At 45.7% G+C, this 61,410-nt stretch overlaps 1 protein-coding gene across 1 annotated transcript; it reads right to left on the reverse strand.

Annotated features, from left to right (window-relative positions):
- Positions 1-24,756: 24,756 nt before the first annotated feature.
- On the reverse strand, positions 24,757-41,267 carry ETNPPL (ethanolamine-phosphate phospho-lyase). The gene is made up of 13 exons (XM_015426434.1): positions 41,147-41,267; positions 38,516-38,634; positions 38,235-38,394; positions 36,462-36,536; positions 35,807-35,900; positions 33,794-33,910; positions 31,581-31,663; positions 30,511-30,736; positions 29,137-29,291; positions 27,793-27,882; positions 26,631-26,761; positions 25,383-25,450; positions 24,757-24,915 (listed from the first exon to the last, which is right to left on the reverse strand). Exons 1-13 carry the CDS (start codon positions 41,191-41,193, stop codon positions 24,781-24,783), a joined length of 1,500 nt encoding a protein of 499 aa, XP_015281920.1. The 5' UTR covers positions 41,194-41,267; the 3' UTR covers positions 24,757-24,780.
- Positions 41,268-61,410: the final 20,143 nt, after the last annotated feature.

Genomic DNA, 61,410 nt, shown 5'->3' on the forward strand with positions numbered 1-61,410 from the left:
TAAAATAGGCAGTGACTTCAAGCCTAGTTTTAGATGCAATCTGATGACAAGAGATTATCATCTGGTTGGTCCTTCATATCCAGCCACCACCAGTTCTTTCATGAAGGTGAAGATTTGGTGATTGATGCTCTCCAGAAACACCTGTTTATGACTCTGGACTTATGGCTGCCTTTAAAGCTCACTGCCCATGGGAATTGGTTGAGTCATAAAAGAAGGGAAAGCCCCCTTGCTATTTGGCATCAGCATCATAAATAATATCTTCTCTGCCTGGATTTTAATGTGACACTAGGTGTTTTGTGGGTTTTTTTTTTACTTTCTCTGGAAAGTTATCGAGTGTGTACTGTTTTGTCTCTGTGTCTACAATGCCAGAAATGCTTTCTGCAAAACAAGCCCCCCCCCCCCCCCCCACCACCCACCTTTGGTACAAAAGAAAAAAAAGAGACAAGGAAGCACAAAATATGAGGGACATCATTTTAGATGGGGGGGGAGGAGGCAAAATACAGGCTTTCCAGACTTTCAAGGCATCTAGACTAACCATTTAAGAACTTCTGTGCAATCACAATATAATGCTAGCCCTCCCATACTTTTATCTCTGTCACACTCTAGAGTGGTGCTCAGTGCAGACTTTTGCTGATTAATATCAGTGCGGAATCTGAAGAACTGAGTCAAACTGAGGTGACAAAAAGTTCCAGACCTACTGGGCAATTAACAACTGCTACGTCTCCAGTCCAGATGGCATATACCCGAGAGTTCTTAGGGAACTCAAATGTGAGATTGTTGATCTGCTAACTCATATTTGTAACTTACCACCAAATTCAGCTGCAGAGAAAAATTAGTTCAGCCCAATGACTTCTATGAGACCATAAATGGTCTTGAATCAGTGCATGGTTATGAAAGGTGAAACCTGCTTTCCACTCCAAACATTGGGATCATTTGAAGCAGAGTGTATGTAATGGCTTTTCTGTGGATCTGTTCATTTTCATGCACCAACACTGTTTCCCTCCCCCGCTTCCCCAGTGCCTTCTCCTTTATGGTCTTGCTGCCTTTCAAGAGCCTTTAGTAGAAAGAGCCTGGAGATATGCATTTGGGAGGGAAGAAAGAAAGCCCTCTCTTCTGCATTGGGTTTCCCTTGCTCGAAAGCCAGTCGAATCTGACTCTAGGGGTGCGGTGCTCATCTCCGTTTCCAAGCCGAAGAGCCAGCGCTGTCCGGAGACTTCTCCATGGTCATGTGGCCGGCATGACTAAACACCGAGGTGCGCGGAACACTGTTACCTTCCCACCGAAGCACCTATTTATCTACTTGCAATTTCTTGCTTTCGAACTGCTAGGTTGGCATGAGCTAGGACCAGAGCGGCTTACAATCCCTTTCCCTTCCCCTCCCCACTCCAGACACCCTGTGAGGTAGGTGGGGCTGAGAGAGCTCTTTGAAAACTGCTCTTGAGAGAACAGCTCTGAGAGAACTTCTGACTGACCCAAGGTCACACCAGCAGCTGCACATGGAGGAGTGGGGAATCAAACCCGGTTCTCCCACATTAGAGTCCGCACTCCTAACCACTTCACCAAACTTTATGTATATGTTCTAGTTCCGTGTCTTAGTTTTAATCAGGCTCTTTTTCATCATTTAAAAAAGTTCTGGTGCTTGTTTATGCAACTCATAATCTAACTGAGCTTGCAACTTCAGTGGAGGTTTTGCCTGCATAGAAACTGGCCATTTGTAGCTCTGGGAAAGTTATAGTCCTCTGTTTCATGTAGGTGCTGTGGCTCCATTGAATTTAAGGCCAGACATGGACCTTTCCCCTACTGATAAGGGATGCATGTTCCAGCACCGTAACTACAGTGACAGTCTGGTAATATTGATACTGTAACATATGCACGTAAGCAGGTCTATATATACCTCTGTAACTCTTGTTGATGTATCCTGTAACTTGTTAGTTGACCCATCTGAATCCTAGCCATCTTTCTGGTAAGCTAGGAAGATAGAAATTTTCAAGCATCAGGCGAGAGCAAAAAACTTGAAACCATAGACTATTTTATTGGTAGGGGAGGCAAATTCCTTTATCCTCACTACTCTGATTCATAGCTATTCTTCAGATTGGCCTACAACAAACTCCATACCATTTTCAACACCATTGAAGCTAGTAAAAGAATCTGTATTTGTCAGAGATTGGCGATACAGCTTCCCACATATGAATGCTTAAGAACATTTTTGTAGCTTTGGCTAGAACTGAAGGAAATTTTCTCTTTACTCCAGATAGCAAGCAATACACATTGAGGGAGTTTCACTCAAATCCAGCAGAATGCTATGAAAATATTTTTGCTCAGTTTTATGTTGCTATTTCATTGTGATTTTTAAAAATTTAGTAGTCTGTTTTTACTTATAAACCACCCCTGGAAAAAATTGTTATGTATGTGACATATTTGATATGTGGGTGCGCAGTCAGGCATATGTGTCCAATCAGGAGTCAAATTGAAGGATCTGCCCAGTTTAAGGACCGTTCCTGACCTTCCTTGCACAATGTTCCATGGTCTATTTGCTTGTGTATTCTCTTATTTTGAAAAGCACCAGTTACAGCACTATGTGCTTGGTAGGAGGATCCTAGAACCTATCCTGAATTCTCCTGTAAGTTCCACCCTCTCTGAGAAACCAGACTCACCTAGCCAGCCCTCTCAGTCCTGGCAACAATGCAGTATTTCCACCCCTTTTTGATTTTTGTGATAGGCCTGAGGCTTTTGCAGACGATGCCTGTCAGGAAGTTACATGACTGTATTTGTAACACAAACATCCCTCCCAAGGACAACAGGCAGTATTATTATTTTTCTTTAAAAAGAAAACTTCTCAGAAATGAGTAAGGAAGATTTCTAGTACCTGGTAACAAGAAAATGGCTTTTATAATTTTCATTTTATATGGAATAACATCAACTGACCATTTCCCCTGTCGTTTGATTATATCTTTATAACCTGCACCATCTTTGACACCAGTAAAAAGAAAAGAAAATAGTTCTTGCGAAATCATGACTGTGCCAAGAGAATTGATTTTTTCCCCCCTGAGCGAGTTGTGAAAGTTGTCAGCCTACGTGTCAGTGGAAGATTTTAGCAACTAATGTAACATTTTCATCAAGTATTTTATCTCAGCAGCTTCAAATGGAAAAGAAGAAACATGGGCTCTGTTTTACATACCCTGCAATGTGTTATGTACTAAATAACCAGAGAACGGCACAGAGGAATTAACTACACTGTCCTAAATGAAGTTTATTCTTCATTATTATTCATTTAGAAGCTCTTCTAAATATGTTCAATTGAATAGGCTCAAGACAGATGTGACTCTCTTTAGGGCTGCACTGAAATGCTGCAAATAGATGAGATGGCAGCAGGACCCAGCTCAGTAATGCTCAGGCAATGGGCTATAGCCTGCATGTCACTCATTTTTCCCCATCTCAAACCTTTTGTTTTTTGTAATTTTTCTTTCAGCCAAAGCTATTTCCAGTCTTATATCCCCCCCATTAAAAGTGGATTTTAAAAGTGGAGAGGGAGAGAGAGTATTGGTGGAGTAACTGAACTTTCCAGTTGTGCCCCTCTGTGCTGTACTTTATGTTATACCCTACTCCATTGTTTAGAGATACGGTGGCAGACAATTACATTTTAATCATATGCATACATATACAAAAGTGTGTGTTTATGTCTCTTGTCTTCTAAGTCAAAATGAAAACCTTCCATTTTGTAATACATGCAGAAAAACATACACAAAGTCTATGCACAAAAAAATCTTTTAAAAATCCCCAAAAAACCCTATGGCCAACAATGCTTTCCAGTGTCCATAATAACTATACAAAGGCTGTAAATCTGAAACAAATCAAGAGGGCAATTCTGGAGCTATGGCCCAATTTATTTGGCCTTATGCAATAGTTTATTCTTTTAAAAGAATAGGTGCTATTGCAATTAGGCATTTCTTTGGAAAATTTCTTTCAGATATTTTGCTGAACATATAATTTTTTTTTTAATTTTGAAGTTTTATTGACCAAATTCCATTCAAAATACGTTCAGAAAATTAATACAAATATATAACTTTTTAAAATACCAGTAAATCAGAAAAATAGATCTCAGTTGTGTGTGGGGGGGAATTATAAGCAATCCAGTCCATCTTATTTATTTATCTAATTCAGTTTGTATCCCGCCCTACTAGGGCTGCCAGGTCTCCCAGGAGGGTGGAGGTTCCCCCGCTAAAAGGGTCCCCAACCCGCCAGTCCGGAAAAGGCAACCCTACGCCCTACCCTGCAAGCAGCGGCTTACAACATTCATTAAAACAATCATTATTCATTCAGCAACAAATAAAAAGAAAAGTTGCAGTTAAAATTAATAATTTCTAATTACAGTGCCTGCTGCACTAATGCTAGGAAGAGCACATTTCTCTTACAGAGACCCAAGTCAGCTGGTGCTGGTGCCAAGCTGGTAAAGGCAGTGCCCTAAAGCAGGCAGGCAAATTAAGCGAGCGAGGCAGGGAAGGCTGGTGTTGTTTAGACATCCGCTGCCTCAGCCAAAGGCCTGGTGGAACAGCTTAATTTTGCAGGCCCTTTGGAATCATGATAAATCCCACAAGGCCCAGATCTCAACCCGGAGGATGTTCTACCAGGCAGGGGCCAGGACTGAAAAGGCCCTGGTCCTGGTCGAGGCAAGGTAGATGTCCTTCAGGCCAGGGACTGACAAACAGTGCTGCTCAGCTGAGCATAAAGCTCTTCAGGGTACATATGGGAGAGACGGTCCTGTAGATATGCTGGTCCCTAGCCACACAGGGCCTTGAAGGTTAATACCACAACCTTGAATCCGATCCAGTACTCAACTGGCAACCAATGCAGCTGGCGCAGCAATGGCTGAATGTGTGTCCGCATAGATGCCCCAGTCTATGGAGCCAGTTTGCTGTAGTGGTTAAGTGCCACAGACTCTAATCTGGGAGAACTGGGTTTGATTCTCCACTCCTCCACTAGCAGCTGCTGGATGACCTTGGGCAAGCCATGGTTCTGTCAGAGCTGTTCTCTGAAGGACAGTTCTGGAAAGAGCTCTCTCAGCCCCACCTACCTCACAGGGTGTCTGTTATGAGGAGGGGAAGGGAATTGATAGGGCTGCCAAGTTCCCCCGGGGAGTGGGGATTCCCCTGCCAAAAGGACGGGCCCCCAATCCGCTGGTCTGGATCCGGCCAGTGGGAGGAACCCCACCCCTGAAGTGGCCAGATCACGCCAACGTGCTCGGCGTGATGATGTCGCCCAGAAGTGACATCATTGTGCTGGGCACATCACCAGGCAACACTCTAGCAATCACCCTGAAAACTCTATGGTACCATAGAGTTTTTAGGGCGATTGCTAGAGCATTGCCCTGCGACGTGCCCAGCATGATTACGTCACTTCTGGGTGACATCATCGTGGCGCATGCGAAACTCCCGTACATGCGAAACTCCCGTACTGGGACTGCCCCCCCCCCCCGCTATACCAGGTAAGAGTCTTGGCAACCCTAGGAATGGAGTTTGTAAACTGCTCTGAGACTCCGAGTGAAGGGCGGGGTATAAATCCAATCTCTTCTTCTCTTCTTCAGTCAGCAGATGTGCTACTGCATTTTTTACCAGCTGAAGCTTCCTGGTCAGATGCAAGGGTAGGCCTGCATAGAGCAAGTTGCAGTAGTCTAACCTGGAGGTGACCATTGCATGGGTCACTGTTGTGAGGTCATGGGGGGAGAGATAGGGAACCAGCTGCCTGACCAGCCGCAGATGATAAAAGGCTGATCTGGCGGAGTTGGTGACCCGGGCCTTCATGGAAGGGGAGGCATCCAGAATCACCCCTAGCCTCCTCACTAGGGTTGCCAGGTCTGGGTTGGAAAATACCTGGAGACTTTGGGGGTGGAGCCAGGAGTGGGCGGGGTTTGGGGAGGGGAGGGGCCTCGGCATGGTCCAATGCCCTAGAGTCCACCCTCCAAAGCAGCCGTTTTCTCCAGGGGAGCTAATCTCTGTCAGCTGGAGATCAGTTGTGAAAGCGGGAGATCCCCAGGCCGTACCTGGAGGCTGGCAACCCTACTCCTCACGGTTAGGATCAGCATCAGTGGTGTCCCACCAGGGGCTGGGAGTCAGATTCCTGATCCAATCCCCCCACGACTCAAGTACAGGGCCTCCATCTTCATTGGATTCAATTTCAGCCAGCTCTGTCACAACCAACCAGCCTCTAAAGCCCTGGTCAGATTTTCTGGGGCAGAGTCAGGCCATCCATCCATCAGCAGATGCAGCTGGGTGTCATCCCAGCCCGAACCCCCAGATTAACTGGGTGAGGGGGCACATTGGGGAGAGGTTATATATATTTATACCTTATACCCCTTAAATATTATGCATGTGGCACTGAAATGTTTTCTACTAGGTGGATATTTGGCTCATTCATAAATCTCTTTGATGAATCTATGGGTCACTGACGTGTATGTATAACTCTCTGATTTACTAGAATAAAATCAGAGAGTTCTAATTTTCTAGTTTCTCCAAGGAAGAGCGATACTCAAAATCTATACATGTCATTATATGAATGATATTATTATTAGAATAATATTTTTTTGCAGCTTTAGGGCCTTTTCCCTTTTTGTTTTTGCTTGCAGTAGGTATCATGAGACCACCTGGTTGCAGGAATACTCTATAGTGCGGGTGTCAGTGACTGCTGAAGATGAGTACCCTAATCCATTCAATCCACAGTGTAACTCTGCAGATTTCCAAGAACTTGTTCTCAGGAAGTATCTTTATTATTGCAATCTAGAGCTTTCTGGCTTTATTTTCATTATTCTCATTCTCTGTTCTTTCCCATAGACCACATTTCCTGTACCTATCTAATGACTTGTGTCCTATATTTCATTAGTTGTATTTCTCCTCTGCTATTTTATTATTTATAATTAGCAAGCATAACTAACCTAATCTGTTAACACTTGACCTTCTGTGAAATGGAGACTCTCTGCCCAAACCTTGTGACCTGGAAGTAAGTAAATCTCTTTGATCTGAGCACAACTTACTTTCCAAGCTTAGGAAGTTTCATTTATTCAATCAAAACATCAATAGTGCCTGTGTATTTTGTTTAGTGTGCATTATCCATATTGCTCATGATGAAGTTGTGTAATATGCCTTTTCTTTTGCAGAATATCTGCTTGTTTAAGTAGGTGGTAGCCTATCTACAAATATAGTTTAATATACATCATTGCTAACTGGCATTTCTTACTTCCTGGGGTGCAAAAACTCCAGGAACCAGGGCTATTTTTGAGCAGGAACGCACAGGAACGGAGTTCCAGCTGGCTTCAGAGTTGGCTGCGCCAACTACAGCCAAAATCTCTGCATGTGTGGCTACAGAGGGAAGGCCTGGAGAGCGACCCCCCTGGCGACTCCAAGGCGGGCCAGCCGGGGGGGGGGCGGGAAGGATCAGGGAGGCAGTTGAATGCCTCCCTGTGCCTTCCCTGGCCTATTCAAGGGCCGGGTGCCTGGCCGCGGCTGCCTTCCCTTCCCTTCAGGGGGGGGCTTTCCCGAGCTCCCCGCAGCTGCGGGGCACCGAGGCAAGCCAAGGGAAGGTTTGGGGTGTGGCCTAATATGCCAATGAGCTGTACTGTCAGGGGTGTGGCCTAATATGCTAATGAGTTCCTGCTGGGCTTTTTCTACAAAAAAAGCCCTGCCAGGAACCACTGGCAGATAAAGATGAACTGGTGTGTGGATTGGCCCATGAGTTAGTAAATGCAATCCTTCCCTGTAAGACTCAGCCTCAGCATTCAAGCACTGCCTGAAAGAAAGATAGTGAATGTGATGTATCAAAAATGGACACATGTCCATTATTATCTACTAATATACTTATATAAATAGAAATCTACTTATTATTTTAAGCTGCTGTGGATGTTTAAGGTGGCATGTATACACTAAGTAAAATAAAGTGAAGAAGCCTTGACAAAGTACCAGAGCATCTGCTTGGCATACATAAGGTCCCAGGTTCAGTCTCTGGTGTCTCCAGTTAAAAGGATCAGGTAGTAGGTGATGTGAAAGACCTCGACCTGAAGCCCTCGAGAGCCACTGCCAGTTACAGTAAACAAGGCTGCCTTGCTAGACCAGTGATCTGATTCAGTATAAGGCAGCTTCACATGTTCAAGAGACCAGTAGCATTGTGGCTAAGAGAATAGCTGTGTTGCTTGAGATCACTGATTCAAAACTTATTTCAGCTGCAAACTCACTCGCTTGCCTTAGGCACACTACTCTCTCTTTCAGCTTCAGCCTTTCTTCTGCAATATGGAAACAATAATACAGGCCTTCCTGGCAGAACTGTTGTAAGGTGACTGTATATGTAGCTCATTGGACACAGGAAGTTCAATATGACTATTTATAGGAGTAATAATAATAAGGGCAAGTTTGTTTTTCATAAAAGTATCCTCTTAATGCAGTTACTAAAATAAGCATGAGGGGAAAAGATCCCAGTCTGGGCGCCAAATGTGATTGTTCAGTGCGTCCCACAGTTGCACTACTTTTAAACAGTAGGATAAATTCCAAACAGCTTACAAAAACAAATTTAGAAAAATGAGTCTACATCTGCACATCTCAATAAATATCATGACATGTCTGCAATAAAACAGCTTGATTAATCAGTAGCATTAAAGTAGCGCAACTCTTACAAACAGCACGGAGCAGATGGGGGGTAGGGTTGCCAAGTGTATCTTCGCCGGGAGCGGGGGGCTCCCGGCCGGCGGCCGGTGCGTGCGTGCCCACACGCACGTCACCCGGAAATGACAGGAGGACGCCAGGCACGCTGGGGGCGGGGCCACGGCCATAAAAGGGAAAACCATAGAGTTTTCCCTTGTATGGCCGTGGCCCCGCCCCCAGTGTGCCCAGCGTCCTCCCATCACTTCCGGGTGACGCACACGTCGGGGAGGAGTTCCCCCTGGGGCCGATCTGGTGGCACCGGGGAATGGGCCTCTGGGGCAGGGGTTATGTCTGCTGTGGCATGAGGGCGCTTTGCACACACACAGAGAGAGCTCTTTTTACATGCCAGCAATTAGTGAGGAGGCTATATTCATCCCTGTAAAGAAGCCATTATCTTATGTGGATGCTGCTACAGAAATCCCATTGCTCTGCGAACCACAGGAAGCTGAGCGAGAGATTTTCCAATAGGTCTCAGGGTCCAGGAGGGTCCGCATAAGAGGAAGTGTGCTCCAGTGAGAGATGTAGGTCCTGCCCTATTCAGGGATTTCGCAGTCATCATCAGCAGGTTTTGAATTTGGATTGGAAGTGAGGCACAGCCAGTACACGTGACTTAAGATCAGGGTAGCATGTTCTCCACAACTCCCTCCCACTGGGAGGTGAGCTCTACTATCCCATGCTAACTACAGTTTCTGAACCGTCATGTGCTTTATTAGTAAAGGTAAAGGTTCCCTTGCTCAAAAGCCAGTCGAATCCGACTCTAGGGTTGTGGTGCTCATCTCCGTTTCAAAGCCGAAGAGCCAGCGCTGTCCGAAGACGTTTCCGTGGTCATGTGGCCGGCATGACTAAACACCAAGGCGCACGGAACGCTGTGCTTTACCTGGTATAGCATCAAATGCTTAACACCATAGCCAGTTTATGAGGGCAGATGTTTTCTGTTTTACCAAACTATCTCCTGTAAGTCAGTTAAGTGCATCTTATACAGGGCCATCAGCTGTAGCATGTTTTTTTCAGCCCTGATGGATTGCTGAGATGGAAAGGTGGATCTGAGGTAACTTGCTGAAGGGCACTTTCTGCACTGATCATTGGCCAGCTTTTCTTTTAGCAGCCTATTTTTTCCCCTTCCTGGCCTGTCATTCCTTCCCCTCGAGTCCCTTCCGGCATGTTAATAGAAATACACCTGTGCTTGTCCTTCCCTCTTAAGTGCTCCCATATGTTGGTTTCAGCGGTAGACAGGTGAAGCTTACTGCTCTTATGCCAAAGTATAAGTGCATGACCTTACAAATTCTTGTTACAGTACTCCAAGTCAGATGACAGAAGATAAGCCCACATGCGTATCGCAGGAACCAGTTACGTGATCTAGTCTAGGAGGCTAGAATGCTGGGTGATCAGAAGAGCTACTAAATCGGAATGCCCTCTCCCCCACTAGCTTTGACCAGAAAGTAAGCAGAACCAATGGCATTAAGCTGGATGCAAAGTACAGGAATGGAACACATACCAAGATCACTTCCCCTGGAGAAAATGCTTTGGAGGGTGGACTCTTATGGGCCCACAAAAGCCCCCTTCCAGGTTCCACCCCAAAATCTCCAGGTATTTCCCATCCTGGAGTTGGCAACCCTATCCGCAGCAGTGATGGCATTTTATATCCCCTTCCTCTCCCTTTTGGTGACCCCTCATTAGACATGGTCTCTAGGCTGAAAGTTTTCAGATAATTGTGCCACAGATGGATCCCTCTTTGTCTGGGGTCCTACTCTGTAGCTTATTTGGTGTAGTAGTTAATCCAGGCCTGAAATTAAATAAAATACAGGGTTCACTGAGCACCATAACTTTTTTTTTTTGTCTTGTGGCCAGAAAAGAATTTTGCAAGTACATATATAGCTGCTTATCCACTAGAGCTTGTTTTCAGCTTGTCATATGTCTTGTATGAAATTGGGACACCATTTAGGAAAACATTTAGGTTCATCTAAGGTTTTAGATATGAATCAGGTTCCTGGAAGGAGCTGAGCTGGTTGTTTACTTCATCCCTACCAGCACAGCATAGTTAGCATTACACTAAAACAAGCAGTGAATGTTATTGCTCTGAGCCATGTGATGGCAGGAAGAATGATCAAAGTGCTTACTGCCAAGGTCTTGATGAAAGCCAGATAAGATGTTGTAATAATTAGATAAAGAGTGAAGATGTGTGAAGCCTGATTAATGGAATGGATGTAAGCATGTTTTGCTTATTTATTTAAAACATTTCTGTGCCCCTTTCCCACCCAAATAGGGTCCCTAAGGTGGTAAACATCAAAGCATTAAAACTGCATTTAAAATTTGTTGAAATTTTAAAGAATACCATAAAAATGTATAGACATACAAACACAACATGGCCATGGAGGAGGGATGATAATGGGTTTCCTGGGGGTATGCCAAATTGGGGGGGGGGAAGTACCTGCTAGTGAAAGACAATGATACAGAGAGACAGATGAGTCTTCCTGGGGAGGGAGTTCCAAAGTCTTAGCACCACAACCAAGAAAGCCCAACCGGAACTGGTGGAGGGCACCTTTAGCCACCCCTGCTGCCTGTTTATCCAACAGGAAATGTGGGTCCAGCTGCACCTCCCAAGATCTGAACTCTATTTTAGGGAAGAAGGTGTCACAATGCAGAAGGAAGCCTTCCCAGGGTCTCCTAAGTAGGTGGCTGTGAAGGAAAGATGGCATTGGAAAAGACAGTAAAACTACTTAGCAGTGAATCAGTCATTGTTGTCCAGCAGAGAAGAGTGTTAGTAGGAGTGATGTGTCCGTCTCCCTTTGTAGTGATGGAGGAGCAGGGTGGCGGCGGCTTTGCTTTGGATGCCCATAAACTACCCCATGGGGCAGTTCACTGAGCTCAGCTAAACCTGAGAGCGTCGGTTATGTTCTGGATCCTACAATGAACCTCTGTACAGCCTTTACATGGAAAGAACTGGCTATGATGTACTAAAAATGGCACTATTTTGAAGCTGGGCTAATGATCCCACTAAAATGTATGTTAATAGATGGAATGCTACATGTCAGGTATCACAGGGGTCACCTCTAGTGGAGAGTGCTGTAAGGGTTTTTTTTTATCACTTCCCTGTCTTTTTCTTGATCTCCTTCCCAGATGAAGCTGCCTTATACTGAGTCAGGCCATTGGTCCATCAAAGTCAGCATTGTCCACTCAGACCGGCAGTGGCTCTCCGAGATCGCAGGTGGAGATATTTCACATTATCCACCACCTAATCTGTGGTGGAGAGCCAGTTTGGTGTACTGGTTAAGTGTGCAGATTCTAATCTGGGAGAACCGGGTTTGATTCCCCACTCCTCCACTTGCACCTGCTGATGTGACCTTGGGTCAGTCACAAGCTCTGGCACAGCTGTCCTTGAAAAAGAACAGTTTGTGTCAGAGTTCTCTCAGCCCCACCCACCTCACAGGGTGCCTGTTGTGGGGAGGGGAAGGGAAAGGAGCTTGTAAGCTGCTCTGAGACTCCAAGTGAAGGGCGGGGGATAAATCCAATCTCTGCTTCTTCTTCACTGGAGATGCTGGGACTGAACCTGGTACCTTCTGCATGCCAAGCAGATACACTACCATGATCCCTTCCCCAATGGTAAAAAGTGACATCTTTGATCAGTTGATTGGTTTTATACTGTCATTCCTCCAAGGACCTCAGGATATTATACATAGTTAGAACATAAGAAGAGCACTAATAGATCAGACCAGTAGTCCATCTAGTCCAGCAAACTGGTTCACACAGTAGCCAGCTAGTTTTCCAGAGGGTGGGGGGGGGGCAAACAGGGCCAAACTGGCCAGCTGCTGTCACACAGCACTGGTATTGCTACTTCTGTATACTGCTCCCTTCAGATACTATGGCTAGTAGCCACTGATGTACCTTTTCTACATGAATCTGTCTAAGCCTCTTTAGTGCTATCTGTGCTCGTGGCCATCACTACGTCTACTGGCAGTGAATTCGACAGTTTAATTACTGACTGAGTAAAGAACTGTTTCCCTTTGTCAGTCCTGAACCTCTTTCTCAACAATTTCATTGGGTCCTCCTCAAGTTCTAGTATGTTGGGAGGGGGAGAAAAAGCTCACGATATCTCTCCCCCCATCCATAACTTTCTAAACCTCTATCATATCTCCCCTTAGCCGTCTTTTTTTCTAGATTGAAAAGGCGCATTACTGTACAGTGTTTCCTCATAGGAAAGGTGTTCCAGCCCACTAATCCATCTTGGTTGCCCTCTTTTGTACTTTTTCCAGCCCTGTAATATCCATTTTGAGATACAGCAACCAGAACAGCACACAGTATTCCACATAAGGTCACACCATCACTTTATATAAGGTCATTAACATATTGGCCATTTTTTATTTGTAGTCCCTTTCCTAATAACAAACTGAGATTGCTGAACTTGAATCCATTCCCAAGTTCACAATGATGCATCCATCAGGGCTTGATGGATTCTTGATTGGAACATGGGTGTGGAACATTAGCATCTAGGGTGAGATAAGAATCCATCAAGCCCTGATGAATGCATCGTTGTGAATTTGGGAGTGAATTCAAGTCCAGCAATCTCAGTTTGTTATCAGTAATTGCAGCTTCTCTGAGGAGTGTTAATTCTCATTCAGCAAGTGTATGACCTTCACCCTAAGGTCTGCCTGTGTGATTGTCCAGCTGGAACTTCACTGGGAGTGGTTCCTTATTCCAAGGTACCTGAAAATACAGGTCTTTTGGAGGCACCCCCCCAAAAAAAAACCTTGTGGCACCAGAACCAGTGCTTGGATCTGGCTATACTGTATGTCTCCTTGCAGTTGACAGTCCCCAGAATGTGAGCTCCCTCTAAGCTGTAGAATCTTGTGAGCAAAAATTGTACTTTGTGAGCTACTGGCATTAAAGTTGTGAGTGAGTGATCTGACTGCTTCATAAATTAGTTTCCTCTGGAGCCATCCTTCCTGGCAAATTTTTTGTCAAAAATAAGACAAAAATATGTGAGCTGGAGGCTAAAAAACTGTGAGCTAGCTCACACTAGCTCAGCTTAGAGGGAACGCTGCTGGAGATGTATCATTTGGGGTGGTGCAAGGATTGTTTTAGGGGTGTACCTTGGCCCCTGTGTCTTCCTGTGTGATGTCCTGGGGGCACCTTACTTTGGAGCAACTGGCACAGGAACCACTCTTTGGACCAGGAAACAGCACATGGCCCCTGGAAGAGGAGGGTCCCGTGAACGTGGGGGTGTATGACATGTGGTGTTCCAGCCCTCGTTTTGGGGTGTAAAGGGCAAACAGTTCCTTATTTAAATCTCCTTCAAAAAAGGGGCCTCTTGGAAACACTCCAAATTGGACCAGGCAGTGCTGTACCTCTCCTTGCAGGGGACAGTCCCCAGAGTGTGGGAATGTGTCACTTGGGGTGGTCCAAATATTGTTTTGTGGGTGCAGCCCGGCCCCAGTTTTTGCCTGTGTGATTCTCCTTGGGCACCGCACTTTGGAGCAGCTGGCACAAGAACTGTGTTTTGGACCAGGAAACAGGATATATCTTCTTGAAGGGGAGAGTCCTGTGAACCTGGCAGTATATGATATGTGGTGGTCCAGACCTTATTTTGGGGTTTAGAGCTTTCCAACTCTCCTCGGTGATTCTGGATGATTTCACAAATAAGGAATGAATAAGGAACTGCAAATAAGGAACCAACTTCAGCCTCCTTTTATCTACATACTTGTTAACCTGCTCAAAGAACAAAAAGTTGGTGAGGCAGGACTTTCATTTGTGGAAGACAAGCCATGCTGATTTCCCCTCAGTAGCCTTTGCCCCTCAAAAGTGCTTAATAATTCTCTCTTTAATAACAGCTCCTACTAATTGCTGTATCACTATAGCATAATACAGCTAATAGCCTAATACCATTTTTTGTTTTGTCTTTTTAAGATAGCAAAAAAACCTGTCTGGTGTTGCAGGGACAGGTAAAAAGTGGGCATGAGAGGATACTGAGGAAAACATGGAGAGTAGATGGTTTATTGCCGATGCAAATGCCTCTGCCCTCACAATCTCACAGCAGTGAGTGCATATGAAGAACCCTTGCTGTGTGAAAGCAGCAGCACCATTCTCCAGCTACCTAGTTCAGCACTCTAACCACTAAGCCACAATGGTTCTCAGAGTGGTGTCTCCCTTTGAAGCCTTTTTGTTGAAGCAGCATAACTTTGAAAACTATGAGAATCAATTGAATCCCATTTAAATAGCATGCCGGGAAGCTCAGCTTCCCCATCTCTCCCCTCTTAAAACAGTCCAAAATGACTTCTGGGGGACAGGGGACTCCCAAGAGCAACATGAGGCCTGCCACAGAAGATGGGAACCCACCCCCCCTTCATGCATGTAGATTTTTTCTAAGGGATCCAAGACCATATTTTTCAGGAAACTGAAATGCTTTCTCAGTGATTTCTAAGTAACTCTATTTTACAGGTGACTGGAATTTGCATCTGAAAGAAATTGCTTGAGCACTTTGAATCTGAAGGGAAGCAAAAAAAGGGTGAGTGGGTGGGTGGGGTTGTTTCATTTCCAGGAAAGGTCAGAACAGAGATTATAAAAGGAGCAGCAACAGCTGAGTCAGGTTAACAACATAAGAGATTTGTAATCTTACAGAACAGATGATCATACAAGATCAGATGCAGGGCACCAACAGTAAAGAATGACATAAGAATTTGCTTGCTCTTCAAGCAGATAAAGAGTGATATGACATTATATCAAAACAGAGCCATATTTCAAGAAGATAAGTTTAGGGTGAAACAAGTAGGTAGTCATTTTTTATTCACAGCCTAGGGTCCAAACCTCTTCCTCAAGGATTTTCCCAGCACATAAACAATAACATTTTTGTCTGAGATACACACATATCATGGGCATCTAATGAAGAGGACTTATAAGACAGCATTGTTTACCCATGCCTATGTAATGGTAGGAGCTGCGGTGGCTCAAGTGGTTAAGACGCTGAACTGCAGGCTGTGGAAGGTCAGTAGTTCAACAGTTCAAGACCCGGGTGCCGCAAGATGGGGTGAGCTCCCATCTCTAGTTCCAGCTCCTGCCAACCTAGCAGTTCAAAAGCAAGAAATTGCAAGTAGATAAATAGGTACCACTTCGGTGGGAAGGTAACAGCATTCCATGCACCTTGGTGTTTAGTCATGCCGGCCACATGACCATGGAAACGTCTTCGGACAGCGCTGACTCTTCGGCTTTGAAACGGAGATGAGCACCGCAACCCTAGAGTCGGAATCGACTGGCTTTCGAGCAAGGGAACCTTTACCTATGTAATGGTAAGATGTTGAGAGCCAGTATGGTGTGGTGTTAGATTAGGATATAAGGGATCCAGGTTCAAATCCCCACTTTGCCCTGGAAGCCTGCCAGGTGCTCTTGGGCCAGTCACTCTCTTTCAGGCAAACGTACCTCACAGGGTGGTTGTTGTGAGGATAAAAAAGGAGAGGGAAAGTAGAATTCCTAGAGGATACTCCCTCAGTAGCCATTGCAGGCCTTCTGTTTCTCCTGGACTCTCCTTGAATTATGTGATCTCATGAAGCTTATGCAGGCTTGCATTTTAACTAGAGCTCTCACCTGACTGAAGAAATCTTGGCTAGTTAATCACAGGAGTGCTGAATGATTGACTAAATTTGCACCCAAATAACAGCTAAAGTTCAGAAGAAACAAACATAATCCACTTTTAATAGTTGGGCATGTTTCAGCTGGTGTAGTTCTAGAAGAGGCACTCCGTCCTATGCGAGAGAGAAGCATCTTCTAAGATAGAATCTGCTACCCAATATTTTGGGGGGTTCTTTTTACAATACAATTTCATCATCCAGTTCCTCAGGGTCAGCTTCTTAATCAGTCAACACTTTTTCATTTAATAATTCTAACTAATTAAAAGAAGGAGACTGGATTTATACCTTGCCCTTCACTACCCGAAGGAGTCTCAGAGCGGCTTTCAATCCCTTGCCCTTGCCCTTCTCACAACAGACACCCTGTGAGAGAGCTCTTTTGAGAACTGCCCTTGAGAGAACAGCTCTGAAAGAACTTGTGACTGACCCAAGGTCACACCAGCAGCTGCATGTGGAGAAGTGGGGAATCAAACCTGGTTCTCCCAGATTAGAGTCCACGCTCCTAACCACTACACCAAACTGGTGCCACAAGACTCTCTTGATTTTTGCTACAACAGACTAGCATGGGTAATTCCTCATCTCTTTGTTTGTGGAATCTTTATTGAAGGCCATTAGGACCTTATTATCGATCATCCAGCGCTATGCTGTACAATGAGATTCTCAGAATGAAGGAGATCTATTTTACGTAATCAAGAAGCATTTTTTAACAGTTCTGGGTGGGTAGCCATGTTAGTCTGTAGTATCAGAACAAAGTCCAGTAGCACCTTAGAAACAAACACATTTTTTTCAGGTTATAAACTTTGGTAAGTCAAAGCTCCCTAGGTCACTTAAATCATGCTTTTCCCCCCAACATGTTTTCAGCATGGACTCAAATCCTGTTTTCAACAATATTTTTTGAATTGCACTGAAGAAGCACTTCAAATTGAATACAGTGGTAGTCTTGAAATGTCCATGACTGGTATACAGTACACTTACACAAAATATGTATTTTGCCTTTTATTTTTGTCAATCCGAATGTAATTGTTTGGACATCAATTGAGCTGGCATTGAATGCTCTTTCTAAACAGCTGTTTCAAGCCTGGCAAGCAAGCTAGCTTTTTTTCTGCCTGACCTTGCACTGTGAATACATTTCTTAAGAAGGCTGGCAAGATTTCAAAAATCAAGTGTTACATAAAAAGGCAGTCAGGCAGTTTCCAGAACACTGACTTATAGAACTATGTAATCACAAAGTTATTCTAACAGAAAATGAATAGTGACATTGTAATGCTTAGAACTCTACTGAGAACATCCTGATGCCATGATGGGAAGTAATTTGAAAGTTCCCAGATCTGGAGTTCCTCCAGGTTGCATTATCAGTGTCTTCACACAGGTTGGACTGGAAAGCCATGCAAGTTGCTTGCAGGGTTACTCTGCATTTAGTTCTCTCCACAGCATAATAACCCTTTTCCCAGTCATTATGTTCCTGGTCACAAGCCTGCAGAACTAATGTGCTTCATGCGATCCTCCTGATATATCTAATCTTCATTTATTTTGAAAGAAGTAATGCATGGGTTCTCAACCTCAGTACGGGCATTCCAGACCCTTTCCCCTTTTCTGAAGAAATGGCAATCACATGTGTCAGGAGAATCATATGTACCACATTTGTCCTATATGGGCAGGCAAACGTTATGCTGTGTTTTCAATAGAGATATCTGTGCAGACTGCTCTGTGCATCTTCACATGTCCATGAAGTATCCTACGGATGCATGGATTATGCACTTCATTCAATGCATTCATTTTACAAAACTACAGATGATAACAAAAAGCTCAAAACATTACTTGTGAATAATAGTGTCCTTTTAACCAGCTTGCCCTAGGAGACCAGCATTATTTCACAGCTGAAGAAGGTAGTGACTCTTAAGAAGTAAAAATGCTATACAAATGGTCTAACTGATATCATGAACAAATATTTGTGCCAAGAAGCTGGCATATACTTCTGCTTCATTCTTTGCAAAGGACCAAAGCTCCCATCTTGTAACATGTGATCTTAATCTCTGTGCAATAGTTGGGTGCGTTGTGTTAAAGGTGATTGGAATGGGTCATGAAATTGAATAGGGCATGGGGTTTCTATGTGAGAAGCACAATAAAATGGGGTTGAGGAGAATGGGTACAGTGCAGAAGCTAATGTAACACAGTTAACATGTAGCCTAGGCCTTACAGCAGATAGGAGTAGATTCAGGTGGGTAGCTGTGTTGGTCTAAAGCAACAGAACAAAGTTTGAGTCCAGTGGCACCTTTAAGATCTAATGAAGTGTGCATGCACATGTAAGCTTATACCCAGAATTAAACTTTGTTGGTCTTGCAAATTAGAGTGTGCACTTAGTATATCTTAGCCAGTTTGGTGTAGTGGTTAAGTGTGCGGACTCTAATCTGGGAGAACCGGGTTTGATTCCCCACTCCTCCACTTGCACCTGCTGATGTGACCTTGGGTCAGTCGCAAGCTCTGGCACAGCTGTCCTTGAAAAAGAGCAGTTTGTGTCAGAGTTCTCTCAGCCCCACCCACCTCACAGGGTGTCTGTTGTGGGGAGGGGAAGGGAAAGGAGTTTGTAAGCCGCTCTGAGACACCTTTGGGTAGTGAAGGGCGGGGTATAAATCCAATCTCTTCTTCTTCTTCTTCTAGCTGCTTTTCTTCTCTGCCCCAGTAAAGGCAACATATACTCATCCCAAACGCTGATGTACACATCAGAACACATGGATACACTATGGTCAGGAGCTTATAACAGCACATGAACAAAACTAAAGACTGCTTTCTGGTGATATAGATTCAGTGCCCAACTACACATTGATGCATGTGGAAATATGCATTAGTGAACCTAAGCAGATATTCTTATTTAGCAATTAAGCTGTGTTTTATATTAGTATTTTAAGTAAGAAGCTCTTTAATAGGAATGCTGAAAACCCCACTCTCACCTTGCTCATATTGATTTTTAGAAACTGGAATGAAGTAACTGCTGAAATGAACCCTTATGAAATATTACGTGTACAGCTTACCCGTTCAGCCAAATGTTTGTATTATGGAAGTGCCACATCATCCCTTTTATATATTAGATATCAGACTAGCACTGCAATTCTAAACAGAGTTACACCCTTCAAAACCCATGGGTTTTGAGGGTATAAAACTGTGTAGAATTGCACTGCTAGTCAACTTTGGTCTTCTCAAGGTCAGACTTTTGCTTCTGTAATCGTTCTTGGGGAAGGAAAGGTTAATTGCATCACAGTTGCTTGAATAAGCAGAACTAGTGATAGGGCAGTTGCTTCATACTCTGCAAGCTCCTCGCATAATATGTCCTTGCTGATGTTAGCACCATCAACATTTTTTTATAAGCACACGTTTTTATTTCAGTCACCTCAAGACAATTAGCAAGCATTAAACAACCACTGGACTAGCACAATTTTCTTTAATTACATTTTAAAACTGTTTATAGAAGAGGAACACAGATAAATTTTGCAAGGTAATGTCTGCCCTGATCTAGATAGCCCCAGGCTAGCCCAACCTTGTCAGATCTCAGCAGTTAAGCGGGTCTACCCTGGTTAGTACTTGGATGGGAGACCTCGAAGGAATACCAGGGTGACCACTAGGGTTGCCAGGTCCTCTCGTCTTGCTGGTGGGGGGATTTGGGGGGCGTTCCAGGACATCACTGATGTAATGACATCTTTCAGAAGTGATATCATGTTGAGGATGTCACACGGCGATGCTCTGGTTTGATGGCAAAACTCTATAGTAAAACTGGCCTCAACCCATAGAGCTGTTTGGGGTGGGGTTTCCCCCACCGGCCAGCTGGCCAGCAGTGGGAAAAGCCCCCAAATGCTGATTTTAAGTATGCTACTTTAATGACAGAATCAGGGCCGGCTCACCCACTAGGCGAACTAGGCATTCGCCTAGAGCTCTGGGCCCTGGATGGGGCGGCAGGCCCTGGATGGGGCGCTGAGCTGTGCCCCCCTGCCAAAAGCCCATGAGCAGCTCTCCAAATGTCAGCACTTCACTAATAGGGGAGAGGCATCCGGCGAGCATCCCCTGGCCAGAGACAGGATCCCCCCCCCCAACTGCCTTCAGAAGCGGAGCATGAGAGAAATCTCTCTTCCGTCTTGGAGGGCGCTGCAGGAACATGCAGGGAGCGCTCGCTGGGTCGGACAGCCGCCAGGTCCTAGCGCCCCTGAAGACAGGATACTCCCCTCACCTCCCTCCCAGACTGCCTTCGGAAGCGCGAGAGAAATCTCTCTTCCGTCTCGGAGGGCGCCACAGGAACATGCGGGGTGCTTGCTGGGTCCGACAGCCTCCAGGTCCTAGTGCCGCCCTCCTGCCCCCAGACTCTGCAGCAAAGTTTATGTAAGTGGTGCTTGCCACTTGCAAAGGCCGGGGGGGGGGGGCTCGTGTGCCTCTTCTTCTTCTTCTTCCCTCACCCTCTGAGGAGGAGGCCAGGGGCCACAGGGGCGGAGGAGCGGGTCCTGCCGCGGGCTTGGCCGGAGAGAGGCACGCCTCCCTCCCTCCTCCCCTCCTTCGGTGGTCGCAGCGGCAGGGGGGAGGAGGTGGTGGCGGCGGCAGCAGCAAAAGGGTGGCTGGCTCTAGAGGTCTCCAGGTTTCCAGGCCCCACCGGGAGGTTGGCATCTGCGCCACAAGGCAGCCTTGCCTAGGGCACAGAAACACCTCGAGCCGGCCCTGGACAGAATGACGTATCAAATTAATTGTATGGAATATGTTTCAAGCAATATATACTTGTATGTATGGTATTTTTACTGTCCATGGGGTTTTCTTGGCAAAGATACTGGAGTGGGTTGCCATTTCCCTCTCCAGTGGATCACACTTGGTCTGAGTTCTCTGCTGTGGCCTGTCCATCCTGGGTGGCCATCCACGGCATAGCCCACAGCCTCATCGAACCACGCAAGCCCCCCGCCACATCAAGGCAGTGTTCCATGAGGGTTTTTCAAACTCTGAAGCATGACGGAAGACAGGAGAGCCTGGTGTGATGTGGTCCATGGGGTAGTGAAGAGTCCGACTCGACTATGCAACTGAACAACAAAATGGTATTTTTGCCTGCCTTTCCCCTCACAGGGACTCAGAGGTGGGATACCATAGCCATTAAAATAATGAACAACACAACTTGATCAGAGCTGAAATAGAATTTTTTAAAAAAGGTATGAGTGGGCTTAGTCTTTTGCTGTAGAACCACCATTTTAATGCTGTAGGAGAAAGGTCTCCAAATGTTTTGAGGCTGCAGATACGTTTGGAATTTTGACATGGCATAGTGGGCGCAGCAACAAAATGGCTGCCACAAAATGGGTGCTGCAGGAGGCAGAGCCAGCCAGAAAATGATTACCACAGCTTAATTTCAGTAACACAGTGCATATCTTTCTGTTGTGTGGCAGCTGCACAGCTAATCAAATCTCCAATAGCGATAGAGTGTTGTTGGCCAAAAGCCCTACATGACCCTGCCCACTTCCTAGAAACACTTGGCAGGCACCGGAAAAGGTGTCAGCGGGTGCCGTGGTGCCTCCAGGCACCGCATTGCAGACCTCTGCTGTAGCATGTTTGTGACAGAACTGCCACAAGACCTCTCTCTATGTTGTTTCTTTTTCCACAAATCAGCTTTGATTTGAAACAATAAGGCAGGCAGCTGAGAATGTTCACAGCAAAAGCTATAAATGATTGCCCCTTGAACAAGCCATATATATGTTTTCTTAACAGTTAACAGCATTGGAACAAGATCCAGTGATCAGAAAGAACCATTCTAGAGACATTACTCTGGGAATAACTCGTATTCTGTGGGGTGAATGACATATTCTATGAGGTATTTAGTCTATAAATAGGGGTACAAAGAAGCTTGAAGTTGCACAAAAGTGAAGTTACAAACCAGTATGATTGTAATAACATTACTGAAGACCAGAGGTCATTTCGGGGGGGGGGGAACGCGGGGGAACGCAGTTCCCCAGGGTGAGGTGCAGGGGGCGGGGCACATGACGAAGCCCCGCCCCCTGCTTCCGGCCGCCCCGCTTCCAGCTCTCATTCAGCCAGGAGGAGGCAGGAGAAGAGGGAGGGTAAGTTACTTCCTCCCCGCCTCTCCCCACCCCTGCCTGCCTGGGGCCAGGGAGGGCCTTGGCGGAGCTTCCTCGCACTCCCGCTGGCCTTGCAGGTCCACCGCCGGGCCCCTGATGTCAGGGGGTGTGGCATATGCTAATGAGTTATGCTAATGAGTTCCCCTAGCTCTTTTTCTACGAAATGACCCCTGCTGAAGACTAAAACTCAGGCTTCTAGCGTCTTTTGAATGTTATTGATAGGATGAAGCCGTCAACTTTCTTACGAAAATCAAATGGACTTCTAAGTGCCTGGTGGTGGAAAGTGCCATCAGGTTGCAGCCAACCTATGGTGGCCCCATAAGAGTTTTCAAGGCAAGAGTCATTTAGAGGTGGTTTGCCATTGTCTGCCTCTGTGTAGCAACCCTAGACTGCCTTGCTCGTCTCCCATCCAAGTATTAACCCAGAGCCAACCCTGCTCTTTAGTGCCCAAGATCTGACAAGAGCAGGCTAGCCAGGGCCAAAGCTTAAAGTGGTTAACTGTAACTAAACCAACCTTGTAGTAATATTTTACTACCTACTCACTATATGTAACTGCAAGCAGCAAACTAAGGCATGTGACTACATCGATAATAAAGTTCACTTATAATAGTCTTTGAAACTGTAGCATATCGTGATTTTTTTAAAAAAACATTCCTGTTTAAGTGCTGGACAATACAGAATTTATGCATTGTGGGAGGTTCTGTGTAAAAATAAGCAAGTGGCCTCACACCAAGCATCTTGATTAGAGTGCTGACTCATAATTATGCCTAAACTGAATTTGCCTGTGCACAGCAGTAAGTGATTGCAAAAACGACCTCTGGACTCTGACTGAGCTACCAAACAACAGGATTCTCCTAGAAAGCGATGCCCATAGACAGGAATCATGGTAGTTTATACCTAAGTCTAGTCTGTTGTAAGTGGAGGTAAAGGTCAAAGAATGCAACCATACCATGTAATTATTATATAGAAAGTAGATTATTCATCTGAAAACACAAGGACTTAGTGGTTAAAATAGCTTTTATTCTTTGGAACAATGTCTACTGGTAAATGAAAAACTTAACTGGCACACCACCAAAGTCCATAAAGAAGGCAGATACCATTAAAGTAACAATTCCCAAACATATAAAATTAGAAGGCATATCGTCTAAACACAGGAGTACATTATTCAGTCACAATATAGTTAATAAGTTGTCTAGTCATATTAGACAATCAATAATACAAAAATGTTCAGTGGTCAGTATAAAACATATCCCAGTAAGTGGCTGTATGTATGTTGGAAGCACTAAACTGAACAACTGGGTATTATCAACTGGGTATTATCAGACATGCAGATGGTGTTGAGTGGACCACGGTACAATTCAGAAAGGGAAGTTTGTGGGCAGCCCTTCCCAAAACAGAGGCCACAGCTGCTGCTGTGCTTCCTATTGACAGGAGAAGGGAAGACCGGGATTCATTCCCCTGTCCTGCTAGAAAGCCAATTGGTGAAACTGCAGCATTTTAAAAAAAGCTAAACACCAATAGACCTGGCTGCTCCATGTACAGTCTGCTGGACTGAAGGCCAATAATTTTTCATCCTCATTCACCTGCCTTAGAACTGAATGTGGGAATTCAGAATACTGCTCAGATTTTTTCTACTAATACATTTTCTTTTATTTTAGCACTGTCATGAATGTTTAATAATGTCATAATATTGTTTAATAATAAAATTAGCCATTAAAACATGGGAAATAGTGTCTCAATATTGTACATTGAGGGTTCAGACGATGACAGATCAGTCAAAATCTCTGTTAGGCATCTCAGGCAAAGAATTAAATAATATTTACACTACAGCTTCAGAGTATCATCCCTGAGGTTTAGATTATACATAAATCAGTTCCTATCTACCATATGTTAATATGATTAACTCTCTCTTTATATACATATACACATACACCTTAAGTGTGTGTCATGTCTGACAGTGAAAGTGGTATATAAATATCCTATTACATGTAACATTTCACTTAATTTTGCCATCCTTTCTGTGTGTAGGATTGCAGCTCTGTGGACTGATTGGTATTTGAAAATACATTCAGTTGAACCCCATGTGGCACACATAAATCGACTCCACAGCGATCCACATTCCAGTGTATGCCTGGATGAACATTCGATTATGTCCTCATTCGCTGATTCAGCAAGAGACTGGCCCACACAAATATGCTTATGCATGCAAATCTCACTAGCTGAACCAGGGTGCAAGAGATCTGTCAAAATATCAAGTTGGGTCTGGCTCCGAATAATCAAGCAGCTGTACATAAGACATGTAAAAAAGAAGTACTCCAGACTTCCATTCATCCACGAAATATCCCTGACCACACATTGCTATTCCTGTCTTTTAAAAAATAAATAATTTTTCACTCTTCAAGTCCTGATCCGTTTGCAAGACACTGTGTGGTTTTCAGCAGAAAACCCATTTTCTTGCCTGCAGGCACTTCCATTGATATGGCTGATGCTCTCGCTGAGACTGTCTAGCTGAGAGCTTCCTTCCGTAGGCACCTACAGCAAATAGAGAAATCAACTGAGTAAGCAAATACTGGCATCAGTAGATATTGGAAGCATTATACATATACACAAGGCTGCCTTACACTGAGACAGACCCTTGGTAAATCAAGGTCAGTGTTGTCTACTCAGGCTGACAGCAGCTCCCCAGGGTCTCAGGTGGAGGTCTTTCACATCACCTACTATCTGAACCTTAACTGGAGATGATGGGGATGGATTGAACCTGTGACCTTCTGCATGTTAAGCAAATGTCCAACCACTGAGCCAGGGCCCCTCCTGAGTCACTGGGACACGACACAACCCTCACTCCTGTTTTAAACCTTGCAGCAGCTCATTAATTTATGAACTGCAATGTATGAACATGACTCTGGTCAGGAGGTTTCATCTTTTTGACTCTGCCAGAGTCATTGTGTAGTTTCCCCCCAAAAAAAATGCTGTCACAGACATAAACCTCTCAAACTTACTTTTCTTTTATATTGTGTGGTTGTAGGTAGTCTGTTTCTGGTCCTGATTCCAGTTGCTTCTTCTAGATCTATAACAGAAGAAAACAAAATAAATCCTCCACTAGATATGTAGTCGTAGTGCATTGTACTAGGAATGGTAGATTAATTCCATTAAAACTTCCTTTCAGACATTCAGTTGAACCCCATGTGGGACAGATAAATGGAATCCTCACTTCACAGCGATCCACATTCCAGTGTATGCCTGGATGAACATTCAATTATATCCTCATTCTCTGATTCAGCAAGAAAGAGCCCCGCACAAATATGCTTATGTATGCAGATATGCTTATGTATGCAGCTCTCACTAGCTGAACACATCTATAATGAACCTAAAGAGCTCCTCTGGGAGTTGTAAGTAATGAGAATATAAGAATTGCCTTTCTAGATCAGTCCAAGGCTGACCTAGTACAGTAATATGCCTCAACAGCATCCTGCTAGATGCCACTGGAAACCGACAGGCTGCTAGCTATGCAGTTGTGTTTGTCCTCCTCACCAGAAAAAGGTGCTTGTCACTTTAAATGTACTTTAAAGGCCTGAGCAGCCACTGAATTTTGTCCCATTCCTTCCTCAGTTCTCTGTCTACCTTCCTCTCTCTTAGAGTGTGTGTGTGGGGGGGGGGGCAAAATTAGATGCCTGCTTTGTACATGAGCTGGTAGGAATGGCTTGGGGTTGGATGCTTTGACTCCCTCCTGCTAAGTTGAATCCTATGATTCCAGTTCACCCAGATTTCCTCTAACAAAGAAAGTCATTAGAAAAGACTCTTCTTCATCCAAGGAAGCCTTTAGAAAAAATTGGAGGAAGACTTTCTCTACTGAGGGCCAAACAAGATACTACTGTGTCCCCAAATCCACTGTGAGGGTGTGGTGCCATTTTAGATCCTGTTCTTTAAAAAAACTTTTTAAAATCGCTGCACATTCCAGTGCGACTGGGGATCTCAGGGGAATGAGGTGCTCCTGTCTCCCTCTACCTCACTGTTTCCTCCATTTCAGCTCTTGAAAATGGAAATAAGCAGAAAGACAGCAGCCCCTCTTCCCTCCTGTGCCACAATTCCCAGCAGGATCAGGTCCCTGTAATGACTTTAACAAAAAAAACAGTTCTACAATGGCACGGGATCCCTGTGGCAGAACTTGGGGATGCACTGTCATTTTGTTGCCCAGCCTGGAAGAGTGTCATAGGAGCCAACCCTTGAAGTCCAGCAAGTTTGCTTACCTGCAAGGAGCTCATCAATCTGATCGACTACAAACTTTGCATCTTCCTTAGAGAAGCACATGGGTGGCTTAAATTTCAAGATGTTTCTGTAAGGCCCGTCAGCGCTCAAAAGAATTTTCCGTTCTTTCAGCCTGGATAGCAGGGAGAGAGAAAGGTCAATCTACTTTGGAATGCAGACACTAGAATACACACAGATGTGAAGTTATATGGCAGCTTTCTGTATAATGCTGTGCTTTATGAGCAAATTCATGCACTTTTTTGTATGGACTGGTATGGATTAACTGAAGGTTCTCAGTTTTGAGTTATGGCATGTTCGTTGATGCAATTTTTTAATTGAATGGTCAACATTTTCTTGATTTGATATGTTATGTGTTGGAATCATAGCCTAATTACATCAAATAAATTATCCATATCAGCAAAACCATAAGACCAAAAAATCAGCAGTGAGCCAAATCCTTCTGGATGCTCATATACTGTATATGAAGATTACCTCTTGCCAATGTGGCTTTTGCATTCTACAAAATGACTGACTACACATGCTGCACTGAGACATCTCATGTAACCATGGTTAAGGAAAGGGTGCACAAACCCTGGCTTGTTGCCAGGGTCTCATACTTCTCCTCCCCTCTCACACTAAGAATGTCACTTAAACATTAACTCCAGTTACCTGTGATATACAGATGCATTTGTCCACACAAATTAGCCAGAGTTAGCTTTCCCCACCACTAACTGGGATCCTCAACCACAGTGCAGTTTAAGTACAGAATCCCAGTTGGTGGGGGGCAAACTCTAGTTAACCTGGAGGGTAGATCTATTATAGTTCACTAGAGTTAACTTTTAACAATGATCCTCGGTGTGAAAATGGAGGAAAGAAGAGAAAGCACATTAGTGAGGCCAACAACAAGCTGGGTTCATTCACATTTTATTTAACTACGGCTATGTGGGACATCTACATGCAACCATAGCCTGAAACTGGGATTAAAAAGTCTTTGTCAACAATTCCTGGGTAAAGGTAATTAAATGGGAGAGCCATGGTGACATCTTAAATGACAGGCCCCTGCTTGGCCATGAATTTAAATTCCATCTTGGTAGTTGGTAAAGTCTAACCAACAAAAAGGATGTCTGGTAAAGTCTAACCAACAAAAAGGCACACGATATTTACTTGTAGATGATATGCTGAGCCTCAGCAGTGGCAGGTGTTCTCTTCTGCTGATCCTTCACTAGATCCACGCCAACAAACAAACCAACTCCTCTAGAATACGGAAGAATGGACAGGGAGAATACAGGGAGATCAGCAACCATCCAACATCAGTGTTTTGCAGGTGGCACACTGTTCCAAGAGTTCTGTGACCTAAAGCAAACTGCAAGCAACTGCTGCATTTCTCCCCTAGAGTATTTTTAAAGCACTGGCAGTCTCTCAGTGCTAACCTAATTCTCACCGACTCCAGGACATTACAATGCTCCTTCATACAAAAGAAAGAAAATTCTGCATGTAGAAAGGCATTTATTAAGAGAAAGAATTCTGGCCCATCCTCTTCCTTGACATGCTAGTTAAAAAGGATACAGCCTCTGTATAAGATCACATACTTAAAGAAAACTGTATGTTATGTGCCATCAAGTTGCTTCTAACTTATGTCTACCCTTTGAATTAATAACCTCCAAAACATCCTGTCATTAACAGTCCAGGCCTCCTTGACTGAGTCCATCCATCTCATGTTGGGTCCCTGCCGCCTTCAGCTTTTCCTAGCATTATTGTCTTTTTTCAAAGAGTGAGAAAACTTGGCCTAAGTTGTAAAGAAGAGCAGTTTATGCAGCTATAAACTCATTTTTGACTCCATAAGAAGTCAAACTTCACTAGGGATGCTGATACTAGATCAAAGTAAGGGACTCTGTAAAGACTTACGAACATTTGAAAAAATAGAGAATGCACATTATTATGCTTGTTCAACATAGTTCACTACTGTAGAGTGCCTCTATATGCACATCTTGTCTGCTTAAAGGACTGCAGAAAAGGGAGTTGGTAACATAGCTGTGTGGACTGGGCCAGTGTGGTATTGTGGGTTACAGGGTGGGACTAAGACCAGGGAACCCCAGGTTCAAATCCAACCAGCACCATAAAGTGCACCAGTTAATGCTGGGTCAGTCATTCTCTCAACCTAAGAGGGTTGTTGTTATGAAGATAGAATGTAGGAACTGCGTGAAGTCCTTTAAACTCCTTGAAAAAGGTCAGGATTACAAACAACAAAAACCCACAGATATAGTAGAGCACTTCCCTGACCTGGATGGGTCAGCCCTGGTTCGTATTTGGATGGGAAACCACCAAGGAAGTCCAAGAATGCTATGCAGAGCCAGGCAATGGCAAACCACCTCTGCATGTCTCTTGCCCTGAAACACCTTACAGGGTCGCAACAAGTCGGCTGTTCAGAACAGATATTTCGAAGCTCTGATGCACACCCAGATCATTCTTCCTTCAGGCTGTCCTGAATCATCCTTCCACGGAGCCTACCTGACATCTCCCACCAATGGATGTTTTTCCTTTTGTTCCTTCAGTAGCCCTGTGAGGTAATTCCCAACATCTGTGGCATTTCTTCGGAGATCTTCTTTTTCTATTACATCCAGTACAGCCAGACCAATTGCACAAGACACTGGATTACCTCCAAACTGCAAGAAAGAATGGGTAAGAAATCAGAACTGTTCTTTCAGCGATCTTACTCAGAGAATTTTATGCATGCAGTGAACACAACAGGGCTTAATATTTGTCTTTGTCAGGAAATAAATAATAAGTTTCATCTGGCACAAAATTACCACTTCTGTTAGAGGAAATGCAAGAAAAAGACCAGGGTAGCTGCTAATGTTAAGTCAAATTTACTGTATCCCGAATCAGTATGTTTCTGCTTGTGCAAGATCTTGTGTAACTGGCATCTGGGTGCTCCAATGGAGGAAAGTGCTAGGTCTTGTGCAAGCAGAACTGCACTAAGTCCATTTAGGTTTCCCTTGAAGAAGAATTGATTGGATTTATACCCCACTCTTCACTACCCGTAGGACTCAGAGCGGCTTACAATTTCCTTTCCCTCCCCACAACAGACACCCTGTGAGGTAGCTGGGGCTCACAGAGCTCTTTTGAGAACTGCTCCTGAGAGAACAGCTCTGAAAGAACTTGTAACTGACCCAAAGTCACACCAACAGCTGCATGAGGAGGAGCAGGGAATCAGACCCAACAGGTTGGATCCCATGAGTCCCAGCCATGCAGGAAGACTTAGCAGAAGGGAATCACCAAAACTATCCCAATATTATTTGCTTAAGCTGTAAATTTTCTATCAGATCCTCATTTAGGAATAAAAACTTTGTGTCTCTAAAAAGGAACTTCATCTTCAGTATTTAATCTATAGCAGCAACATGAATGCACATAATTTGCAGTGCCCTCCTAAGAAGAATTGCACCCTTAGAAGCCCATTAACTTCAATGGGTTAGAAGGGTGGATTGTTAATCTCTTGACACATGGATACTTCCTGATGAACATGTGGGTTTGCTTCAGTTAAAACACTACATTTTTAGTAGATATCAGGTAATATGAAATGTATTTCTGTCATGAGATATATGCTTGTGTGAATTAGCTGTTAATCTAGACCACTGGTTCCAAAAGTGGACAATAGCACCCCCTGAGGGTGCTGGAATGATCCAGGTGGGCGGTCGGAGCCTTGGGTGCAATTGGGGGGGTGCTGAATACAAATAAGGGGGTGGTGGAAGCATAAAGAAAGAAGAGTCTAGAACCTATCTAAAGCAGCCTTTTGGCGATAGGCCAAGTAAGTTTTGGAACCTATGATCTAGACATTACCACCATTTCGGGGAGTATTATGGTAATTTTAGAAGAGGCACTCACAGTGTTGAAGTATTCTAATCCAGAGGCACCAAAGGCTTCAGCAATCTGTCTTGTTGTCACTACACAGGACATTGGATGGCCATTGCCAATTGGCTTTCCCATAGTGACAATGTCAGGCACAAAATCTTCACCTTGTAGCTGGAATCCCCAGAAATGTTTCCCAACTCGACCGAAACCAACCTGGACTTCATCAGCGATGAACACACCACCTGCTTTGTGGATAGTTCTGGAAATACAAAGGAACAATCCAGATCCCTCACTGTGTTTTAAGGCTCTGTCATTTCTCACTTCAGCACAAAACCAAAAATAGGCAATACACGAAGACTCTGAACAGACCCACTATAGTGGAAACTAAGAAAAATATATTTAAGGAGAAACCTAATAGCCCTAGAGATACATTTAGCCAATCTGAATTTGCTGTACCAGTCCATAGAAAGATCTCTGTGAAGCTGAAACATCAAATGGAACCCATTTTCAGCCTGAGACTAACCCCCCAGCATTCTGACATGATACGACACTAGGAGTTTCACAGGGTAGCTGTGCTCATCTGCGGTAGAACAGCAAGATTTGAGTCCAGGGGCACCTCAGAGACCTGACGAAGGGAGCTTTTACTCTCAAAAGCTCATATCCTGAAAATCTTGTTCGTCTCTAAGGTGCTACTGGACTTGAATCTGGCAGCACTAGGACACTGTACTATGTGCGGTTCTTCTTTTAAGGCATGATCAGCTCCCAGTCACCGTGCAACAAGAAACCACAGTGTCTATTGCATATTTGGACTTCTTCAGATGACCCACTTCCATATGTATGCCTCTGTGGAACTGGATTGAATTGCATGCCAAAAGTCCACTCTTAGACGGGCTACTCTTTTGTTATTAGCTGATCTATATTTAATAAATGAATACACTTGAAACTAACAGCCGCTTAATATTTCAGTCAACATGGCTGAAAGGTGAAACATCTGTTTCCAAATCAGTATAGCCGGCCTGTAGCTTTAGACTTTTCCTGACTGAAACATTCTCCATGACCATCCTAAACCACTATTATTAGCCTCTTCCAAGTGCTATACATACTCTGCCACTTTCTGGAAGTAGCCTGCAGGTGGAATTACTTGGCCTCCGCAACTCTGCATGGACTCAGCAATAAAGGCGGCAATCTAGGTAAGAGAAGATGATATCAGAACAGTGGTCCTCCCCCTACTCTTGTGCAAATGAGGCAACACTAACAGGCAAGAATCCTTTTAAAACAGGTGATACAAGAACAATTGGGGTGGGCGGCTGTTATGTATCTTCCAGTCAACAGTCAGGGGTGCCCAATTCTTCAATGTTGGGGCAAGTGCCCAATTCAACACTAGTGATTGTTCGCGTAAAACCCTTTATTCTCCCAACCATGTTGGATCAGACCATCTAAGTTCAAAGGCATGTAAATCTCCACTTTACTCAAAACGCCTGTGCAGAATGGAAACAAGATCTGCTTCCAGTTCACCTGACAGACAGGAAGGTGAATTGCTTCAGTGGACTATTATTACTATCGTTCACGTATTGATATTTTAATTGGCAAAGCACTTCACAGTCCTTATTGGTTTCCACCCTACTTGACTTTCTGTGGTGACTCGTGTTTGCACTCCTTTTTTAGGTAAAAAGGGTAAAGAAAAGTAAGGCTAGGATTTTTAAGATATTCCGAGTCATACTTTGGGCACCCCTGCGTGAGAAAACAACTACACATAGTACAAAACAAGGCACCCGTCAAAAGAAAGAGACCTACAGCGGAAGAGATCCCTGTTGCTAGGAATGAAACAAAAAAAAATATTATTTTGAAACAGGAACTGATACCACCACAGCACAGAGACTGGAACATGAAGCTTACATTTTCCTCTCAGCAATATGCCTTTGTCCTCCCCCAAGTCTGCCTGGAGGGTCAGCCCCAAACTGTTATTTAACAGGCTGCCTCCCACTCTGTTTCTGCAACCCTCCCTGAGCATCAGCAGAGTCCACACGAGCTGGGCAGTGCGGTCTTCCTGGAAAGAAGGTCGAGCGTGTAAAGAAGCGAACACTACATTCGAGGAGGATACACTACAGCAAACAGGAGGAGGCTCCCAAAAGTCTGTGAAACGTTAGCAACTTGTCTGCCACACAGGTCTACGGCACCAAAACCTATGAAGAAAGGTATGCAAGAGGGGGGAGGAACAGAAGAAGGGGGAAAAATAGAAACTGACCGTTAGTTTCTTTTTAATCTCAGTAAGGAACTAAAGACAGGTGGTGGACTCCTTTGGACTTTAAGGAAAGGGGTAGAATTTTTTTTTTTTTTAATAGTGTAAGGTCTGAAAACATGAGCATCCATGAGAGCTGTATATGCACCAAAAATGATTATGCCTATGTTACCAACTATGTTTTTAATCTTCAATTAATTTTATTGTTAATATAACTTTTGCTTATGGGAATCTCCTGGAGTACTGGATTCTCTTCCTGCAGAAGGGCAACACTCTCAACAAATCAAATTACTAATACTTATTCTTTATATAAGTTATATATTAAGGTCTTTAACTTCACATCTCTCAGAGTGATTAATCATGATTATCCCCCATCTGAGCGACAGGGAACTGAGGCTGAAAGATATGGACTTGCACAGGACCTCCCTCCATATCTAGTGAACAGCTGTGATTTCGGCTGCAATCCTAAGAATATGTTCCTGGGAGTAAGCCCTATTGAATAAAATGAGCCTTCCTTTGAATCAACCTGCTTAGGATTGTTCCCTTAAGCTCACATCTCCTGGGGTCAATATATCCACCAGACCACACAGGTTTTATGTAATTTTGCTTTGCAATGGAAAAAATTCCACAAGAAATGTTGTCAAGTTTTATATATTCTTCCTCCAATATTTGTTACAGTTTGGAAACCTTGAAGCAATTACACTAAAGCGTGTGCCGCAGCATATTTTTCTCATAGCAGCAGAAGCTGTACATGACACAGTCTTGTGCCTGCATTTTTTGCTGTATGCATCTTCCATGGATGTCAATAGTTTTCTGACAGGCTCCTGACATCAAATAGGGAATCAAGCTTTAGATTTATTCAGTTGTCTTCTTCACACATATTCTTTGCGCTAGAGCTTATGGGAGTTATAAATGTGAATTAAGCAGGAGGGAAGTGCCTTAAAATCCAAGAATCCGATAAAAATGAAGGAAATTTCAATTATATAAAGCAGCTGCTTTCCCCTTCTAGGCAGAGACATTTTTTCAGGATAAAAATTGGACAGACTTTCAGGTTTCTCTACTGTTTGCAATATATACCTTGCGGCCGTTCTTCTGAGCTTCTTCAATTATCTTTTTCACATCATCAGCATAAGCACTTCCTGGATCTTGATGGTCCTCCCTGTACTTTCCTCTGTAGATATCTGGAGAAGGAGCCTAAAATGTACACATGAATGTATGAAACTGCCTCATAGCCAATCAGGCCTTTAGTCCCTCTAAGTCAGTATTCACTACAGACTGGCAGCATCACTCCAGGGTCTCAGGTAGAGGTCTGCTATTTGACCCTTTTAACTGGAGATAGCTGGGACCTTCTGCATGCCAAGCAGATGCTCCACCACTAAGCCAAGGTCCCTCTTCAGTAACGAGGGACCATTTCAGACCTTTGAAATCCTGGGCTATCCTCCTCTGAAGTTCTTTAAAAACTATGTGATGTGTGTTCCTAAAATATAAAATATACTTTCTACACAAATCTTGCCATAGCAAGTTAATAGCCAATTTGTGCATTATGGAAAAGGGGAAATCCTAAATTTTTAACATTTGTTTCTCAGATTACATTATTGGAGACCTTCCTAAAAATATGTATGTGGCTTTTTCAAAGAAGTGGCATAGAGGAGATGAAATGATACAGCACAAGGGCCATAATGACATATTGAGGTTCATATCATTATACACACATGCACAATGCTGAGGTCCTTCCCCTCCCCAAACCCTGCCCCTCCCCAGGCCCCACCCACCAAACCTCCAGGTGTTTCTCAGCCCAGAGCTGGCAACCCTGTCCATTCATTTTAGCATACACTATCCTGGATTTGGTCCATTTTATCAGACACATGAGATGGATCCTTAGCTGGCATTCATACATGTGCACATAAAATTATTAACCAAAGTGTTGAAAACAGCAGGCCAACAAAGCCATGAATTGCAAGAGGTACAGGGTGTGACATTGGGTTGGACACAGCCAGCTTTATCACTCATTCTTGCCCAATTCTCCTTGTTGCTACAGTTCTTAACGCACACTGCTTTTGTTCATGCAGGTCTCAGGATGGTCAGCATAGCCTTTTTGGATGATCAAAGGAGTTCCTCCCGCTTTTCTCACCAGCTGAAAAACTGGTCCCACCCAAGCCATTATTATGCAAAATTCAAATGTAATCAAGAACAGTACAGTGACTCCTCACAATAGCAATGATTGGTGATAGTTTTGTAACACTAATTAAGACCTGTAATGGCCGAGGAATCCCTGGGAGAATGGGGCACACTCAAGAGACTGCATTATCACCAGCTACTCCTATTGTGAATGGTCACAGTACCTGATTACACTTGATGTAACAAGATTTCTCTTATTCTTAGCTGTAACAGACTACCAAAGCCTATTGTTAAGTCTTTAAGGTGCCAGTGGATTTTATTTTATTTTGATATAACAGACACAGCTACCCCTCTGCAATTGTCTCTCTGTTGCAGCCAGCAAGTTGCAGCTGACTTTTGGCAGCCCCATAGGGTTTTCAATGCAAGAGATGAACCAAGGTGGTTTTGCCATGGCCTGTCTCTGTGTCGCGGCCCTTGGAGATCCCCATCCAATTACTAACCAGAGCTGACCCTGCTGAGCTTCTGAGATCTGATGAGATTGGGCTAGCCCTGGGCCACCCAGGTCAGGGCCTTCTGCAATTACCTCTCCAGAAACATCACTGGGTACTTCTTGCATTTCATGGCCTTATGACTCAGTAATTTACAATTTTTTCCTCCATGGCCAAAAATTTCTATCTGCCACCTGAGTATCCACACCACGCAGCTGATCAAACATGCAAGCTTATTAGTAGGGAGTCATGATGGGGACATTTCCTGGCCAACTCAGACCAGGCCTAGGCACACGGTTGCCATTCAGAACATGCTGCTGGCCAAGGAGCATTGTAGAAATGACCTCTATGTGTTTGCATCTATGCCGTACCCCGTGAATAGGAATGCATGCAAAAGCCCGCTAAAAGCATTTCTTTTGAGGGGTGGGTTGGTAAATGAATGGCCAATGCACTAATAAATAAGTTAAAAATAAGGGATACTCACCACATGTACAAACTCCTTTTTGCCCTCTTTTCCCAGCTGATTAAATTTATATGGACTGATGTCAATCAAAGAAGTTACATGGCCATGATAAGCACTGAAATGGGAGATAAACACAAAGTGAACCCAGGGTGTAAATCTTTCATGAAGTCTTCTGCTGCTGAACAACAACAGGCAGCTTTGCAAGGGGGAGAAAAACAAAATTTGACCTGAGGTGAAGCATTGGTCATGACAGTTCATCTGAAACCTTGCATGTCAACTTTCCAAATATAGTCTCTCTCTCTCTCTCTCTCTCTCCCCCCCCCCTGTATTTCACATACACGGCAGACTCAAAATACATGGTTCTCAATTTAAATTAAATGCAACAGTTCCTGTTGAACTGGTGAAATTAACACTAATATTTTAGCTTATCTAGCTAGAGATCCCAATGTGCAAACATGCACGTAAACACCTCCCTTAGACCCTCTGCTTAGGAAGGCACTGTTAGATGCACGAAGGGATGCAGCCTCTGTTAAAGTATATGGGGATTGTATTCCAACCAGGGAGGCTCCCCTTGGGCATCAGAGCAAGGCTCAGAGTGCCTGGCTCTAATGCGCATTATCCAGCTCCAATGTTGCTATCTGCTGATCTCATTCATACATTCGTCCTGCATACTTACTGGTCAAGAGTAATCACATCTTGATGGCCACTATACTGCCGAGCGAGGCGCAATGCCAGGTCATTGGCTTCAGACCTATAAAAGGACAAACTATTGTGAGAGGAGCAGTAGCCTTTTCAGACAAAGATCATTTTTTTACAGAAAAACAAACACCTAGAAGCAATTCCTAGAAATAATTTATACCATAGTTATACAGATTAGGATTCTATTTGATTCAGAGTTGAAGGATAGCAGAATTCTCTATTGCTATACAAAACAAGGAGCTGCTTCACATACTTGTACAGACTCACACACATCTGAAATACAGGCTTCACAGCTTGGCCTCTGTGTAATATGCCTATCGGAACATGTATGGAACTGTACAACATCTACAGTTGGGCATAAAATAATGTGTGAGGAACTTCGATTTGCTTCCCTTTCTATACATGATGTCCAATGCTCCCTCTAAGCTGTGGAGTCCTGTGTGCAAAAATTCTGCTTTGTGAGCTATCAGCATTAAAGTCGTGAGCGAGCGATTTGGCTACTACATAAATTAGTCTGCTCCGGAGCCGTCCTTCCTGAGCAAAGACAAAAATGTGTGAGCCAGAGGCTAAAAAACTGTGAGCGAGCTCACACTAACTCAACTTAGAGGGAACACTGATGATGTCTACTAAAGAAAACATGGGAGCATGCAGGTTGTGACCTAATGGTCCATGCATGGAGGGCTTCCCATTCTGTCCTGAAGGGAAATGAATCGGATACTCTGATGGTTCCCCACTGCTCATTCAAAGCATTCCCTGCTAAAAGAAGCAAATAGAGAAGAGAATTTGGAACACGCATTTGGAACTGTTGGGTGGTAGCAAGTAGCCTGACGCACAGAACCTCAAGAGTAGCAGGGGGCTGCATGGGCACTGTGGCATCTCCAGATAGAATTCAATAATTCACAAATTTAGGCTTACTCAGGCACTCAAAGCATGGATGCTGTTGCCCTCTTCACATGTTACTGTGAATGCACATACAGTCTATGTACAGTGTACATTTGGAAATTCTTTGTATGTGGGTTGAGCGATTTTGAATGTGTGATAAAAACCACACATTTATCCAGGTACTGGTCCTCAGCTTCATTTTTAAACTGAATGCACGTTGGCTGTTTCTTACAAACAGATATATACATGCACATGCAGAATGTATGTGCATTCATTGTAATGTGTAAAAAGGGCTTGTGTATGTTAAGGAGTGGGATCATACCACTGGCTCACATGTCTGTACATACGGCCAAACATCTCCACTAAGTTCTGCAAATGTACAGGAATAGGCTTTGCATACACAACTGGAAATGCTCCAAAACCTACACAAGTACACTTACATGCCCAGAGGCCTTACTGCAGATGTTCAGCTGTATGCATAGAATCTGGGGGTTGACCAGTGGTTTCAGTTCTGTTATCTTGTATGCATATAATGACCAAGTGCTCTGAATGCCTGAATATGACTCTTGTGGCTTCCATATCGACATATGCAGAGATGTGTAACCTTTGGAAGTATGTGTCTGGTTATCAAGCAACAAAATTTTCTGTACCCTGTACAGCAGATAGTCCTGCACACCATTTCTGTCTGCTGGACCAAAACAAGCATATGTTAAAAATGAAGAGCAGAAAGTGCTTTGATGGAGCTTGCAGCTACAATTGCAATGCAAAGAGTGACAAATTCCATGCCAGCTGTGCTGGTTCACACACACGTGTCTGTAGTTATGCCACATGGGATAGATCATCGAAATGAAGCGTCCCCTAGGCTTACCCAGAGTTCACAAAGTAGCAAACAGAAAGCTCTTCTGGCAAGGTAGCTGTGAGACGCTTGGCATACTCCACCAGATTGTCATGCAGGAATCGAGAATTGGTATTGAGCAATTCCATCTGCTTCACTGCTGCCTTGGTCACCTGTGGATGGCTGTGTCCCACTGAAAAGGACACAAAAGGGCATTTGTCATGGGATCCAACACAGAGAATCTGAAAACACACCAGCCAGCCAGCCAGCACCCTAGCCCATCAAAGCAGACTTTAAGCTAAACAGGTTCTTACCATGTGCTACGTTGTTAATGCAATCCAAATATTTCTCTCCATTCTCATCGAACATGTACTGCCCACGAGCATGCACAATCTTAATGGGGTCCTTAGCAAAGAAAACTTTGCACGATGGCCTGAAATGCACAGAATTATATCAGTTCACTGCCAGTCGAACAAACAGCTTTCCCTGAATGATTTGGTACTGGGCTACCTGCATAGATAGAAGAACACCTGAACTGCAGCTTACTCACTACTGTCTCGCAGGGGCTCCCCCACAACTCAGGAGATGCGTAGTCTGGGTCTCCCCCATGGTATGTTTCCTTGGAAGTAAGCCCTGTTGATGTACATGGAGCTTCTTCCTGTGTCGTTTTTCTTAACACTGAAGCTTGAAACCCATTTTACACCAGGACCTTTGTGGCTTGAAAACTCTACTAGCTAAAGGTTTGCATGTGAAAAAAACGCAGGGCACCACAGAGAAAGCTTCTCTATCAATTGACCTTAACTCAAATATTCCTTTGCAATGGAAACAAATTTCATATGCCCGTTTGTCAACCCTGCAGCCCTAAGCAGAGTTACCCTCATGTTAAGTCCACTGGCGCTCAAAGGCTTACAAGTGGGTAACTCTGTTTAGGACTGCACTCTGAGTGATCAGACAGAAAGTTGGATTCAGCAGAAAATTTCCACTGATGGAAGGGAAGCAGAATTGTCACCAGTTCCCCCTCCTGCTGCAAGCCCCCAGCTCTTCCCCTCATGTCTCCCAGGAGCAGCATTTCACGGGACGTTTGAAGCTGCTGGGGGGGGGCAACCATGTGTGAACTGGCCCAATCCCACTCCAGATGCTGGCTGCTGTTGTTGCCACAGTATTTGCTGCAGCACTTCAATCTGAATTTGAGGGACTGTCTTACATATACACATGAAACTGCCTTCAGCTCAATCAGATCACTGGTCCATTAGGGTGAGTATTGCCTACTCAGACTGGCAGTGGCTCTTCAGGGTCTCAGGCTGAGGTCTTTCACATCACCTACTGCCTGGACCTTTTTCACTGGAGATGCCAGGGATTGTACCTGGGACCTCCTACATGCCAAGCAGAGGCTCTTCCACTGAGCCACAGCCCAGCTTGGACAAAGCTGGGTATTTCTTTTCTCAACTAAGGACAGAACCTTAATCTGAGTCAATGCTCAGCCTTAAGAGCATTGTTTTTCGGTGTAAGTGGAATAAACAATTCAGTTCTCCTGGGCATGTGTAGAATGCCATTCCCTTACTACTGAAAAAAATCCAGTCAGAAAGGCTGAGGAATATTAACCAAGACACTGTTTGTGTATGCCAGGGGAGCCACAACATTTTCAGCCAGGCTGAAATGGCCCAGACCAGAACAACAAGTTTTAGAGTTGTGCAGAACTCTTTCTCCTCTGCAGGCCTGGTTTATATAACAAGCCAGTGTTGACTTGGTTATGCAAGGCTTGTGAGTACAGTGTCCTGACAGTTATACAATCTCACATGCCAACAGTCACACTGAACTCTTAGCTGGCAGCCTAAAGCCACACTCAGCATATGCACCTCTGGATAATTGGCTACACTTGTCTAAATTTCCTTAGGAAGGTCAAACACACAGATCCACCTGGCTGGCTGTTAATCTGACTATTTATACAGGGGGTTAGATAAGGGCAGAACAGTCCTATGCGGAAAGACAGGAAGAGGTTTGAGGGCTGCCAAATGGTCCTTCAGTTTCAAAGGCTGGGCTTTAAACCGCAGCTTCACAGAAGCCTCAGAGAATAGCCAGAAATGTGTGGGGGGGGGGGGGGGGGGGGGGGTTGGATTAGAATTGTTTTTGAAAGGGCCATGAGGTTATTGCTGTTTCATAGCAAGCTTGATTTTTTTTATACAGAGCAATCCGAAATAGACTTAACCCTTTTAAGTCTAGGCTAAAACTCTGCTTTCTTACTTTTTGGGAAACTTTGAAAAGCATTAATAAAAACATTAAAACATTGTATAGTTAACTAAAAACGGAAACAAAGTCCTATGCATACTTTCTAGGCAGTAAATCCTGGTAAATATCTACTGCCCTACTTTTTTATTGCAAGGGGAGAAATTCAAAATAAACATTCTTCACTACCAACCACAAAATATTTGTAATAGTCCTTTGTTATGGGACCACTCACAAAATATAACAACTGAGCGGATTTTTTTTTTTAAACCACCCCATTCTGTAAGGAACCTGAGGTTTGGAAGCACAGAACGTGTAAACATTTTTGGAGAGGGTGGATGATAAGTGCCGAACACTGAAATGACTCCTCTCTCTAATCTCTGTGTTTCTGGAGTCTTAGAGCTCGCCCGGAACACCCAGCCAGGTCTTTTTTTTAGCGATCTGGGCTGCTCGGCTGCCTACCCCCCTTTTGGCTCGCGGACTGTCCTACCAAGGGTGGATTTTGTCCCCTGCGTCAGGTTGCCCGCCGCCAGCTGGCTGCTGCAGCCGATGCGTTCCCTCGAGAGTGGGGGGGAGGGGGCCGCCCGGGCTGGCAGGGTCTTTCGGAAGCGGGATGCCCGAATGACTACCGGGAACGGTCCCGCAGGGGTCTTTCCTCCTGGGAGAACGAGGAGCCACTGGGGGGGGGGGGGGGGGGGGAAGGGCACGTCGTGCCACCTCACCCGATGTGCTTCCTCCGCAGCTCCAACGTCTCTGCCTTGCTGTACATCTCCGCCGTGAGGTTGGTTCCGGCCGCTCTGCCTGCCTGCAGCACTTGGATTTCGCTCTGACCCGGTGGCGGGAAGGTACATCTTCCTTTTATCCCGTGCCCGGCTCCGGCCACCTGCCAAGCCCCGCCTCTTGCTCGCTATGCCTCTGGGTGGCAACCCCGCCCTGGCCTGCCCGCCTCTCCCCGTCCCAGGCTTCGTCTGTCTGTCTGCCTCCTGGGACAGACACGACGAGGAAAGAGCCACGGTTTTGCACTCCGCGTTAGTTAATCCGGATTAAACACTCGGCGATTTCCCAGATCAAAATTATTACCGGGGATTTTTTTTAAATGTAAAAACTCGCATTACAGGGTAAAAGACCCCCCCCCCTGTTATAAGAAGGTGCTTTTTACTGACTCAGATCACCGGTCCATCTAGCTCAGCACCACTAAGTCTGGCTGGCAGGTAGACAGTTTCCCCAACACCAGTGACTTAAAATTCATCAAGTAGAGACGGCAAGGACTGAAGAAATCCCCTCTTCTATAAAACAAAGTTTGAGTCCAGCGGCACCTTTAAGAGCAACAAAGCTTAATTCTGTGTATAAGCTTTCCTGTGCAAGCACACTTCATCAGAATGACATTTTCACCAACTCCATTTATCCTTACAGCAACGCTGTTGGATAAGGTGTGCTGAGGGAGAACCAGTAGCCCAAGACCATCCAGAGAGCCTGGGGATTTGAGCCTGCATTATGCAGGTTTTCATCTGCCCATGAGATTTTGCCTCCTTGAATCTGCTGTCATACTTGATCCAGTTGTGACAAGAATCTTTTCCTATCTCAGCGAGTTGTCAAATAACGTTTAGTTCATTTAGAAAGAATGTGTGGGGGTGAAAAAAAAACAATCAGGGCTTGCAGGGCAAAAAAAAGAAAATGCTGCTGGTAGCCCGGATAGCAAAGGGAACTTTCAGGTCAGTAACACGTTGGGAAAAATATGTTTTTTTAAAGGGCACTGCTGCTTGCCATCAGCTTTGGGAGGCATCCACCTTTGCCATTGCCTTTCATGTCACCTACGGCCTGGTCCTTTCAAGTGGAGATGCCAGGGATTGTAACTGGGACCTTCTGCATTGCCAAGCAGAGGCTCTTCCACTGGGCCACAGCCCTTCCTCTGCAGAGTCGTCTTTGGTGGTCTCCCTTCCAAGTATTAACCCTGCTTAGCTTCCAAGAACTTAGGAGTTTGGACTATACCATACCATTCCATATCCCAAAATGATCAATTACCTTAAAATTAACAAAATCAGTGATTAACCTGTCACTGATAAGGCAATCCGCTTGCTGATTTAACACTACTTGTGCTCTGGCCTGAGGCTGGAAGCTGTTCTGTCTTCTGTTTTTGATTGCTTTGCCCATTCCTTTTCTTCAGGAAGTGGCCCTCCGCACCTCCTCTGATTGAATCCTTTCTTCTTTTGATCACATTTGTGCTATGCATAATGGTATGGCCCATCTGTCTCTTGTGTTCTTTGGCTTTGGTAGTCTCACTCTGTAAGTCCATGTTCTTTTTGATTCTTGTCATTTAAAGAGAATGTTCTTTCATCTTTTCACTTCTGGTGGTCAAACAGCTAAGGCCAGGCCTGTCAGCTCAGAATTCCTTCTCTTCAATCGCCTAGGCTTTGTGGGAAGTCCTTGATTTCATTATTGTTTACTCATGTTTTATCTTTTTCAGGGCTCTTGTATGATACAGCCTAACTGGCTTGCTGGTCATTTATATAATTTTATAGCCCCCTCCCCAAGTGCTTTGGGAGAGTAAAAGGTAAAGGCAAAGGTTCCCTTGCTCGAAAGCCAGTCAAGTCCGGCTCTAGGGTTGCGGTGCTCATCTCCGTTTCCAAGCTGAAGAGCCAGGGCTGTCCGAAGACGTTTCCGTGGTCATGTGGCCGGCATGACTAAACACCAAGACGCACGGAACGCTGTTACCGTCCCACCGAAGTGGTACCTATTTATCTACTTGCAATGTCTTGCTTTCGAACTGCTAGGTTCGCAGGAGCTGGAACTAGAGACGGGAGCTCACTCCATCATGCGGCACCCGGGTCTCGAACTGCTGAACTACCGACCTTCCACAGCCTGCAGTTCAGCGTCTTAACCACTTTGCAAATGATTTCATGATATTGATTAGATTCCATCCCCTGCACTCCTACATATTCCTTGTTACCAAGAGTGAATTTGAATAAAGAAAGGTATTACATTATTTCTGTGAGATAATCACCAGGTGAAAAAGAATAAAGAGGGACCTCTTATTGTTTAGCATGGGGCATGCTGACCTGCAGCACCACAATGTCTCAAAGAATGCCATTGGGGTGGCATTGCGAGCATGTTGTAGGTTAGTAAGTTGACACAAATATTCCAGTTACGATGCCAGTTACATTAAATGTAAGGGCTAAAGTCCAAGTTATATTGAAGATCTGTGAACGGTTTTTTTTGTCTCTAAAAAACATCTGGGGAGAGTTGATTCAGATGGTGCTAGGTAAGATAGGAGGAGATTTCCCTGTGTCAATTTTTTTTTTTTTGCCTGTCTTTCCCCCCTGCCAGGGCAACTATAGCCTGGGCTGCTGATCAGGGAAATGTTGTGGTAGGAAGAGTTAATCTTTTTCTTGCCCACTGCCTTCCTTGATCTGAATCAGCTCTCCTCAGCTGCTGCTTAATGCAAACAACAAAACCCATTGCAGTAAAGCCTACCTTCATTAGCGTGCCCATCTTTGAAAGTTACCATGTATAATGGATTAGGACTATTTTGGCCCCTGCCACACGGGAAAAAAGAACGGCCGAAGTGTGGCTTTTTAAAGCCGCACCAAAAGAGACATGCGGCGGGGGGGGGGGGGGAGCCACTGCAGGGAGAGCAAGGCAGCCGAACTGTGCATGTGTGCGCGTGCGTGTGTGCAGTTCGGTTGGGAGCCTCAATTGCTCCTGCAGACGGGCGCGCCAGCGATCTCACGGCCGCACTTGCTGCACCATTCCAGGTTGGTGCTACCTTTTACTTGGGTTTTTTTTTTTTTTTTTGCAGTGGGTTTTAGGCCGGAAGGGACGGATCAGGGATGGGTGCACGCCGATTCCCAGATGTTGTGGTGTGCTCGCGCCCGTTTCCTGCGCCCCCGATCCGTCCCTCTTCCGGCCCAAAACCTCCCATGTGACCGGGGCCTTTGATTACCTTTTTGAATGATTGCAATCTATGATGAATGAGTGCACGGAAGACACAGCTTGTTTACCTGACTGCGTTCAGAAGAAGTAATTATGAAACGGAAACGTACTCTGGGGAATTTCATCACTCTGGGGAATTTTGTCAACACTTCCACGTCTTCTTATAACTCCTTAATAAGGATTTTTTGCATAATACGTACCTTTTGTTATACTGTCATTGTAGCGCTTTGTGTGGCAGCTTCTTTGCAATTCTGATAGTTTGACCCTAAACCAGTTTCATATAATTATGAAAAGCAACTGAAAAGATGCATCAGATACACATGACTGACAGTGCCATCCTATTGTTAATGACCTACAACCCATGCTGTATAGTGACACTTCCCTCACACAGGTACTGGGGGACTGACCTTTTCTCACTTACAGACAGCCTGCTAACCTAAAACAACTTCTTAATCTTACCTGCAATTATAAACTACTTAAGAGTAACATGGACTCTGGTACCAAGGCCTGCAACAAATCAAGATGCCAACTTTGCTCTCATATAGATCCTAACAATACCATCAGTGGACCCAGCAACTTCAGCCCGACCATCTAAGGTTCATACTCCTGCTCATCTTCTAATGTGATTTATGCCATCACGTGTCAGCAATGCCCTTCCACCATCTACGTTGGACAAACAGATCAGTCCCTACAACAAAGAATAAATTGACATAAATCTGACATTAGAAACCACAATGTTCAAAAACCAGTGGAGGAACATTTTAACCTTCCAGGACATTCAGTTGCTGATCTAGGGTCCCGTTCACACTGGCCAGAGAACGCAAGGGGGAGGTGTGGCTTTTCGCTGCGCTGCACTTATGACCCAGCCGAACGCAATCAGACGTGATGGCAGGGAATTGGGGGTAGCAGTTTGTCGGCGCACATTTCCAGCGCGCTTCATGCGGTGCTGGAGCGATCAGACAGAGGACATCCATCTGTGGCCTGTCGCAAGCATAAAATAGTGGCGTTTCTGTGGTAGCTTTTAACTCTGGATCTTCGGTGGGATGCGACGGCTTGCCAACAGGTGCGCGATGCTTGCCAGATGTGCTTGTGTGATTGCACCCGTTAAATCCGCCCGGCATCCGTGAGTATCCCACAGCAACTTCTGTGTGTGATCGGAGCCTAAGAGTAGTAGTTCTCTTACAATGGAATTTCAAAGAGAGACTGCTGAATTGCAACTGATAATAAAGCTCAAGACTGTGCATGCCTCTTGGACTGAATCAATACCTAGGTTTCCTGTCTCATTACCATTTCTGATTTCTCCATGCCTACTATCTGTCTGCATATCACACCTAGTCCAATGACATCTGCTATTGTCATTTGCCTGCTATTGTCATTTGGTATCTGAAATCACTCCCCTCTCCAAGATACAAGGACAGATGGACTCACATTCTAACTGTGACTCATGAAAGCCACAAGTTTTGTTAGTCTTTAAGGTGCTACAGGACTTGCTCTTTTCTAGTGCCATCCTAAACAGAGTTATACCGTTCTAAACCCATTGAAGTCAATGGGTTTAGAAGAGTGTAACTCTGTTTAAGATGGCATTGCGAAACCATAGTTCTGTCTGCCTGGATTAAGTATGACTGTAATAGAAAGACATTTGGCCCCATTTAAATGATAGTGTTAATCTGGGTGTGATTTTGATTTGTCAAAAATGCCAGTGTATGGGTGAATTTTAATCTGTGAACACATTACTTTAAGGTTTCTACTTTAAGGCCCTCAAAAGGGAAGTATTACTACATTTCTGAGATCCGGAAGAAACAAACTGACTCAGTAAAGTGGGAAATGGCAATCCCAAACAGCCGCAGAAAAACATCACAAGCCCTCCAACAAAGATTACCTCAGGGCCCTGCTCACACCACCCAGACAACTCTAAAATCCTATGAAACCAAATCATGTGACTTCATGTTAACATGAATATGCTAATTTTCTATATGTAGCATGGATTTTTTTAACCTCCAAGGAGCTCAAGGAGTCCCCCTATTTTAGCCTCATGACAATTCTGTGAAATAGGCTAGACTGAGACACAGTGGGTGCGTTCAGATGGGGGATTTACAACGGTTAGGGTGCCGGTTCCAACCGGTGTACTTACGGGCGTTCACACGGCGAACATCTGCCTCCCGTCCCTAACCGTTGTAAATCCCTTTAAACCGTTGCACTCTGCCACTAGGTCCCAAGTGGTGGTAAACTGAGTGCAACGGTTGAAAATGGTGCACCCCGGCGTCTGATCGCTCTCCTCCGTTCCACAGCCATTTCCGTCGGAAGCCTTAGGCTTCCGGCTTTCCCCCGCCTTTTTTTAAAAAAACTAAGCGATATGCGCTCGGGCGAAGCTTCGCCCCGAGCGTTTGTAAAGAGAGAATAAAAAGCCCTTACTTTAACTTCCCGGAGCAGTCCGGGACTACAGGGAGGCCAGGTTGGACTTTAAACTTTAAAGGTAAGTCCTTACCTTTAAAGTTTAAATGTAATGGGGGGGGTGAGCATGCGCAAAAATCGCCATTCTCTGAATGGCTGCCTATGCGCATGCTCATACTGTCCTTAAAAAAAAACAAAAAACGCTGATGCCCATAGCGTGTAAGCGGGCGTCCACCGGAGGGATCTGGAAGATGGAGGTGAGTGTGTGTGTGTGTGTGATCGCGTTTATGCCGGCATAAACGCCCCGTCTGAACGCACCCAGTGAGTAGCCCAAGGTAATACTTTTCCCTTCTTCTCATAATATTGGAAGCCACAAACTAGTGGCTCCCATGACAAACAAGGATCTCAGAATTTAACCCCCTGAGCCTATTTCCTCCTTTTTGGCAATTCCCAAGAACACATCACTGAGTTATGCTGGCCTTTTCTACTAAACTTCTGGAAAAGCATCCTGATTAACTGAGTTTGGCCTGAGCTTGTCAGGGCTTGGGAGCTAGTCAGGGTCAGCCACGGTCAGTACTTGGAGGGAGACCTCCAAGAAAGACAAGGGTTGCTACACAGAAGAAGACAATGGCAAACCACCTCTGTTCATCTCCTGACTGAGGTGGTTGTGAGTGTGACTTGATGACACATTCTTCTAGAAGATCTGCCGAAGAAGAAGAAGAAGAAGAAGAAGAAGAGATTGGATTTATACCCCACCCTTCACTACCCAAGGGAGTCTCAGAGCGGCTTACAAACTCCTTTCCGTTCCCCTCCCCACAACAGACACCCTGTGAGGTAGGTGGGGCTGAGAGAGTTCTGACAGAAACTGCTCTTTTTCAAGGACAGCTGTGCCAGAACTATGGCTTGCCCAAGGTCATCCAGCCAGGTGCATGTGGAGAAGTGGGGAATCAAACTCGGTTCTCCCACTTAACCACTACACCAAACTGGCCGCAGAAGATGCTGCCACAGATAAGAGACCATGATTCTAGCTCACCGCTCCGTTCCCGGCTCCGACTCTGCCCTGCGGACCCCGAGAGCAGCAGCGATTCCCACAACGCTCCGACTGCCAGCGCCGTTTCTGGATACCCACACCACGTGGACCCCGAACAATGGCGACCGCATCAGAGAGCCTCCCCGCTTTTGATATCTCCCAACCCTCACTGTGGGAGACTTGGCTGGACACTCTCGAGAGCCACTTTACCATCCACAAGGTGGTGGATGCCGAGATAAAGAAGGCCAACTGCTGCGCCACTGTGGAATACAGACACATCACTGTGGGAGACTTGGCTGGACACTCTCGAGAGCCACTTTACCATCCACAAGGTGGTGGATGCCGAGATAAAGAAGGCCAACTGCTGCGCCACTGTGGAATACAGACACATCGCCTTGATTTCGCCCAAACTGACCAAGGACGAGTCGTATAGCTCCTTGGTCAAGGCCCTGAATGACCATCTGGCTCCCAAACCCACGAAGTTTGTGGAGCGGTTGGACTTTTTCGCAAGAGTTCAAGGCCCCAACGAGACCACCTCAGATTTCCTGGTGGCTCTGCGGAGCAGGGCTACCCGATGCTCCTTTCCCAGCCTCGATGACACCCTCCTAAACCAGTTCCTCGTCGGACTCTGAGAGCCGAAGCTGCAGAGGAAACTGGTGAGCCAGGATGACCTGGGCCTGGAGAAGGCAATTCGGGAGGCATCAGCGTATGAACAGGCACGCCAAGACCGCCACGCCAAGGCGGTCCACCACACCCAAGCATCCGTCGGCTCCAACATCTCGGACGAGGACGACGTGCTACAAGTCTGCCAGCGGCCCGCGCCCTCGAAACCGGGCAAGGCTTCGACCACATCGGCTCAATGCGCCAGCTGCGGAGAAGGCCATGAGCGCAAATCGTGCCGGTTTCGGAAGGCGGTCTGCCAGGCCAACAAATCGGGGCACATCGCCAAGGTTTGCCGCTCCAAGGGGCCCCGTCCAAAATCACATCAGACCTTGCCGGAACAGCCCAGCAACCTCCACTCTGTCTCAGCTACCTTTCTGCAACACCAGGTCTGTAACTTGCCCCCCGACAGCCCCCACAAAATGCATGCCACGGTCCTGATAGAGGGGTCCCCCTGCCGCATGGAGATCGACTCCGGGTCGACCTACTCCATTATCTCCGTGGATATGCTCCACGCGCTGTGCCCCCGGGGGGGGGCCCTACAGAAGTCACGGGGCTTTCAGTTGCGGGACTTCAATAAGAACCCCGTGGTGGTGCAGGGCTGGGGCAAGTTCCGGGTGCAGCTCCAGGACTTTAAGGGCACCCTAGACCTGCTGGTAGTCGATAGGCCGCTCTCCAGCCTGCTAGGACTCGTGTGGTTCGAGGGCCTGGGACTCTCGCTGAATGGAATACATCAGGTCGGGGATCTGGCACGGGATTTTGGCACTGTGTGCACGGAATTTTCCCGCGTCTTCGACGGCACACTGGGACATTTCACAGCCTCCCCCCATTTCCCTGGACTTCGACCCTGCGGTACGGCCCATCTGCATTAAGGCCAGGCTACCGCCAATTGCCATGAAACCTAAGATAGAGGCGGAACTAGACTGCCTGGTGGAACAAGGGGTCCTAGAACCAGTCGCATCGGCCCAGTGGGAAACCCCCATAGTCACCCCAGTTAAAGAAGAAGAAGAAGAAGAGGAGATTGGATTTATACACCGCCCTTCACTTGGAGTCTCAGAGCAGCTTACAAACTCCTTTCCCTTCCCCTCCCCACAACAGACACCCTGTGAGGTGGGTGAGGCTGAGAGAGCTCTGACCAAAATCACATCAGACCTTGCCGGAACAGCCCAGCAACCTCCACTCCGTCTCAGCTACCTTTCTGCAACACCAAGTCTGTAACTTGCCCCCCGACAGCCCCCACAAAATGCATGCCACGGTCCTGATAGAGGGGTCCCCCTGCCGCATGGAGATCGACTCCGGGTCGACCTACTCCATTATCTCCGCGGATATGCTCCACGCGCTGTGCCCCCGGGGGGCCCCCCTACAGAAGTCACGGGGCTTTCAGTTGCGGGACTTCAATAAGAACCCCGTGGTGGTGCAGGGCTGGGGCAAGTTCCGGGTGCAGCTCCAGGACTTTAAGGGCACCCTAGACCTGCTGGTAGTCGACAGGCCCCTCGACAGCCTCCTAGGGCTCTCCTGGTTCGAGGTTCTGGGACTCTTGGTGAATGGGATCCACCAGATTGGGGCACCGGACTTTGGCATGGCGTGCACGGAATTTCCCCGAGTCTTCGATGGCACACTGGGACGTTATTCCGCCTCCCCCGTATCCTTGGACCTAGACCCGGCGGTACGGCCTATATGCATCAAGGCCCGGCTACCGCCAATCGCCATGAAACCGAAAATTGAGGCAGAATTAGACCGCCTCGTAGAGCAAGGGGCCCTGGAACCAGTCGCGTCGGCTAGATGGGAGACACCAATAGTCACCCCTGTTAAACCGAATGGGAAAGTGCACATTTGTGCGGACTACAAATGCACCTTAAACAAAGCCCTGCAAGCTCACGCGTATCCAGTGCCGGTGGTGAGCCATGTGCTAGCGGCTTTGGCGGGGGCCCGGGTATTCGGCAAATTGGACTTGGCGCAGGCGTATCAACAGTTACCGGTTGATGCCACAACAGCCGAGGTGCAAACCACTGCAACGCACAAGGGGGCGTTCAAGGTGCACTGCCTACAGTTTGGGGTCTCCGTCACGCCCGGGATTTTTCAATTGTTTATGGATTCACTCCTTAAAGGGATCCCCGGAGTTCAACCGTTTCTAGACGATGTGTTGATCGCAGCCCCGGACCACTCGTCTTTCGCGGACCGACTACGGGCGGTGCTTCATCGTTTCGACTCGGCGGGCCTCAAGGTCAAGTGGGAGAAGTGTCTACTCGGCGTGCCATGCGTGGAGTTCCGGGGATTCGCGGTCGACACCTCCGGACTCCACCCCTCCACAGACAAAGTAAAGGCCATCACGCACGCCCCGCCCCCGAAATCCAAGGCGAAGCTACAGGCTTTCCTGGGGCTATTGAACTTCTACCATTCCTTTTTGCCCCTCAAAGCCACAGTAGCTGAGCCGCTCCACTGCCTCCTAGACAAATCAGCACCATGGGTCTGGGGCCCGTTCAAGGTGGTTAAGGACCTTTTGGTGTCAAATTCCGGAAGCCGGTCCTAGCGCATTTTGATGAGTACCTGCCGGTGGTGCTGGCTTGCGATGCTTCGCCATACGGGGTGGGGGCGGTGCTGGGGCATAGGCTGCCCGACGGCTGCGAGGTCCCGGTCGCCTACTACTCACGGACCTTGTCAGCGGCTGAGCGCAACTATGCACAAATTGACAAAGAGGCCTTGGTGATTGTGGCGGGGGTGAAAAAATTTCACCACAACCGGTATGGACGCCCATTCATGGTCCTCACGGATCATAAGCCGCTCTTGGGCCTCCTCGCCCCCTACCGCGAAACCCCACAGATGATCTCACCCCGGGTGCTGCGCTGGTTCATTTTCTTGGCAGGGTACTCCTACTCCCTCGTCCATCGCCCGGGAAAGGTGATGGGTCACGCGGATGCCCTGAGCCGCCTGCCGCTACCCGCCTGTGACCCTGACTCGACTCCCACGCTCCATGTTGCAATGCTGGAGTCCCTCCCGGAACAACCTGTCCACGTCACAGAGATGGCCCGCTGCACCGCCAAGGACAGGTTGCTCTTGGACTGGGTGGTGAGGGGGTGGCCGGTAACTAAAGGGGACACCGAACTGACACCCTTCGTCTCCTGGAAAGATGAATTATCGGCCCACAAGGGCTGCATACTGTGGGGAAGCCGGGTGGTCATCCCCAAACCCCTCAGGGAACAGATCCTCGCGGCCCTGCACGAGGCGCACCCAGGGGTCATGCGCATGAAGGCCCTGGCCAGGAGCTACGTTTGGTGGCCAGGGCTGGATAAAGACATTGAAGGGGTAGTACAAAGGTGCCAGCCGTGCCAGGCCTCGTGGCCGGAACCCCCCCGAGCCCCAGAACGAGCCTGGGAATCCTCCCACCGTCCCTGGTCAAGGCTGCATTTGGACTTTGTGGGACCATTCCAGGGCCAGCTCTTCTTCATACTGGTCGACGCCTACAGTAAGTGGCTGGAGGTGGTCCCGGTCTCCTCAATGTCCTCCAAAGCGGCCATCCAGACAATGTGGCGGATCTTCAGTGCCCAGGGAATCCCCGACACGCTGGTAATGGACAACGAGACCGCTTTTACGTCCGCTGAATTCCAAGACTTTACAAGGTACTATGGAATCCACCACTTCCGGTCAGCCCCGTTTCACCCTGCGACCAACAGCCAGGCAGAACGCATGGTCAAGCACAACCTAGGATGCCCTCCGCCGCCTGGACTTCTCGGACTGGGACTACAAACTGGCATCCTTCCTGTTTGGACAGCGGACGATGCCCACACCACTACGGGGCGCAGTCCGGTGGAACTACTTCTGGGCCGTTGCCTGATGTCCCAGCTGGATCGGCTGCACCCCGATCGGGCATTGCCGGAGGCCCCTAGCACGGAGACGCACGAGGCCGCCAGGGGGTTCTTCCGTGAAGATCCTGTGTATGCGCGGAACTACGCCAAGGGCCCCACCTGGATTCCGGCTTGAGTCGTCCAAATTAAGGGCCCCAGATCGTATGAGGTCTCGTGTGAGGATGGCCAAGTACTGCACCGGCACATCGACCAGCTCCGCTGCCGGACGCTGCCAGGGGACCCGGAGGACTCGGACTGGGCCAAAGTCCCGGAAACCTCGCCCAGGACACCACTGCCGGAACCTGAGTCCAGGCCTCCACCGGAGAACGACTGTCGGCCTCCCACCGCACAAACCCCAAACGCGCCTCTTCCGGGGTCGGCCGAACCACCGACACCTGTACACACCGCACCTTGCCCGGTCAGCTCGCCGCCAGGGGCTCCCGGGGAAGACGCAGCCACCGTCCCCAAACCACACCGCTCGACTCGCATCAGGAAGCCCCCAGCTTACCTGGAGGACTTTGTCTGAGGATGCATTTCTGACCAAGGGGGGAGGGGTGTAGTGTATCAGGCCCCAACAGGGCCGGGCATGCCTGGACTTTCCCAGGCACAAACACCTCAAGCTTCATGCCTAAAGACAATGGGCCAGTAGGATCCTAGCCAGGCCCTATGAAAGGGCTAGATCCCAGGCCGAGAGGCCAATAGGTCTCTTGGTCACTGTAAATAGCCTATCGGGAGTGGGTGTGTGTTTGGTGGTGGGTTTCTCTGAGGGAATATAAGCCGGCCTGTGAGCCGGTTAGTCTGTCTTTGTTCCTGACTAATAAAAGTTATGCTTAGCTGAAATCACTTCCCGTATGCATACTTTTCACTAGCATTTATCCCGTGAGAAAACATTTGAAATGGTTTAATCAAGACCCCTGAATTTGCTAACCTACACAGCATGGTTTCCGTTCAAAGTGCTTTACAATATTCACTGTACAATATTGTCCCCACAAGTAGCCTCGCTGCTGAGGAAGAGCTTTTTCAGCAGTGCTCCAGCTGCAGTCCTATGTGTGTTTATGCAGGAATAAATCCCATTGAAATCAATGGGCTTTATTTCTAAGTAGATGTGATTAGGATTACATTGCAAAAAATTTCCTTGGGATGTCCTTTAGGTGGTTTGGTGCAAGGGTCCATGGCCCTCCTGGGGCAGCAGGGACAGGGCCCAAAGGAGCAGCCCGTCGGAAAAATTCCCAGTCACTTCAATGCCCAGTTTGCTTCGACTTGCAGTCAGTGTTGTGGATGTTAAGTTCTAAATAAGGTGTAAAATTCAACCTGAGCCTCATTGGGTGCCTTCATCCTGAGCTTCCACAGGTTCCTTTGTAGGTCTACTGTACTGGTGCCAACACTACAGAACTTCTCCTGTTGCTAGATTGGATGGGAAATTTTCCTTCAGTCCACTTTATCACTAGCTATCAAATTACAGCCATGTACTTTCAAGACTTATATTTCCTTCAAACAAAGCCCAATCCATTGAAAAAATAATGCTCTATCCCGGGTTTCATTTATACTTTCACTCACCTGGATAATTTTTGAAAATTTCATTAACTTTATTTATACCCTGCCTTTCTCAATGATGGGGTCAAAAACAGCATTAACATCATTCTCTTCTCTTCCATGTTACCCTCACAACAACCCTATGAGGTAGGTTAGGTGGAGGATGTGTGACTGGACCATGGTCATCCAACAAACTTCCACAGCACAGTGGGAATTTGAACTTGGGTCTTCTAGATCTTCATATGTCATGCTGACACTGTCTCTCTAAACGCTGAAATGTTTTAGTACTATGACTGAGTGAAGGAAGTACTTCTGAGCAAATGGAGTGTACATTTTCCTCTCTACTGAACAACTATTTTACCCCTCCCTCCAGTCCATGATTCAGATTTGCATTGTGTGATTCACACAGGCCTAAGCACGAGCACCTAGTCCTACTCTACAAAAGCAATGCTCTTCTGAAAGTGGCCACTCTGACGAAAGGACCTCCAAAACCAGGATGCTTAGTGCATCAAAAGCAGTGAACTGGGAGATTAGGGGTTAATGCCTTATTATAAAGCACAGTTCGATTGAAAAGCTGCTGCCCGCATGCATCCCCCCCCCCCATTGGTCAGCACCAGCTGAGGAGAGTTTTAAAAAGTTGTTGTCAGTCTTGTCAGAGTGAGTCAGTTGCCGTTTGGAGTTTGACTTGGCATAGCCAGTCAGGAGGAGTGTGTATCGGTCTGAGGGAAACAGACAAGTTCACTTGGGAAGTGAAGGAACACAACTTCTAGTCCTTACTGTGTACCATTGCATTTGAGGGAAAGTTCAGAAACCAGAATTTAAAATCTAAGTGTCAGCCTTAGCTGAATTCCATTTATTCAGTCTCCAGAACTGGGGTTTAGGTTTGACAGAAGAGACTGGACAGTAGGTTGAAACTGCCAGTCTAGCCAAACAGAAAAGGATTATTACTCCTGTAAAGAGGAGGAGATTTCTTACCCAGTTATTCAGTGGGTTCAACTCAGAAGGGACCCCAGTTTGTGTGAAAAGGGAAACAGACTCCTCAAAAGTAAAAAGGGAAAGTTGTAATCCCACAAGGGAAGTATTTTAATACAGGAAGAAAGTACTAACTTCCAGGAAACTCAGATAGTTATATGAAACTTTATTCAGACACATTGTTGCTGAAAGAAATCTCCAAGACAAACCTCTCACAGTTAAGAACTGAGTCTCTATAGACAGACAGGTGTTGTTTACTTTGACTTGACTAGATAGATAGATGTTGTTTACCTTGTTGTTGTTTACCTTGACTTCCAGAAAGCTTTTGATAAAGTTCCTCATCAAAGGCTCCTAAGTAAGCTCAAAAATCACGGGATAAAAGGACAAGTCCTTTTGTGGATCAAAAACTGGCTAATTAATACGAAACAGAGAGTGAGTATAAATGGGCAATTTTCTCAGTGGAGGGTGGTAAGCAGTGGGGTACCGCAGGGATCAGTACTGGGTCTAATACTTTTTAACCTGTTCCTTAATGATTTGGAGTTGGGAGTAAGCAGTGAAGTGGCTAAATTTGCGGATGATACGAAGTTGTTCAGGGTGGCGAAAACCAGGGAGGATTGTGAGGCACTACAAAGGGATCTGTCAAGGATGGGCGAGTGGGCGTCAGTGTGGCAAATGGGGTTCAATGTGGCCAAGTGCAAGGTGATGCACATTGGAGCCAAAAATAGGGTATTGAAAACAGATCAGCCAACATCATAATGCCCCTATATAAATCAATGGTGAAACCTCATTTGGAATACTGTGTACAGTTCTGGTCACCATACCTTAAAAAGGATATTATAGCTTTGGAAAAAGTGCAGAAAAGGGCAACTAGAATGATAAAAGGGTTAGAACACTTTCCCTATGAAGAAAGGTTAAAGTGCTTAGGGCTCTTTAGCTTGGAGAAACGACAACTGAGGGGTGACATGATTGAGGTTTATAAGATTATGCATGGGATAGAGCAGGTAGAGAAAGAGGTACTTTTCTCCCTTTCTCACAATACAAGAACTCGTGGGCACTCCATGAAATTGCTGAGTGGTCGGGTTAGAACATATAAAAGGAAGTACTTCTTCATCAAAGAGTTATTAACACATGGAATTCACTGCCACAGGAGGTGGTGGTGGCTACAAGCATGGACAGCTTCAAGATGGAATTAGATAGCATATGGAGCAGAGGTCCATCGGTGGCTATTAGCCACAAGGTATAGATTGGGACTCTGGGGCAAGTGATGCTTTGTATTCTTAGTGCTTGGGGGGGTCAGTAGTGGGAGTGCTTCTAGTGTCCTGGCCCCACTGGTGGACCTCCTGATGGCACCTGGTATTTTTGGCCACTGTGTGACACAGAGTTTTGGACTGGATGGGCCATTGGCCTGATCCAACATTGGCTTCTCTTATGTTCTTATATTCTAAGAATATAAGCTTCAACTATACTCTGTTGCCTGTTCAAAATATTATTATAATTTGTATAAACAACAAAATTTACTTCAACTTCACGTTTCCTGCCCTATTCCTAAGCCAATTGTGCCTGTTCAATAAAATCAACATTCTTGTTTGAACTCTACTTTGTATCAAGTGCCACTTCAAAAGGGATTTATAAGAGGGCTCCTGCTTCATTTTAATCAGCTATCATGTTATCACAATAGTATGTCAAAGGTTGTGATTTCATTTTCCAAGTTTCATCCCCCTCACTCCCCAGGAATAGCTAATGACCAAAGCAGATTTTTTTGGAATCCCAATACATTCCCCCTCCATGTACCACTTGTTTTAATCCTATGTGCTGTTCCAAACCACATGTATATTCCACATGTATTCACACACAGTATTCAGTTAAATATTATATGAAGTGTGCCACGGTTAATGCCTCCACTATAATGTAATTAGGCTTTTCAGCCACTGAGGCTGCAGAATCCTCCCTATTTCAATTCACTAATTGTGGATGAAAGCAATGGTATGTAAACACTGTTTTCTTCCAGGTGGGTAGCCATCTTGGTCTGAAGCAACAGAACAAAGTTTGAGTCCAGTGGCACCTTTAAGACCAACAAAGTTTAATTCTGGGTATATGTTTTTTGTGCACATTTCTTCCAATAGTCTTAGGTATATATTTTTTAACAGCAGTAACAGGCATAGATAAAATGTTAAGATACCTGTCCGTTCCAATTAAGAGCTTTTATGAGTACTGCCCCCCCTCCCTTTAGCTTTGCTATCAAACACTTCTGAATGAGTTGGGCGCTTCTGTTCTTCCTGTCCCTGGAACTGCATGTATAAGTACAAGCTAAATTTGCTACTGTTGAGTAATTTTTAAACACGTTTCCTCAGGACTTCCTTGTATGATTCCTTATCACCACAATAAATAAAAGTGTGTACCACGAAAACATATTTAAACTCTCCTAATTACTGTAGTACTTCAGTAACCCATTCCCAAAGTTTTTACAGACTGTCATGTTGTGATTTTTTTAAAAAAAGAAAATAATCCATTAAAATATTCGTGGGGCTCAGTTGTATTGTTTTATAGTAATGGGTGTATCCCTAAAGTACAGTGCATTCATTCAGCATTTCCTGATTAGAATACTTATTCATCAAACAATCACGTCTTGGATTAAGAAAAATGTTTTCCCCATTTTCTACCTGGAATCTTTGGTATTTAGTTACAATAACTAAAACAGGGTTGCCCTACCCCTTCAGTTCAGCTATTTCTTCTGTTGGTTAGCTGGCATGGAAGTGTCCTCTTTTTTGTCAACTGCTAAACTGTCTTTCATTAAGAGGGTAGTAAAACATTTAGCTTTTATATTTAATTGACAAAATACACCATATTTTAATGAAACTCTCTCAACAAGATAACCGTTATGAAGTTGCTCAGGGGCCTCATCCCTTTCAGTGTTCTTAATTGAATTTGCTCTCTCTGATTCCTCCATCAGCTAGCAGAATTTCCTTCCCATTGCTTCCTATTCTCCCCTCTATCTCTCCATTGTCTCCTGAGTCTGCGTTCCAGAGATCCTGATTATCCAAACTCTGATTGTTCACCCCCATTCTCTATTCATTCCCTGTAGATCATCATGTTGACCAGGATTCCAACTTTCTCAACAGTTTATCTTCTTTCAGGCAGTTCCCCTTGGTCAATCTGTCCTAGACCCCTCCAATGTTCCCTCTAAGCTGTGGAGTCTTGTGAGCAAAAATTCTACTTTGTGAGCGACTGGTGTAAAAGTTGTGAGCAAGCGATTTGACTACTGCATACATTAGTTTGCTCTGGAGCCCTCCTTCCTGAGCTAAGACAAAAATGTGTGAGCCAGAAGCTAAAAAGCTGTGAGCTAGCTCACACTAACTCAGCTTAGAGGGAACAATGGACCCCTCCCACCTTTGTCTTCTACAACCATCTTCTCGGCCTCTAGGACCCATGGACAAAGCTTCTTTTGAGAGCTTATCAGCATGCCTGAATTCCCCAGTCTGATGGCTTTATTTGCATAAAGAGTGGCAGGGCAGAAGGGAGATTGCTGTACCCGGAAATCTACCTCTTGAGGTGACCTTTTCAGCTTGCGTCATGGATGAACTTCCCTTGGCAGCAGGGCATTTTTGTGGTTTTCCTGTGCTTCTTTCATCTTAGTATTCTGTTCAGTCACCAATGCTTGCAACACCTCAATTTAAAATCTGGCTCCCTATGAAACGCTGCATCCAGGTGAGCGGCTGTCAGCTTCTGGAACTGGATATATAGCTGTTGCCTGTTGGTTGTCGCTGGGGTTCTAGTTATGTCCCAGTGTCCTCAGACCACAGTCCTATTCCTTCTTTCAACAGTTTTGCACACAGAAGTTCCAGTGCTTTTAAAGCTCATCTAGTGGGTCTGGAGTTCACAGTGCTCCATGCATACAAATTGTCCCTTTTTATCAATTTACAGTCCCATTACATGTAACTTCTCCCATTCCCAAGATAAATTGAGTGAAGGTAGCCGTGGCAAGTTGATATCCTTTGCTGACAAGTCATTAGATTAAACAAGTATCAGACAAACAAGGGACAGGATGGCTGTTTAATTTACCGAGAAAATCCACAGTGGGATACTGTGTTAGAAGGTGGCTTGTGGCCAGGAACCATCACAGCCAACCCCTAGCAATTCCTTCAGCAGCTCAGGGGCCATTTATCTTGGACCCATCAGCAGCAATGATGATCAGTGTCAGCTCCCCAGCTGCCTCCTCCTGCACTGCTGTCCATTTTGGGGGTGGAGAGCAATGGGTGAATCAAAGCTTTGTGGCCCTTTGGTGACAGGTTGGTCAGCCCAACATGGCACCCAGCAGGAGCTTTGTGGGTGGGTCATGTTAATTGGTGTTGTTTCAACATCACAACATTGCTTCTGGCATGAACCTGGAAATGATGTCATCATGTTGGGACAATGCTCTAGGAGTCCATGAAAATTCTATCATTTCCATAGTTTTGATGGAATCCTAGAGTACTGCTGAAATGCGATGACATTACTTCCAGGTTTGCACTTAGGGCTGCCAGCTCCAGATTGAGAAATATTTGGACTTCTGGTTTTGGCTTCCTAAATGGCGGCTATGATCTCTTGGAGCTCTGGGAGACGTGGGTCATGAATCGGCGGATGGGAGGGGGTGCGATCATACGCATCCCCCCCTGGAGCCCTTGTGATGGGCTCCATAGCCATGGGGCGCTAGGAGGCCCCTTCCTCCAACAAACAGCAAGCGAAGAGGGGCCGATCCATGCCCTGATGGTCCCATCGCTGATTTCCAAAATGGACACAGGAAAGCACACCGGGACAAGCACTTGGTGGCCAAGCGACTTGAATGAGAAAAATGAGATCTACATGAAAAAGAAGAAGAAGAGATTGGATTTATACCCCACCCTTCCCTTGGAGTCTCAGAGCAGCTTACAAACTCCTTTCCCTTCCCTTCCCCACAACAGACACCCTGTGAGGTGGGTGGGGCTGAGAGAACTCTGACACAAACTGCTATTTTTCAAGAACAGCTGTGTCACAGCTTGTGACTTACCCAAGGTCACATCAGCAGGTGCAAGTGGAGGAGTGGGGAATCTCCCAGATTCTCCCAGACTAGAGTCCGCGCACTTAGCCACTACACCAAACTGGCAAAAGTAAGTGTTTGTCTAAGCAAAGCCGCCCTGAGCCTTCGGGGTAGGGCGGGATATGAATCCAAGGATAAATAAATAAAATAAATAAAAATAAAAACACCAGAAAGCAACCCGAAAGCCTCCCCTTAATAGAACGAGGGGGGGGAACTCCCCCTCGAAAGAAAAAGCAGACTGATAAATGACACTATAAGGGGGGCGGACTGAAAAAGCGAGTGGACTAAAATAAAGAACTTTTGAGAACTCACCAAGCGATTTTAAAGGATCTTGAGACTTTGATAACAATTTCTAAAAAGTAAACAGTTCCCAAATATGGCACCGAAGGAGGAGAAGGACAAGCAATTGAAGCTGAAATTCCCTGCCGGAAATGCCAGCCCAGCGAATTCTGGTCCTAGACAGGACAAAGACTTCCAAACTATGCTGACGGAGGCTCTGCACCCTCTGCTGGAGCAAATGACATCGCTTCATGCAAAATTCGATGCACAACAAAGCCAACTAAATGAAACTACTAAAAAGACAGAAAAAAATGGAGCAAGAGCTTAAAGAAGTGGATGCCAACACACAAAAGCTGCAGAAACAAATGCAGGGGATGGGGAAAAAGTGAGCAACTGAGGAGGCGCAACTTCTACAGCTGCAAATGGAAAAAGCAAGCTATGTCTTAAGATTTCAGGGGGTCTCTGAAGCAAGAGGGGAAGATCCAAAACAGACTATGTGTGATTTACTGGGTCCGGTTGCAGATTTAAAAGCGGAGTTTCTACAAAACGAAATAGATACGATATATAGATCGTATTCTGACTTCATAAGAAAGAATAATCTGCCCGGCGAGATTGTGGTGAGATTCTCCAAGAGATAAGTAAGAGATCAAGTTTTGAAAGCAACAAACGGAGCCAACCTGAAGATCAAAGACAAAGAAATAAAAGTTTTGAAGGATGTTCCATTTGAAATACGGAAGAAGAGAAAGAAATACAGAGACTTGCCGCTGTGTTTTTACAGAAAAATAACATTCCCTATTTTATTTATTTATTTATTTATTTTATTCAACTTTTATCCCGCCCTTCTGCCAAAGTGGCTCAGGGCGGCTCACAACATTAATAAAACCAACATAGATAAAACATTAATCCATAAAACAACTTACATAAATACAATAAATGTAAGTAAAAGCGGTTCGGTAAATCATTACGACTGGACCTCGACCACATTGCTAACTACTTATACAAAATACATGTCTTAGGAGGTCGGCAGGCTTGGCTGGCATACCATCGCTCTCACTGGTATGCCTGGCAGAAAAGCTCTGTCTTCACGGCCCTGCGAAATTGCTGGAGATCTTGCAGGGCCTGGATCTCACTAGGGAACTCGTTCCAATATACTTGTGCAGCTAGAGAAAATGGTCTAGACCTAATTTTTTTTGAGCCCCCGGAGGGGATTTTTTATTATTTTTTATCACTACACAAACTACAACAGAAGAAAGGGGACGGGAAACTACATATACGGGATAAAGTAAAGAACCCACT

Source organism: Gekko japonicus, unplaced genomic scaffold, assembly GCF_001447785.1.
Source record: "Gekko japonicus isolate JY-2015 unplaced genomic scaffold, Gekko_japonicus_V1.1 scaffold173, whole genome shotgun sequence".
In the NCBI taxonomy this organism is placed as follows: domain Eukaryota; kingdom Metazoa; phylum Chordata; class Lepidosauria; order Squamata; family Gekkonidae; genus Gekko; species Gekko japonicus.

What these genes read in the sequence shown, in the direction of transcription:
- ETNPPL (XM_015426434.1), bottom strand. Translation starts at nt 41,193, where the DNA reads ATGTACAGCAAGGCAGAGACGTTGGAGCTGCGGAGGAAGCACATCGG. An exon ending in TGCTACTTTGTGAACTCTGG is followed by an intron (nt 36,537 to 38,234) that starts GTAAGCCTAGGG and finishes GTCCTTTTATAG; the next exon opens with GTCTGAAGCCAATGACCTGG. An exon ending in CCATTGGTGGGAGATGTCAG is followed by an intron (nt 27,883 to 29,136) that starts GTAGGCTCCGTG and finishes TCCGTATTCTAG; the next exon opens with AGGAGTTGGTTTGTTTGTTG.